The following is a 72,089-nucleotide window of genomic DNA, read 5'->3' as shown; positions in this document are numbered from 1 at the left end:
AAAGCACAAAACCCAGCTTTTTTCCATGACTTTTGCTCTCAGCAGGAGTTTATTTCTTAAATGATCCTGATGCTCCTAATTCTTCACCCTAATAGTCAGAGTGCGTTTGTATTCCTCGAAAAGTTTAGGGCTCGTCCCCACCTCCCATTATTTGAACCCCTAATTGAAAACCAGTAAAGCAGTCATCGCTGAGGCTAAATTCAGGGCTCTTAATAAGCCAGCTCACCCACTGATATGGGATTATGACCATGAGGTAAGAAAAATTCCTTTGTTCATAATTTATAAATGGTATTTATTGGCACAGTTACTGGCACGGTCCCTCTATGAATACATTGCTGTAATTCAGCTGGGCATTCTAAGGAAATCATGCAGGAAGCGAAGAAAGGTCCAGGATAAGTAACCATGAGGTAAACAGTCATTGGCTATTAAAAGAAAATTGCTGGAGAATTCACTTCAAAAAACCTGCTTCCTGGCTCCAGCCAGTTTCCAAGGTGTATTTTGTTGTGGTGTGTTGTGTTTTCACTAGCAGGAGATTTAAAAGGCTGTCAGCCTAAAAAGGGATTCAAAAAGGTACAGCTGTATATAACAGTGTTTAGAGGTATCCAAGATAAATGAATGACACACAGGTACATGTGTGTCATAAGGGGAGTTAATTGCCTTCCATAGGCTTTTCATCCATCAATTTATGCAGTCAGTTTGCTAACTCTATCAGCTTTTAGGATTCACGGCATTTTCTGACAAGGGGTTCCACAGACATCTGTATGCCACGTGAAGAAGTGGGATGTCTCAATGGGGGTGAGAAGCAAACTGAAAAGTGCTAGGAAAAAAAAAAAAAAAAAAAAAAAGGCAAGTTAAATGTCAGGTGTATTTAGAGCCATAGGAGAATGAACCTGAGGAAAGGTACGTTGCCCTTACAAAGAAAAACACTTGCTACATGATACCAAAAGCCATTGGATGTCTACCTCTGCAAGATGATTAGTAGAAGTGTGCTCGCAATGCAGCAATGATAGCACATCAGAAGGGGGACCAAGCAAAAAAATGAAATCACTTAATTTGTCCTGTGAACTGTTACATGAATTTGTGCATGGGTAAAAGTGTATACATATGGCTGTATCTCTATCAGTGCAATCAGAAATGGATCATCAGTTTTTGGAATGCGTGTTACAGGAACTCCTCTGGAAAATGTGGCTTAAATTTCAAAATTATCTATTCCATTGTTGAAAGAATAAATCAACCTGAAATGCAGATGTGGTACTGGTATTTTTTTAAAAAGCATAATTTCAATTACATTTCTAAGTAGTAAACATAAAGTTTGATTAATTATTTTGCCTGTCTCAAAGCATCTTCAAAAATTCCTTTAGCAGCACAGTGAATTGTACTATTCATTGATTTTTTTTTTTAATTTATTTTTTTAAGTCCAAAAGTAAATGAAGCATCCTGCACCTATCCTCTATCATCTAGTGCCACATTTAGTCAAGGTGCCCTTCTTGTCTGCTGGAGCAGACACTGTTAAAGTCACAGACAATGCACAAAGCAGTCCCAGTGATGGAAAAGAACTCCTTGCTCCTCTCTCTGCCCGTGCAAAGTTGTTTCCTCTAGTATGTGCTCAACAGCTTTGTTCAGTTCAGATTTAAAGTCTCAGTTACAAGGTTCTCCTCCTTACCTCGACAGGCTGTTTGACAGTTTACCTGCTACTGAGGAGAGCCAAGAGGCAAGTTCCACACCAAGAACCCCTGTAAGAATTGTAATTTACAAGCTTGACCTTTAATTTTAAAAGGAAAGATGATGCTCCATTCTCTGCTGATACCTCTGTGGGGAAGAAAGTATTCAATTAAACGTTAAAATGCTGTTACTTCATCTTCCAAATTCCTAGCTCGGTTCATGATGGCAACACAAAGGAAGGGCAACAGCCTGGTTTATTTCTTCTGCTTGATTTGAAAGTACCAGAATTAATGGTGCTTGTGATGACATGGGCTGCCTGTGGAGATACGGAGAGATGGAGGGTTGAAATAAAAAAAGGTGACGGGTTTTAAAATGCATTCTCTACTTTCAGGGCCAAGACACTTTCAGCAGCATTTTAGAGTTCTCCAGTCACTTTGTTTTGTAAAATAGTAAATTATCAGTAACAGAGAGTTAAAAGGAGCTGGTGGACCATGACTCGCTGCCAGGCAGGTTTAACCATCCAGGAGATGGACTATGGCTTAGCAATCCGGGTAGAGGACAAAAGATGCAGAGCCCAAAACATTTCACTAAGGGAAAAAATGTGCAGAAGAAAACTACATTTGGAAAATTTAAAAAGTGTTTTCATTCCCCCCGTCTCTTTTTCACAGCTTTAAGGCTCTCATATCTCATATCTTAGAGGTCTTTTCCAACCTAAATGATTTCATGATATGCAGAGGAGTTAAAGGGAACACTTCACACAGGTACATCTTCCTCTGTCCCCCTGATCTGAGTTGTCAGAGGGAAAGAGATTCTGTGAAGGTGTCCTCTTCTGATGCTAATGATAGTAATACACTTGGTCTAGGAAGCACGCATCACTTTTAGGTTACTTCTGTCCCCCATTTTTGTCTCCTTCAATTGTCTGTCATAGACGTTTCTCTCATACATCGATTTTTTCCCCCTAACAAAGCTGCATCTTCCCTTTCTGTGGATTCCCACAGACAGAGCCCTTCGGACGCTGGATGCAAGAGGCTGGGTGGAGATGAAGAGGATGTTCCTGAAGGACCCTGCCCATCCCACAGAATTTAAGTGGCAGGAGGAGGACAAAATCAAAGCCCTTCTGTCTCACTCACTCTCTTTCATGCAGAACTGCCTGCTGCCCTGGAAGAAAGCCCTGCTGATATTGGCAGAGGTGCAAGGGAGCTGAAGGGTGACAGTCCGGTGAGGCAGCTCAAAAGGCGACCAAGTGACTAGAGAGCTGCTCAGGAGGACTTTCAAAGTCTCTGGGAGGGCACCCTCAGAAGACAGACACTTTTTAATTAGCTGCTTTATTTCTCCTCAGCAAACAAGGTACAGCATTAGATAGAGGGGAAAAAAATAAAATATTTTTTTTAAATGTATTTTTTTGCCTATGCATGCTTGAAAACAGATAAGAAAAACAGGCTGAGAGCAGAAAATCAGCCTTCCCATCATGCACTTTTTCAGTGCCAGCAACAAAAGTGGTTAAAAGTAGACTGAGAGGGAAAAATCTATCAGCTTCTGTGGGCTGTAAGCACCGACACGCTTGGGGAGGTACATGTGCATCATTCTTGATTTCATGGACTTTTAAAGAGACAAAATAGGTTATATGTGGAGGTGAGCTGGCTGTTCACGGTACACAGATACCTTGGTAAGTGAGGCACTTCTTTTGCCTCACAGACTGAGAATGACCATTTATATCTGATATTGCATTAACTTTGTCCACTCATGTTTCAACAAACTTAAACTTATTAAGTAGCTGTGATGGCTTTGCACACAAGGTCTCCTACAGTTCTGATTTCCTTCCCAGATTTTGATCAAGACGTCATTTTTCAGGTTGTTCCCCTTAGCCACAGCATCTGCTTGGTTGCAGCATAAATGCAACAGATATTCCTGAATTCCTGGCCCTTGTTCTTAAAGTTCTAATTCTGTGATCAGTTACCTACAAATCAAACTTCTGTTTATGTTGATGAGATAAATGAAGCTGTAAGAAACCTAATATTTTAATAAATAACCTCCAAGAAAACACTATTGAATATTTATTTAGGCTAATATTTATGTATCTTTCCCTTTCCAAGAGCAGCCTGGAGACTCTTGGTTTGTCTATTTGGAGAAAAGGAGGCTACGAGCTGACCTCACTGCTCCCTACAACTTCCTGAGGAGGGGAAATGGAGAAGAAGATGCTGGTCTCTTCTCCTTCCTGTTTCGTGAAATATTCTGTTCTGTTCTCTTCTCTTCTTATTCTCCATTTCCACTTGCATAAAGCCTTCAGCGCTGGCCTTGTTGCATGTTGAGATTTCAGGTCTTAAATCTGACTGTTTCAGGAATTAAGATGTTTCCTCACCTCTAGTGTCATTGGGAGGGATAATGAAGGGCATAAGGACGGGAGGAAAAACACTGCAGAGACAGCGTAGGAGAAAGATCCATCTTCAGAAAGGGAATGGTTCCTGAGAACTGGTGCTGGCAGGAGTGCATCACTTGCTCATCCTCCGTGGCAGCAGCAGCCTGAAAGCATCAGGGTTTTATAATACAAAAACTAAGCCCAAAGAATACAGAGCAGTGGAACAGGGTGCAGGTGAGATGTTAAAAAAATACCTGGTGAATGAAATGCAATTGCACATAGCTAAAGCTGTCACACTGGCATTACTCCCCTCTATGGGAGTATCTATTTCTATTTAAATATTTATACAGACAGGCTCATGCACCCTATTAGAACATGCTGTTGGATTCATAAAGGCATGAGCTGTATCACACATCCCCATCCTTAGTGGGGCTCAGCACCAGTAGGATATTTTACTGTAGCTATTTGAAAATTTTTGAATTTACATTGACCCTTTCCCTGTGAATTGATCTTAAGGTCTATGCATATGTGTGTTACCATAATTAATCCTAAAGATGTAATTTAATACAAGAAATAAGCCATTCATTTGATCTATTCTCACTGATCTATTTTTGTGGTGTGTGGTCAGGCACCTCTCTTCGATGGTTTCCAATGTTTGTGGCATGGGATCATTGCCCCAGAATGAAGGAACGAAGGATTTCCCCTCGGATTACTGCCTCAGTGTTGTTGTATGTCCTCAGCCTCGTGTTATGCCCACACAGGGACAAGGAGACAAAAGACTTCCCAGGATGGCACTGAAGTCCCTTGCCATGATGGTGGGGAGCTGATGGCTCCTGAACCCAAGGCTTCAGCCCCCTTTGCACAAACATACCTGCTCCTGCCCACGTGCCCACCTTGCCTAGGAAGATAAGCCTTTTAAGATAAACGTGAATAACAATTTGACATAGCTCTTACAATGCTTGCTCATCAATGTTTGAGTTTATACAGAGGTAAGCTGTTTCTTGAACATTTATGCAAACAAAATTTCACCTGCACAAAGGTTATGAACAACCTATAATAAAAGTAACATAATTAGCATAGCCTAGACATTCAGTTATAAAGAATAAATATTTCTGAGTCTGAATTATTTTTGGTCTTATTCTAGTAAAATCAAACCAACAAACCTTGAAATGGGAACTTTGCATTAAATCTGAATTGCATCAGCATTCATAAAAGTGAATTCTGGCTTTGCGGAGGGACTTTTAGGGAGGGACTCAGTTTTATGGCTCCCTGTATCTGCTGGGCTGCACAGGACAAAGAGGAGACAGGGGACCTGGCTGCTGCTTGCTGCATTTGAGTTAAACAGCTCTCCACGTGCTATGTATGTGTTTCATTTTAAATAATAGTTACCCCGAGGTCCAAATGAGTCAGTAGATGTGATCACACCTACTAATACACAGCGGCTCATTGCAAGTGCTATAGGTGGTTACTGCTTTCTCCTGTAATAATACTTCCAAAAGGGCTTTCATTTGGCTGTTAAGTTTTAATTCATGTTCTTTCAAGTAAAGGCATTTTTCTCTCCACATAAATCCTTTAGTAATAACGAAGTTTACTGATCCACTTTATAATCCCTGGAGGGCTTTCTGAGCAGAGATTACTGATGTACTTTTCCAAAGTTACTTTTTAGTCGCTTGGGAGCACTTATATCCTAAACCAAGTCTGCTTGTATGGACCTTGATTTTACATTTCCTTTGCATCCAAATTCCTGCTGAGCATAATGCCAGCCTGGCATGCTCAAGGGACATGGCATGAGACCCAAGGGCTCTCCATCCTGACAGTACACTTAGCATAATTTAAGATATTGAGCCTGGCCCTTCTTACATCTGTAGGAAGCTTTTATGCATGATGTCAGAATCTGGCACAGTTGAGGTTAGCAAAGTCAAACGAGCTAGGCCTGAAGTCACAGTCTTTGGAAAATTCACAAATTCACACAATTGGGGAAAAAAAAATAAAAAAATAAATTAAAAAAAAGGAAATATTCAGGGTATGCAGACTAAAATTAAACACAAGTTTCCTGAACACACCAGCTAAGCTGGAACCCCAACAGAATTCATTCATAATCTACAACATGAATATGAGAATTATTTAATATCAACATAAAGAAATAGTGTGATGCTTAAAGACCTCGGTTTGGACAAGCTCCATTCCCAGTCATTGTTTCATAGCTATATGTTAAATCTCTTCACAGATTCCTGGCAATTCTTCCTTCAAATCCTGTACTAATGTTTTCAGAGGCAGATAGCTGAGTGCCACGGGGCTACTGTCAACACCATTAATGGTTGGTACACCATTAATCCACATCCTTCGTGGCCCTTGACAGAGGCATCTTGCCTGCAGCCATTTAGGATGTACCTAAATCTTGGAGAATGGCATTGCTACAGACCACTCTTTGTGATCCTTCCTCAAACTCCATGCACACTGCGTAACAGTCCCTGGGCTGTTTCCAAGGTTTGAATTCAACTTGGGCAGAACTTGTATGATCATCAACTTATGGACAAACACCTCTATTAACATGGGTTGAACTACTGTGTAAATGTTACCTCTATCAGCTTTCTGCTGGGCTCATGTGCATGGTGTTTGTCCATGATGAACACAAGGCCACTTTCCATTCCACTGGGAAAAAGGATAATAAATTTTAAAAATGATAATAAAGCAATATAAGCCACGGAAATATAGCAAGAACTGAGACCAACATTCCTGCTATAATGAAAGCAATTTTTGAAAGTGGTCAAATAAAAAAGGCACATCATTCTAATTCTTGATGCATGTAGGTTGTTCTTTCTGTACACAAGTATTTAATAACTTTAATTACTACAGAATCCTCATAAATCTAGAGAACTTCCACACTGTTCAACAAAACCATCTTAATCAGTCTGGAAGATTATGGCCACCTGTTGACAACAAACCTTAATCTTACCCAGCTTTTAGAGACTTTTAATTATCAGCAAACAATTCCCATGCATGCAGGTGGGTGTTCAGTTCTGCTTTGGACATAAATGCCTACCATTCCTTTTGCCCTTTTAACTACAGTGCACCATAAATAAGCACTAGGCATTCCCTTCCTAGAGCACTTTGTTCCATTTTTTACTTCTTACTTAGATTTTTTTTTTTTAAACGAGAAGCTACTTGCTGATTTATGAGACGTTGTTTTTTTACTGTGTATAAAATTTCCTGCTATACGACATCCAATATTTCCCTACCAAACAAAAGGCATCAGGTCTTTAATCTTAATATTATCTCCTCGTGTATTTATGCATGGCAGTTGTTTGTGGGGACCTCTATCCTTTCCATTTTGATGAATGACACTTTTAGGAGATCATCACGGTGAGTCTGCGGTATATGTGCTGTTCATGCAGCACCCAGCATCTCCTGGCTTCCATATGAGGGAGGATAAAAGACGGGCTGGGACCTGGCTTTTGAGGGTCGAAGTCTTAAAAGAAAGGAGAAACACAAGTGGAAAGAAAAGAAATGGGACACAAACACCCCAGTGGGGTCAGAGGGTGGCCATGTCCGGCCTACTCAAGAGAGTTTTGTTATGCTTTTCTCCTGACTTGCTCTGGAAATGTGTCTGAAGCAGTCATGCTGCCTACAAGTATTTTGGGGGATGCCCCTGGGAAGGGTCCTACGGGAGCAAGAGGCTGAGGCAAGGCTGAGGCAAAGGAGGAAGAAAGCGAGAGGAAGGATTTAGGGATAGCAGGGAGGTCGGCAGCAAACGAAGCGGCTTTTTAGCTCCTCAGATAGCGACCATGCTTTCAGCAAGACATAAACTGACCCTAACCTTGTGGTGACTTTGCAAATCAAAGATAATTCTTTAATTAATTGCACAGTGAACAAGAGAGAAATGGATGCTTCTTTTCTATAATGATGATGTGCATCTGGTGGTGCTCTCCTGCTGCCTGAATAAATGGCAGGCCCAGCATTGTGGCGCTCCGGCGGGGCTTCTGCAATCGGATTACCTCCCCTCCTCCACTGGGCATCGCAGAGCACTCGCTCCTAATTGTGATCCGATCTGATTACTGACCGTGGCTTCTGATCATGCTCCATCCCTTCCCTCATCTGCTTTTCATCTTCTGCATCGCCTCTCTGTAATCGTGACAGACCTGCCTCAAGGCCCCAGGCTATTTCCTATCGGCTTTGGGCGCAAGAGCTTGGGGGATTTTGACAGCTCTGCTTTTCCTAGTGCCATTTCTCTCTCTCCTGAAGCCCTGGCTAGCTGAGATGTGACACTGGCCAAAAACAGGAGCAGTTTCTCTAGGTGCTGGTGGCCCGAGCACTGCCTCCAGGGATGAGGGCCTTGAACCAGCATGGCCTGCATGTGAGGATGCTCTTCACATGGCTCAGCAGGGCATCCCATGAAGATACCATACTCTGCTTTCTAAAAATGCTCACGCCAACCATGCAAGCAGCCAGACAGGACTGCCTCGGAGTCCCTGAAGTAAATGCATTTCTTGTTTAACATCTGAGGAGTCAGCCAGCCCTCCTTGCCAGGAAGATGATTAGGCCATCATCTGGGGGCTGGAGCAGAAGAAAGGACTAAATGAAAGAGATGATAAATCCATCTATTCATATTACAGGTCATGAAAGGGGAAGAGCTGGCAAGCACCTGGCATGTAAAAGGCTGGTCTGCAAGTTGGGAAACAAGAAAGAACAGAGCTTGGCTGGAGCTGGACTTCTCTGGCAGAGCAAAGAGACCCCATATCCTGAAGCACCACATGTATCCTGCCCAGTTATATGGCAAATACTGAATAAAAATAAAATTAATTTTGGCTGTGTTACATGTTCAGCTGTATACCCTGTAGCAGCCAGCCCTGAGCTGTGGTGCCGCATACAGCAACACCACTGGAAATTTCGGAAAGGGAAACTGAACACCAAGTCTGTATTGCTGCTATCGATTACTTTGCTTTCATTTATAAATAATGCCTGGGTGCTTAGGTTGCCAGTTAGGATTTCTAAGACTATCGGGGGTGATATCTCATTCCTTTAGAAAGACCTGGTTTAATGTGTTATACACCGTAAGCAGTGCCACTGCAGGAAGAGGCAATACAGCCAGAGAGCCAGAATTGCTCACATGGGAAAAAAAAATGAGTTCTTATTCTGTATCAGGAGGAATCTGAGATCTTGTGTCCTTTTTCCCAGGTGAAAACAGAGATAACTATCTCTGAAAGTCAGTCGCCAAGAGGCTGAAAGAGGTTACGTAGGGAAATGCTGAAGTTTTGAGCTATGGTCCCAGAGCCATATTGACCAAACTGAAAAAGCAAATCCATGCATCCTGACGAGTCCTGATACAGGAGCTAGTGCTTAGCAAAGTACATATCTGATGTGGGAATACACAGGACATCCACTTCTACCTGGGCACACCCAAACATACGTGCAATGTTCAAGGACCAGCGAGCTTGGTTGATACGAAGGGAATTAAGTACAGGTGTTTGCTGTGCTGCTATAGAAGAAAATCCTCCAAGCAGCTGACTTGCCTGTCAAAATCCAGATAGTGTTGGCCCCTTTGAAATGGAGACTCCCTAAAGTGAGATTTCTGACATTCTCTCACAATCTAAAATAGACACCAAACTCCTGTTTCTACAGTCTCTTTGTTATGAATAATTGTAAGGTCCTTTTCTTTCGCAGGTTATTGCTAGCCAATATGCAGATAATGTATCTGTCCGTGTAGGTTCATGTCTCATGTCTGTAGGTTCAGCCTTGTGTGGTAACTGTGCCTGCAATGCAGGGATGTTCTTCCACTGGTTTGTGAGGAAGAATGTTGCCTGGAAAAGCCCTGCTTAACCCATGTTTTAGTCAATGAATGAATGGAGGTCTCTGAAAACAAGTTATTTCCCTCCTTTCTTTCCCTCCAGGGGTTTTTTATCCTTGTTCTATCCAAGCTGAGATTTGTGCAGTTGTGCTGCCTACCAATCCCCTCTAATAACATTTTAACCCACCTCAAATTAATCACACCTGGCACAGGGATAGACTTGTAAGTATAACCCTGCTCAGGAAAGAGGCAACCAGGTAATGAAGGGAGCAGGAGCAAGTCGGTGCCCTCGCTGCAGAGGGGTTTCAAGGAGAGACCAACCACATTGGGGGGACCCAGGGAATTTACACAGGGGAGGGGAACATAGGATACAGCCTCTGCCAACTCTGCTCGTCATGGGGCAGCTTCAAAACCACAGGTGGGCTGTTTGCACTGACATCAAGCATGCATCTGCATGTGGGTGAATTGCCTCCCTGCCTTTCAGCCTCCCAGTAAACTCACAGACATATGAGGTGTGCTGGGCTAGTTCAGTCCAGCTCAGTTTCATTATATCGATGGGATCGGATTTGTTCTTTTGCAAATAGACAGTGCTCAGGTGTCCCTGGCACCCTGCCCTTCCAGAATCAATTGCTGAGTGCTTACAGAGAGCCACTTAAGGAGAAGGATATCTAGTAAAGAGTGAAAAATGTAAGTCAGCTTTCTTTCCCTCTTGCCATGGATTTGCTTCTCTAACAGTCTGTATATATCCTCATAGAGAGGAGGACAGCATTTCTCCTCCACACAGTCCACGTCCCATCATCACGTTAAATAGAAGTGATGGCGTACTGGCTAGTTTCCTAACCTCAAAGCGTGTATGCTGATTTGTCTCACAATATCTCATCAATGTCCTGGAGAAACTGTGGAGTCCACTGAAGGAAATCATGACGGACTGCAGTCACAGAAGGCAGAAGCCAAGTTTTCTGCCACAACCCACCCAAGAGGCAATGCAGCAGCCAGCAATACCTCTCCAGGTACTGTGCTGCTTGCAGGGGGAGGCTTCTCCCAGCAGAAAACGAGGCTTTAGACTTCCTTATTATGAAAGGACATCTGATAGCCCCGATCAGCCTACCAGACAATCTATCATTTATTTATTGGGCTCTAATGGAATTGTATAGCTGCCTGCCCCTCCTGGACGCGTCCTGCTTTGTAAGTCACTCTGTAAGTGACTGACAGGCACCCATAGGATTGTGTTGGACAGATACATTGATTTTACAGGGAGGAGACGTTTCTTAAGTTGAATTCTGTGCCCTCCTCCCCATATCCAGAAAGACAGAACTGGAAGAGACGCAGAGATGCATCAGGACGTGTCAGGATGCATCTCTGCATCAGCAGTCAGGATGATCAAAGGTACCAGGTGGCCTTTGCAACAGGAACCACTAAAGATTTGAAAGGTTTGAAGAAGAGCTGAGTGGGGTGGCATGAGGGGGGTCTGAAAAAACATCAGTGTCTCAGCCAGTCATCCATGGCTGTCTCTTCTAGTCAGAGACTAGAAAACGGGGTAGCAAACGAGCCTGGCAGGCAGCAGGTTTAAAAGAAAGACAAATCCCCATGCATATAACATGCAGGTAGTCTGTAGGCTGCCTTGCCAGAGACCTGTCATGTGCTAAAAAGTTGCCTGGGCTCAGAAAGCATGCAGAGCTGTTGAAAAGAGTCAGCTCCACTGGCACAGATGGTGGTCGTGACCCTCTGTCCCCTCACTCTCAAAGGGATTAAGGCCATGACAGCCCCTTAAGCAGTTGATGTGACTAAGATAGAAACCCCCAAACTGGCAATTTCAGCACAATGTGTGACTTGAAGGCAGCTGCCATGTCCAGAAACAAGGTCAGGTGCCCTTCCAGAAGCATCCCACAGCCAGCAGCAGGCTCTCAGCAAGGTGGGCAAAGCTGGAGAGGGGCAAACAGTGGTGATGTGAGAAGACACTGGCCAAGCACAGGTACCTCAAAGCATCTGGAAAAGCAAAGGGCAGAGTAAAGGAAGCAGATAGAAAAGAAGAGAGAAAGCACGAATAACCGTAGGCTTAAAAAAAAAAAAAAAAAAAAAGTGTCCATATTAAGATCTTTCTGTGCTTTAGTGATTGAAGCAAAGAGAAATTTTGATTGAATTCTATGAATTTCTGTGTATATATGGTTACAGGCAGAACAAGCCTTAATGTCTTTTCTAAATTGAAAGGAACTCCTCAGACGATTCTCTGGCTTCCTAATTGGAAAGTATCTTGTTGCCTGTCGTAGATATTTGTCATTACATCCTCTCTTACCGTGCTTGTTTCCCTCTGCTTCTGTCGTGCATCATCCCGCTAATTCTTTTTGCAGATAAGCACTATTACATGTTATTACCAAGCTGTATTTCCAGTGTGAAGTCAAACTTTGCTGGAAATAATCTCACAGTGGTGGATTGCAAAGAGATGTACAAAGGGCAGGAGGAGAAATATGAATTGTTAAACTCAAATGGAAAAAAAAAAAAAAAAAAAAAAAAGCACAATCTGCATATATGCAAGTGATTTTGAGCAGCAGAACAAAGCCCCTTGTGCTGTTGAAATCAGTAACCTGGATGATTTTTCCTACTCACTTTCCTTGATACAGAAATAGCATCCAGTACAGGTTGTGAGAAGTTATCACCCCGTCTTTAACATCTGATTCACTACCACGATACAGCCTGAGATCTTCATCACAGACTTGTACCTGCAGGATATTTTTGTTCATCCTGGGTATGTCCTGGAATATAAAGCACAACTACCCGTGTAAACAGAAAAAGACTGTAAAAATGTTAGGACTGTTTGCTCAGTCTCACTCACTGAGCAAATAAATAAGCTCTTATGATTTCACTGAAGCACTGAAACCATCATTCTGAACCTGATAGATAAATTTATGTTTCGTTTTTGCAGCCAGTTGAAAATCTGTCCAGGGAGAAAAGTAATAATACAAGATAAAATCTATTTCTGGACACGTTTTAGGGCTGGGAAAAGCCTGTCTAGAATTATCAGACACGGTCAAGTCCTAAATATGTTTTTGGCAAGTCTTGTGAATGCCCTCTGCCTCCAAGTCTCCATCTGTAAACACCTCACCAGGGTCTGGCCTTCCTGTAGGGAATATTTTGGGGTCCTGTGTGAGTGGATCTCTGTTGCAGTGTGAGTATGGAGGAGAGCTGTTGCTCACAGTGAGATGTTACATGACCCTGTGATGAACCAGGTCTTGTCTTCTGTTATAATTTCCCCCCCATAGCAGCAGTGCTCTGAGGACTATCGTTATTCAGGCATCTCTCAGTGATTAATGGGGAGGTGAGAACCTTCTCGAATACTGCCCAAATCATCTGGCAGTGCACAGACTCCTAAATACCAAACCACACAACACCAGCCTCTGAAGGGGCTTGCTGAACCTACAGCACATTTCTTACGAATAACATAAAAACACATAAAATAGCATCGTAAACTCTACTTATTCAAAGGGTGTCTTGATTTGTTGCTCCTTTGATATGAGAAACTGACTGAAACTTGACTGGCAGCTGAGATGCGGGACGTGCCACAGGCTTGCCCTGGCTCCCTTTGTTCAAGACCCTCTGCAGGAAGAGCCCTACCCAGCAGGGGGAACATTTTTATTGAGATCTGTACCACGAGCCTCACACAGGGTCCTTCAAGTCATTGGGGTAACCCAAAGGCTCAGTCAGATCTGTTGTTTTCTTTCTGTCTTCGCTCGATGGTCCATGCATACAATTCGACTTTCTGGTGGCGCTGTGTGAGTCAGACAAAAACCATCTTTGCCATTGATCACGCTACGTCTGCTGATCTTAACTCGTATTTCTAGGAAGGAACAAGTCTATTAACAGAGGAGAGAACTAAGAAACAAAATTGGGATACGTTTCAAGAGCCAGGCCAGGTATTCACAAGCATCTCCACAGCTTCCGCAGATAGCAGTAATCAATTCTGAACATCGGGACTTCATAATGGTCCCTCGGGACCTGAAGCTTCATTATTGATTACTGCTGCTGATCCCAGGTAGTCGCATCGATACCAAGACACAGTGCTGCTCACATTCTGAAGCACAGCAATATCCCGAGATGTTCCTGTCTCACAGGAGGATGTCAGCTAAACATAAAAGTGCCATAAATGCTCCTAGCCCGTTTTGATGAAGCACTCAGTTTTAGAATTATTTTTTCTGCCTGTCTTCCCTTGAAATGTTGATTCAGCCAGTGTTTTTATTCATGGTATCCCCATTAAAACTGCTTATTGTCTCAGAAATCACCATTTTCTGTCTTGTAGACAAGCAGCCCAAAGCAGAATGGTTTCCTCTGCAGCCATGTACCTCTTAATGCTAAATAAAAGATCATACCAGAAGACAGTGTAGCTCAGACCAATGGTTTAATAGGTCCACAATGAGGCACACAGATCATTTGATGAAAAAAACTGCTTGTGCTCAGCTCTTGTCCTCAGATATTTCTCCCCTCCTCTTTTCTTGAGGATCCCTCCTTAGCACTTACAGTCATGCTATCAGGAAAATCCTCTTCATCTTTTCCCAGTTACCAGCATTTACTGGAACAAGAGGAATATTTCTGCCTCTGTTTTTCTGACTGTGCTGTTTTTGCCATTTCCTCACTGATTTAGGCACCATTTTAAAATGCCTTAGCCTCTCAGCAGGCACTTTGCAGGAGATGTGCAGAGGGAGACCTATGGTGCCTTCCAGAGCCATGCCACTGTGTGCTGCTAAGCCCAGAGGACCTGGGGGCCATTTCCCCTTCACTTCATCCTCTTGGGTCAGCCCCACAGGGATGCTGCAGGGAGTGCTTGTGCCTTGGTGCTGCTGTGGGTATGGGTGAAGAGCAGCAAAACAGTCCCTCCAGCATCCTTCCAGCAGCAAGGGGCAGTGAGAGCTGTCTTCAGAAACAACCTGGCCTGAGTTTGGGGTCCCTTGTAGCACATCATGCTTTTCAATAGCTCAGAAGGCTTTGTTTGACACAGTCAAGTATCTCTTTACGCAGTGACTGACTGGAGCCACGCCATTTAAAAGAGCGCCAGTCTGCTGTAACAAGGCCAGGGGGACAGCCGAGCAGCCCCAGAGGGACAGGCAGCAGAGAAGGATGTCTGTACGCTAAAGTGAGCTCATTAGCCACCGAACAGACACTCTGGTTATACTGGAAGGTTATTCCACGTCTTTCTACCTGGCTTCATTTCCCTGTTTTAGCCTGAAAAAATGAAAAGAAAAAAAAGAAAAAGAAAAAAAAAAAAAAAAAGAGAGAGAGAAGAAGAAGAAAAAAAAAGCCAGCCTTTTTAATATAAAGGAAGATATAAGTACATACAATTGTGTAAATATATAAATAATACATGGATATATCTATATATACGCACCTATATGTTTCATTCTCTCTGTATAAATTATAATAATATATATTGGCACCAGTAGGGGAAGTAAGGCCTCTGGGGATTTATGCTGTTAACAAATACAGTATTACAAAGAACAGCAGCAAAAGAGGAATCAGCCACTGATTTATTTATTATTATCACTTTTGGTCACAATGAGCCAAAGAAATCCCTGATAAACTTGCTGAGGACCAGCCTCCTTCCCAGGGGCCCAAAGAAAGGTGAATATACCACCTTGGTTTAAAAACACAAAAAGGAAGGAGCTAGGGAAATACATTAATGCCACTTCAGTGCAGAAGAAGGGGCTACAAAAAGGATTACACAATCAGTTTATTAGGATTACACAATCAATTTATTATATCAGTTTATCAGTTTAAACTGGGAGAGTATTCATGATCCAAGGAATCTCCTCCTCAAAATACACTGTGCATTTAGCGAGGAACAGGTACCTCATTACCTTCACAACATCACTGGCAATGTGCTACTCGTGTTAGTGATAGATTTACCAAATAGCAAAAAATAATACAGATTTCATTGTGGCAATGTACGAGGTACTAAGCCATGAGGCAAATACTTGAATGGCTAAAATTCAGTGGGAAGAAGGGCTCTGAGAAGCAGCAGCGGTATGGGGAACTTGCTGAACAGTAAGTGCACATGAATTTGCAATTTGATAGGGCTGTAAAAAATATGTCCTAAGTCATTTTGAGTGGCTTGTGCTAAGACATCACATTACCAGGCACTGTTCCTCTCTTTGGGCCCGAAACAAATTTAAGTCAGTGGGGGCACTTTCATTGATTTTAGTGGTTTTGTGGTTGCTGATGCCACATCTTGAACAGCATTCAATTTTGGGTGCCTGATTGCCCTCAAGATGCTGACAAGCTGAGAGGAGTTCAAAGGAAAATGGCAATAACAGAGGAGACTTGGTTTCAGAAGCAAGATTGATGAGTTATTAAATTATTAATAGCATCGCTGAGCAATATCTCTACAGTCTTTGAAGCAGGGAATGATGAAGGAAGAAGACAGAAGTGAGGGGAAGCGACGTTCCCAGTAGGAGATTTGTTTCAGACAACCAGTCCACAATGTCCGCATGAAGCTGAAGTGGGAAGAGGTGCACATGGGGCCAGGAGGTCCCCTCCGATGTGGAGACCAAGGCTCCGGGACACAGCGAGCAGATTCTGGCTGGAGGGAGAAGCCTGTGGGCAGCCGAGGCTGGCATTACTGCAGGGTGAAATGTAAGGAAGAGAAAATATGGTTAAAGTGGGGTGGGGATAGGGCTGGAGAGCAGGATTTGGGAGGGTGGGAGAGTGGGATGTATGGGAGAGGGCAAAGGGTTTCTGTTCTGGACCTGCTGCACACACGTGCACCTGGGGTTCAGACAAACTTTATATCTTTAGGTTTTAAAGCTATTTGATAGAAAAATCTTGAAGTGAGGCACCAAATTGGATTATTTTGCAGTAGCCCATCAGAATATAAAATGATTTTCCTATAGCTCCGGAACTTTTTTTTGTACCTGCTCCTCAGACCTAACCACACAAGAAGGTAAAAAGCAGAAGCATTAAAAACAAACAAACAAACAACAACAACAAAAATCCAGCCTCCTGTGGATGTAGGAAGATGTGCCCAGCTTTGAACCCTGCACCTCACAGTGGTGGCCAGAGAGAGACTGGGGTGGGAAGGGACCGGGCCATGGGGATCTATGATATAGATATGTGAAAGGAGAAAGATTACCAGCTGTTCGTGTCTAGTAACAAACCAGTAGTAATGAAAAATCCCTGTTAATAATAAGCATCACTCAGTGCTACCCAAAATGTGTGAGACAGGGAGCCCACATGCTTTTAAACTTGTTTTTTTTTAACAGAGGTGTCCACACGAAGAAGTAGGCTGTGACCTCCCGGGCGGCCTGCAAGGCCACTTGACTGCTTCACACCTCACAAATAATAATAATAATAATAAAAATGTGAAGAGAGAGAGAAAAATAATAAACTAAATGGTTTATTTCAACAAGTGCAAGCAGAAAAAATAAACGTTTGTGTCTCTTTTCGCCGCCGAGGACTCCGTGCGCTGCGCGGTGCTGCCGCCCGCCGTGCGGCCGAGGCCCTGCAGCCGGCTCGGAGCAGGCCGCGACTGGGCCCTGTGGGGCACCCGGCGCTGGCTTCGTGTGGAGAAAAAATAAATAAAATAAATAAAATAAAATAAATTCAGTGTTCCCTTCGCGAAAACATCCTCCTGCTGCCAGCCCGGCAGCAGCCCCTCAGAGGGGGGGCCACACAGAGTGAATTGGGATGCAGCGAGACGCTGCAGTGGCCTGAGGGGAGCAAAGTGCCACTGGCTGTGATTGTTTGTGCTGATAGAGAAATCCTTTTGGCAAAAATCGATGAGGCCAGGACTGCTGGATATGTTTCATGAGATGCTTCATGTTTCCAAGGACCTCATTACCCTCCATCATTCACAAAACACCACGAGCAGTTAGTTATATGTTGCCTCCACAACACCAGGCATCGGCACTCGTTCACTGACAGTCTGAAAGGAACATCACTGGGGTTTACTGGATTTATTTTTGCAAGGTTTCACAGCCGTAATTTCCTTCAGTTTTGCAGGAGGTCGAGTGGGAGTGGAGGGAGCTGGCTGGGCTAATGATGGGTCAGGTCAGCAGCCCTTGGACAAACAGGAGCAGAGCAGAAAAGCAGAGGCCAGCCAAGATCTTTCTGAAATACCACAGTGAGCAGTGGGTTAGCCCTGAAGAGAGGCTGCTTTGCCTCTCTCTTTTCCTTTTTTTTCCACAGCTTTGGTCATGCTGCTATTGTAAGACCCGCATTGCACTTGCCCCTAAACTGCCTCGCTCTTATCGCTCGCCCCAAAGCTAGAAACAGTAGGAACATCACAGCTCGAAGATATTTTCACTGGTTTCTTCCCCTGACTTCCTCAGACTGCAACTTTGATGTCTTTAGTCTCAAATGCAGAACAACTGTTCTCCCCAAATCTTAAAAATGCCAACAAGTTTTCTCTTGTCAAGCTGCAAAACACAAGAGAGAAGCAAATAGAAGGGGTAGTTAGTGAGACACACAATGCAGTGGAAAAGAGAGAAGAAAAAGAGAGAAGAAAGACTCTGAAATAAAATTCAGCCCTGGAGATAAAAAACATCCCTCCACACGCAGAGGGAAGGGAGCCCAGCGGATGCCTTCCTCCAGGCCCTGCTGCACCACGACAGATTTCCCTTTTGGCATGCTGTTATCAGGACTGAGTGATGTTAATGTTTTACTAACATTGACACTGAGCTCCCGTTTGGTGCCATGCAGACCTACAGCAGTGCAAGCAGGCATGGCTTGCTGTGAGCTCTGCATACGGCAGGCTCAGCCACTACTGTACGAGGTGTGCCATCATCCATTTCTGCTGAAGAGAACATCCCAGAGGGATAGCATCTCAGGCTGGATCTAACATTTAAGGCATGAAAGAGAGGTTCAAGCTTATTAGTTGAGCTTAATGACTGTACAAACCCTCTCTGTACATACAGATTCAGCTATCACTGATCACAGCAGCACTATTCTCCTGAGCATGTTCTCCATTACTCTTTTGGAAAGTCTGGGCCTCCCCGAGACCAGATTCTGCTTTGCTCACACTGAGGTCAAGCAGGAGAAGAGAAATGCACTCAGCATCCCCAGCACCACCTGGGCTGGGCAGAAGAGCCTGAAGCAACCCCCAAAACCAGTGCAAGCGCTGCTGCCTACCCAGGAGGGGGAACTGGGGCCGTGGTCTCACCCCCAGTCCTGTGCCACACTCTTGTGCGACCTTCCCCCTGCCGCTTGGCCGTCCTTCAGCCCAGCGGCCAGCCCAAGGTCGGAGATGCAGACATTAAATACCAGCTGGGGAAAGCAAACACCAGTCCCCGTGCAAGCAGCCCCGAGTACATTAAACACCTCGCTGCTCTCCGGATGGAGCGCGCATGCCCACCCCCTGGCCACGGCTCTGTAACCAAAGGACAAAAGGCTGTAGGATTTTGGCAGAGCAAACAGAGCAGAGCTGGCAGCAAGATGAGGGCATCTGGGCAGTGCACTGGACGCTGATGGGTAGCTCTACGTGTTTGGTCCTCCCAAATTAGTGGCTGTGAGCCCTTCAGAGAGCCTTTGGAATAACCCTTTCGACAGGCAGTGCTCATTCCCATTCACATGCACAAAATTTCCATGAAAATGCCACAGCTGCACATTGGCTGTGCCCATGGCTCGGCTGTGCCACACAGGTGGCACGTCACGAGATCTCTGCCTTCACCTCTGTGTGCACTGATGTTTCCTGACCCTGATCTCCAGTAAATTGCTTACCCAGGGTTGCTTTTACCTCCACCCACAGGCATCAGTGCCCTATGCTCACAGCCTTCCTTCTCCAGTTTTATATCCACTAGGCATGGCAGGAGGTGAGAAGAGGGAGGTTCCTGTGGCCTCCTTTGCAATTCGGTGATTTTTGCAATTAATTAAGGTAAAACCCAGCAGTCATATCTCAGAAAAAAAAAAAAAAAAAAAAAAAAAAAAAAAAAAAAAAAAAAAAAAAAAAAAAACTTGGAGGAAAATCTGTTGCTAGAAATCTTTTCACTCCAAACTTTTCCTCCATCCTTGCAGAGGAGACACCCAAGTTCTAAGTCTGCAGAGTGCTGGGAAGTCCCCAGGTTCCCCCTGGCACATTTCTAAACCTACTCAAGCGAGAAGGTGTGACCCTGGCTGAGCCTCCCCTTGTCACCATCTCTGCCCGGCCACTCTCCATCCCGTGGGGACACCACACCGGGAGCTCTGCTGTCATCACATTCATGCTGTCCTTGGCTCTGCCTTTGCCCACCAGACTGGTCATCTCACAAGTTCATCTCACTTAGGCCCTGTCATCCCCTTGCCCTCCTCGTGCTTGCAAATAGTGTCCTGGAGGATGTCTGGACTTTATATTTATTTTCTAGCCACTTATTTCTTTAATTGTTTTTAGAAATCAGGCGAGACTGCACCAGCAAGGCTTTCCATTAAGAAACTCCCAGCGATTTCTTCAATAAAATGCAAGTTTCTCCACTTTTATCTGCTGCTGCATCCCTCTCCAAATATTGGCATCCTTCATTTTCACTGGCGTTTCCACTGATGATTTCAAATACTGAAGAGAGAAGCCCTCTCTCTGTGACCACCCACTGCCATCTGGCTTTCACCCTTTGTTTTCCTTCTGTTTTTTAATGTAAATGTGCTTTGTAATTTCTTGCTTTTAATATAAGTATGTATTTAATTTATGCACAAGTTTAAATGAGGTGTCTAGTTCGTTACAAAATAAGGATATAATTCAATGATTCTGATTTTATTTACACTGTTGTATTAATGTGGTTAATTTACTTATGTAATTTGCATTTTGGGCACTTCCAGTCAGAGCAGATTTCCACCTGTAATAATTTTCCCACTTATCCTTACCTATCCTTGTAGATGCTGCTGTTAAAACTTTGCACGTTTTCATTTTCAATTTTCAATGAACTTTTCTAACTCCAGCTTAGAAATAAGGAGCTTTAACCCAAGTCACCCACTTAGGTCACTGTGTGTCCGTGCGGCTCACGGTTGCCTGTGGCATCCCAAGGCTCTGCCTCCCTGAATACCGCTGAGTGTTGTACTGCTGAATCGTCACCTTTCTGCAAGCAGTGTCAAAATTTACTTTTCCTTCTTTTTCTTCCTAAAATTAACTCCACGTCTAGTGACTCCCCTCCGTAGGATTCACCAGGATGGCTACTGCTCCACACAGAAAGGCTGAGGTCATGCTGAGGACCTGATGTTTTCCTGCCTGCTTTACCTCCAGGTCCTTCACGTCTTTGTTATCCTTTCCAAAACTGCTTCATAGGAACCTTGACAATCCTTTTAACCTCTGCATAAGTGCCTGATTTCCTTTTTTTTTTTTTTTTTTTTTTTTTTTTTTCAGGCCACTGCCCAATCTCCTTGTCTTATTTTAACATGTTTGTCCTAAATATTGGCCAGCTCGTGGTGTGATGACTAAATGCACCTTTTTGCTCATCCTCCTCCCATTTCTATGGGAAATACAAGCTGGACAAATGTCTGGGGCACTACTCCAGGCAGGCCAATACTCTGATTTAAAAGGGAGGAAGTCCTGCCCCTGCTGAATTAAAGGGCAATCAGAATTGGAGTCAGCATCATCAGGGATCGCATGGAAAGTGTTATCTTCAATTCCCCAGCTCTGAAATGTGGCAAATACTATGGGAAACAGTCAGTTTTGGCCCAAGTCACCCCACTGCAATCCCGTATCTCTGAGCAGAGTGTTATGGGTTGTAATGGGAGAATTGCATCCGCTATTTACAGGTCAATTGAAAAAATAAAAAAGGGAAGAAAAAAAAAAAAAGTAAAACCAGAGAGAAACAATTTCTCCTTCTCTTTATCTGCTTAGATAACCGCTATCACACTGAGTATATCTCAAGCCCTAAAGGCACTCTGCAAAATGCGTAATTCTGCCGATCTACGGAGGTGGCCAAGAGAAAGTAGAAGGGCATTTGATAGGAGCCAACTTTCCTGCGGCAGCCTGGACACCCAGTCGTTATCAGCACTGCATATAAAGAACTGTATCTGCTGCGGGTTAATAGCCGTGGGCAGGGGCTTTCACTGGTCTAGGAAGTAATCTCGTTGACCTTCAGCAGAGCAGAAGGTATAAAAACCGAAGTAGTTCCCTTGGGCAACTGTTTGGGCATCCCTTGTGTTTCTCAGCTTCTGAGGAGGACGTGTTTGGGGGAAATTCGGTGACAAAATGGCAACTTTAAACGAAAAGAAGACCTGCAGCGAACGGATGGAGAATTTCCGTCGTTTTGTCTGGAATCCCGAAACGAAGCTGTTCATGGGAAGGACCTTGATTAACTGGGGTACGTTCCCACGCACAGGGGTCTCCTCTTCCTTCGGTACCCTTAGAAACCTTGCAGGGGGAGGGAGCGTTGTCCTGATGAATGGGATATAATGTGCTGATGGATAGATTTTTTTCCTAATCGTTGCAAACATCAGTTCTCGTATACGCTTGGGCTGGCTGGTGCTAATGCCATGGCAGCAGCTTCTTCTCCAGACCTAGCTGGGGAACTGTGAGAAAATGTTTTTTGTCCAGTTCTCTGGAAATGCATTTTGTTATTCTGAATTTCCCTTCTAAATTGTTGTCTGTTTAGCAAATCTCCTCTGCTATCATAGTGGGCTAATGCATATTTCAGCTGAGTCTCCCTCTCCACAGCCAAACTTGTGTCCGCAACAACGATGTGTTTTATGAGCTATGTTTTGAGAAGTGCAGCTCTGAACACTTCAAAGAGGGTCCCTGCTCTTCCCACAGACCCTAAGGGTAGCTGCAAGCTCCCAGAAGGTTTTTATTATTTTTTTTTTTTTTCTGGTGGGAAACTTGTGAGTGCAGCTTATGGGCCATTCTTGAAAACAAAAATCAGACCAAAAGGTGAACCTTTCCCATTTGTGTCTACATTGTGCTCACAGATACAGAAACAGAGCATTATTTTAAATTTCATGCTGTAATGAAATGGCAAGGCGCTGCGTTTTGCAGAAGGTGGTTTGGGATGTCAGAGGCAATACAGGTCTCAAATCAGCACACCCGAAATACTGCACTCCCTGATCCAAACAGCACAAGCAGCAGCTTGTCTTTGTTGATGAAATACGTCGGCTTTTTTGCTTAGTCTGTGCATTATAAGGAGCTGAATGCTCTACCGGGAGAATTTCACCTCCTTTTTCCCCCAGTGTGGATCAGCCTCTACTACCTGGCCTTCTACGTGGTGATGACCGGGCTGTTCGCGCTGTCCATATACTCCTTAATGAGAACGGTGAACCCGTACGAGCCAGATTATCAAGACCAGCTGAAGTCCCCAGGTACAGCTGCTGCCCAAACCATCCCTGAAAAACTTAGCCTCATCCTGAAAACACTTTACCAACTTAAAGCCCCAAGCACTGGGAGGGTCTGGGGGTGTTCTGAGAGATAGGGAGGCCGGGCATGAAGGCTGTTGTCAATTTAAGCAAACTAACGGGTGCCCGGCACCTCTGCTGCTTTGCCTTCCCTTACGAAGGTGTGACATTACGCCCGGATGTGTATGGGGACAGAGGACTACAGATCTACTACAACACATCGGAAAACAAAACCTGGGAGCGACTGGTGACGACCCTTCAAACCTTTCTGACAGGTAAAAGAAGTGGTGAGGTTTCCTGCATCACGTTGAAGAAACGTGCTGTCACATCTCCCTTATCACACCCCAGTGCCTGTATCTCCCTCATCACATCCCTTCTCCCTGTAGAAGCTGCAGCCTGATTTTGGGCTGTGTAACTTCTTCAGGGAGGAATGTTTCTTTCTTCTTTCACAAATCTAGCCTATACCCCTGCTGCTCAGCATCTGAACATCAACTGCACAGGTGACAAGTACTTCATCCAGGACACCTTTGATGGGCCGAATAACACAAAGCTGTCCTGCAAATTTACATCAGATATGCTTCAGAACTGCTCTGGCATCGCAGATCCTACTTTTGGATTTCCAGAAGGCAAACCCTGCTTTATTATAAAAATGAACAGGGTAAGTACAGCCTCGGACTGCAGAGAAGAAACAATTAGTTGAGAGTCACCAGGTCTCATGATTCTCCGCTGGGGAGCTGCTCTATAGCCTGCTGCCCCAGTGGTTCTCTCCTGCAATACACAGATCCCGTGGCTTCAGTTAAAGTGTGAAGATGGAGCCATAAATGAAGTGATTTCAGAGATGTGCTTCTTGCACACCTTATTTCTCCAACCTGCAAGGAAAATCTTTTTCCCCAAGGAAAGTTTTTGCTTGCTGCATGCCAGCCAGGGCAGGAGAAATACATGTTTGCAGTGCTCAAGGGACTTTACTTCCTTTTGCTCCTGCTGCCACAGGGCACGACCCTACTATTTTGACAGGATCAAATGGACTTGAGAGTTTCTGCTCAAGCCAAGGCTTCCTAGCAAGAGAGATAATGACAGGCACAGCTTCTTTGTAATTTTCACCCAACTACCTGCTTTAAGGGACACCCGACTGCCTGGGTTTCGGAAAGAGCAACCCTTGCATGCAGGGGATGAGCTGGACTTGCCAGGAGGTGCAGCACTACGCAACCTGGGTGTGTTAAAGCACTGACCAGCCCGGGATGCACTGTCCTGACTCCTAAACATCAACCCAGGAAGTTTTTTCCACACCGGGTACCTCAAATGAGCCGATCAGTTTGTCAGTGCCTTGTGCAGAAACACATTAAGCAGCACCTGAAGCTCAGTTAACCATTTGTTCACTTTTCCCTCTCGAAACAAATTCCAAGATGACCAAATGTGTGCTTTCTGTTTCAGATTATCAAGTTTTACCCCGGTAACGGCACTGCACCAAGAGTGGACTGCACATACGTGGTAAGTGCGTAAGGCCTGGGCTCAAAGGTTTCAAGCACTGCAGGTCTGAGGGCAAGCTGTGACAGAAAGGTCACACCTCTGGAAATCGGGTCATTCTGGCAAAGCGCAGCAGGAATGTTCTTAGTGCTGGGCAATTTCTGGCACCAGCAGGCATCCTAAGAACATAAAAAAAGAAAAAAAAAATGTTTTCTTTTAAGCCACCTAAAATTGTTTTTCCATGCTGCAGGAAAAACACAGAAACATTTGCTATTTGGTTTCCTCTCCCAGTAGTGAAGCTTATGAATCAGAGCAACTCCTGCAGGCTTTCTGCAAATTTCAGCAGATCCTAATTCATTGAGTTCCCAACTGCTACAAAAGACCACTTGGCTGTTTCTCTTGGCAATAGTAACAGCAGGAGATTTCCACTTTTATTTGAAAAATAAAATTGGCACTAAACAGACTGCTGAACTCGCGCTTTAATACACACTCTGCAGCTTTTAACAGCAATAAAACATTTGCACAGGGCTGGCCAACAAATCCCCTCTCTTGCTTTCACAGGGCGATGAGTCTCGCCCGCTGGAGGTGGACTACTACCCAGCAAACGGCACCTTCAACCTGCACTACTTCCCTTACTACGGAAAAAAGGCACAGGTGGGTGCTCATTTACGTCAGCTTGGGTTTTCTTCATCTGTGAATCAGATGAAATGCCTGTCTGATCGTTTCTGTGATCTTACGTGAACTGGAGAGAAGGTTAATTTCAAGAGTTTATTTTGAAACCATAAAATTAAAGTACCCATTGTTTTGTTTTGTTTTGTTTTTTCTCCTAGCCTACTTACAGCAATCCTCTGGTAGCTGTGAAATTTCTCAACCTTACAAGGAACGTAGAACTCAAAATAGTGTGCAAAATCATTGGAGCTGGGATTACCTTTGACAATGTTCATGATCCCTACGAAGGAAAAGTGGAATTTAAATTGAAAATAGAAGACTAAGCAGCAGCAGCAGAGACACTTCTGAAAGACATCTGTAAAGAGTGACTTACCTGTTACTGCATTCACTCATATTTATTTTCTATGATTTCCAGATAAATTGACTCAAATTGCAGTGAAAATAGACATTTTCTACTGAAAGGCAACCCATATAACTAAAAATCAAGATACCACTTTCCGTGTGCGAAGGAGATAGGGATCACCCTGCATGTACATAGCTCGCTTGTGCCTCCGTGCAAATACTTGTGCAAAACAAGTTTCCTCTAAACCCAGCAGGTGTGTCCTCAAAGAAAATAAGCACAGGATCAAAATACCATTTTCATTTACGTTTCAAACCGTAATAAATAATTGATGTAAATACTAAATATTGTAGAAATAATTAGGACAGCTAGAAAAAAAGTTTGAAATGGCACAATGTAATACAGTTCTCAATCTGTCTTGTATAAGATGTTTAAATTATAAAGGGGTAAGTAGCAAAATTATCTGTATCCCCATACATTTTTATTTTTTTGTACTAGTCAGCTAAGCCAGATTTTTTTTTAGTTGACAAATCAATGTCAACAAAGCAAAAGAAGTAAACTTGAAACCGGCCTCCAGGCTACAGCTTTTATTGTACCTACCACTTGTCATTTTTGTCCAACAATAAAAACGCTCGGTAAGACTGTAACACCCAGTTACGTCCAAGAGAACTGTGTTCATTTAGCTGTTAGGGGCTGTTGGTTTTGTTTGCTTCCCCTCTCCAACCCTCCCAGTAGAATAGCTTTATAGGGCTTGCTGGGTTACCTGGAATAATCTGGAAAAATGAAAATGTTAAAATTAAATCTTTAAATGAATCTAAAACTTTAGAGGTCTAGCCCTAACAAACAATACAAAGACACAGGGCTGCTGTGTCTGTAGAGTATATTTATCTTAGATGAAGCCCAGGTTGCTTCAGCCGAAGAACAAACATTACACAGAAAAGAAATCCGACAGAAGAAATCCTTCATTGCCTGGGCACGTTAGAAAGATGGGAAAGGAAAAACCTCACCATTACGACAGTGACATTCTGACACCCAGCTTGCAGAAAGAATCCGGTTGAAGGGGAGTATTTGAACTTCAAAACCAGAAGGGTATTTGAGCCTATTCTTAAAAAAAAAAAAAAAAAAGCATTCTGCGTTTCAGAAACAATAAGAAAATGCATCCTCATATAGGATTTTTTCCCCTGTCCTTCTGTATTTCAATTTTTACTGGGTCTTTGCCTCTCTTTTAAGAAACTGAATGAAAACCAATTTTGTATCCTTGCTGGAACACAGGTCTCCTCCTCCTGCACATCTTTCCAAAATAATACAGAGAACTATGAAACAATAAAATATTTTTGATAACCAAAATAGTAATTCGTGCTCAAAAGTAATTCGAGGCTGTCTGCAAGCAGAATGTTTAAATATTATTATAAATATATCACAGAGAACTGTTCCCCTGCTGTCTCTAACACGGGCAGGTTCTCTGCTTGACCGTATTTGATTCAGCTTCTACAACCTGCACGCTGGAATCAGGCGATGCAGTATTAGAAGCTCACATTTTAGTGCACTACAGCACAGCACAGGAAGAGGCTGAACAGATTTCCCACCTACCAGTATCTGTACAGCCACAGCTTCAGAATTACAAGCTACAACCTTACAGAAAGGCCTTTGATGGGACAAACGTAAGGAGAAGACAAGCCTGTCCCCGTGTTGAACTGAAGGTGATGCATTCTGCAGTCAGAAACTCTGTATGCAGGTCCTCCAGGTCTGGTTCTTTAAGAACAATGATTTTCACTCTGAAGTTGGATTTAACTTACAGTCGTCTGAGAGGATTCTCTTTCTTTACTGGAATTACAGGTAACAGCAACGCAGAGCAAGGTTTGCGGCTAGCATAGTTGAAGTGGACATCTGTGAATTGATCTGGGTTTAATTAATATGAGCTTGCCTAGAACCCAAATCTAATTGTACTTAAACAGCAGAACTGAGAGCATGCAGGTATTTTGTAATACTGCAATAGCACAGCCCAGCAGAATGCGCAAGCATTTCATGTAGCAAGCAATGTAGCCATCAAAGCAGCAAAGAAAAACTTGTACAGTTGTGCTTTGGAGACATCCAAGCGACAGAATTGATGAGACCAAAATGAGGACAGGAAGGAAAAAGGGCCGGACGTCCTGCCCCAGGCACAGGAGGGTGACTGGCAAAACCAGAAGCATGTTGAGGAACAGGGAGGAGCTGAAACCCTGCTTTCTGCCGGTGGGGTAAGCACCAGCAGGGAGCGGGGAAAGATGCAGACAGGCAGACAGACTGTCCGCCTGGTTCTGGGTGCTCTGGGGAAGGAGCTCCCTGATCACCTTAAGGACTAGAGAGAACTCAGCACCAGCTGTACAGTAGCAGCTGCTGCACAGCCACAGCTAACACAGCGTCCAGTTGTCATATGCTGAAAGCTTTATGGAAGTAGCACTTGTGATTAATTATAAGCAAGAACTAGCCATTAGCACAATGTGTATTGCTATTGAATGAATTCAGTCGTTTTGAAGTTTAAAACTAGCCCCATTTATCAGTCTTTTAAGCACTCCCACTGCAAGTCTCTAATTCCTTGAAATATATACATGTGCACACAGAAGTACATATATATATGTAATATACCTGCATTCAGCTACAGCATTAGAGATACTTGATTATTGATACTTTTAACCAATACAAATGGGGAAAAAAAAAAGCTGTCAGGCTACAAGACTCTTTCTTTGATTAGACACTGAAGCAGTGGATTTCAGAACTAAATACATATTTTAAAAATATATATAAACTCCTGAGTTTAACTGGATGTTGATCAACGAGAGACCCTAGGAGCAAAGGCAGTTAGTTTGTGCTCGTGGCGCAGAGAGAGGGGCAGGCAGTGGTGACAGAGAGGATGGCTGTCAGTGATGGGCTGCCAGTTGCAGCTGTGCAACAGAGATGGGATCTGTTGGGGGAAAAGGCATAGAGGAAGGTAGCACCATTGGCATAAACACCAGTCTCTGTTCTTTATTCTCCACCACACAGAAAGGTTTGGGTTGGAAGGGACCTTAAAACCCATCCAGTTCCACCCCCTGCCATCGGCAGGGACACCTCCCACCAGCCCAGGCTGCCCAAAGCCCCATCCAGCCTGGCCTTGAGCACCTCCAGGGATGGGGCACACCTGACAAGGGATTTCTGGGCATTGTCTTTATCACAGCAAATATGTAATCAACAATCTTGATTTTCTCTGGCTAATGTTTTACTCATTGGTGTTGGCACACTTTCTCCAACCTGTAGCAAGAGGCAGGCATGGCCAGGTGAGCACCACGGTAATGCCAGGTGAGCTACTGGTAAAAAAAAAAAAAAAAAAAAAAAAAAGCTCTTAGAAGTAGGAAAAGCCTGTGCATATCTATTGCCCTCCTCCAGCTTCACCTGCATTTCTGCTTGGAAGCCTCATCCTAAGGCAGGTGGTCTTCACTTCCACCTGCTCAGCTAACTATCTTTCTTATCATAGAAGCTTGGTAACTTCTGATGGTTTCTGAAGATCAGCCGAGCTTCCATTCATCTTTTGCTGAGTCTTCGGTATGCAGGCAAGCCAGATGAGCCATTTGTAGGACTGCTCACGAGACTGGTATATGTGATTTTCTAACTTTTTTTTTTTTCTAACACTCCTTTTTTTTTTCCCTAACACTCTCAATATGGTAACTCAGGCTGGAAGGGACTAGAGGACTCCCGATGTGCAATCCCTACTCAGCTGTAAGGTCAGAGTCTAGCTTGTTTCATGCTTTTATCCTGTCCCACCTTTGAAAACCCTAAGGATGGGAGTCAGCACTCTCTCCAGGCAACTTAACTTACTCACCCAGCATCCCTGTACAGTACTGCCTTCCTCTTTTCATGTAAATCTTGAATCATACCTCGGAGACTTAGAATATAAGGAAAAACTGGAATAATCCTCTTGGACTGTCAAAAGGTGCTTGACAACTATCGTTGGGCTCTGCAGATAAAAATCGCCATTCACTGCCAAAAAGAATTTGAAGCAGCTGACCCACCTGCTACAAGAACATGGCTTCTAGCATCAGCACTGCAAGGAATGACACATCTTTAGTTAGAAGCAAAACATTCAATTAGCCTTCCCCTAAAAAGAATTTTCCAGGTCTGGAAAATTAAGTAATTTTCTTGGTTCGCTTATATTACTATAGGGTTTGATACAATTACAAAGTGTTCACTGCGTTATCAACTGATCCAACATCCTTTACCAACATCCTTTTTACCACAGAACATGTGTCAGGGCATAATCCCTCAGAGAGAAAAAACATAACATTCCTCATATTTAGCCCAGGGTTTAAGCACATGGAGGAGCCCCTACCACAGACCCTAACTTGTTACTCTAATTTGTCTTTGCAGCAGCTCCCTTTGCGGAAGCATTTAAGCCTGACTCTGGCAGTGGCCTGAGAGAGCAACATTTCAGTAACCTGTGCTTTGAAGTGAGAGCAGAGAGTGATGTACCAAAAAGATACATGGAAAATATATGAAGACTTGCTTTGAGAACACGGGAATGTACAACAGAAAGCGAGGACAGAGGAATATGGGATGAAGAGTTAAGACAGCAAGCGTGGGGTTTTAAATAGAACAGCTGGATTAGAGTATGGCCTGACATTCTGAGGAGCAACGGGACATGAAAGAAGAGAGTACACAGTGTATAGTAGTGCTCTTTGCATCGTAAGATATCAAGACCTACAAGGACAAATTGCTAAACTACAGCAAAAAGGCAGGAGGCCCTATGTAGCGCAGAAGCAGTATCCTGAGACAGTTAATTCTAGGTCTTGTGGCGAGAGGAAGTGAAATGTTCTAAAATTACCCTAAAATTAGAAAAACCACAGAGCTTGTTAAAAATGCCCATGCGCGTTTTATTAATAAAAACTAACAGTGCCAAGGTTAAACAAGTCAAACAATTATAGTCTCTTTATATTCCATAAAATATTACAGAAAAGTTTATTTGTGTTTCAATAAAAAGACTACTGTCTTAGAATAGGCAGCTGACAGTATTTGTGCAGTTAATTGTTTGTGAATAGATTTAAAAAGACTACCACCTGCCCTGAAATTCCTTTTATAAAAATGAACTATTAAAAATGATTGACAAATTTTGAGTTAAAAAACTTAAAACATTCTCTATATTTAATTTCAACTTTATAATAGATTACAGGAAGATGCTTATGAAACAAATACAAACATTTGTTTCAGTACATGTCTTTATATGATAGACTTATAAGTATGTAAACAACTATATAATAAAAAGTTTCCAAAGTCTGCCTGTAAGAAATCAGGCAAATTTTACCATAAGCAATAAATCATTCCAAACCTTCAAGACATTTTATATAGCTGCACCAACTGGCAGTAAACATTTGCCAAAAACTCTGTAATTCATGTCCCAACATACAGTGACAAGTATATAAACTTGATGGAATCATAATGTTAGATATAATTTAAGGGAAAATAAGTTCACAACAACATTTCTGGAATTTAACATGTAAAAAAGTAGGACGTATCTTTCTTGTTTGGTTCTTTGGACACTGCATGGTTAACAAAAAAAACACTACTACATTAGCTCACTATCCCTCAAAAAGTGGTATAATCAAAATACACTCCAAATAAATTGCCATTCAGTGTATTCATTTTCCACAGAAGGATAGCATTTTATTTCTCAATGATGTGTCTACAATTTCTTTAGCAAACTTAGCAAGAACATTTGGGGCAAAATCCATTTTCCTTCAAGTAAAAAAAAAATAAAAACAAAAATAAACCAAAACCCCCTAAAACGAGTAAATAAAGGCTCTGCATTAACACACTGGTATCAAAAACACACATCCACACCACATTTAAAAATATCCTACATAAAACAATCCTTGTTTGCTTATCAGAGGTGCAATTTCTAAACTCAGAACTGCTTACCAACATTTTTCTTGAGGGACGGGGCAAAGTAATTTGAGACTTCTCTCCCTAGAACAATTTATTCCTGAAGCTTGCTGAATTTTAACAAAAAATAGTCTACAAGCAAAGGGCATCAGTCGTCATCATCGTTTTCATTAAAATCATCGTCGTCGTCATCGTCATCCCCTACGTAAGAAACTGGTGTTTCAACTCTGGAGCCACTGTACTGAGATCCATTGGAACTCGTAGCCAACATCCCATCTCCACCATTGGAAAAGTCACTGGAAAAAGAAAAAACAGTTGGCATTGCTTAACGATTCTTCCCAGTTTGCTGTGCTTTTAACCATTATCACATATCTGCTCCATTCCTGTAACAGATCTGCCACCTCTACTTTGTAAATTGTCTTTAACATAGGTCTTAGTTGCTTCTCAAAAGCTCTAACAGTAATTTAGTAACATTTGATTCTAACAGTTGAAGTAATTTTGAAATGTTTCTTACTATGTTTGTTATATTAAACTCCATGGAACAATGAAATCCTTTCACAAGTGCTTTACAAGCATGTTTTTCAGATTTCATTCAAGGCATATTTACTTTTAAGAGTAAGCAGCTATCTAAGGCCCAAAACATTTTTATGTAGCGCCAGACAGTTGCATCACAAGTGAATCGTGTCATCCAGAAGCACTAATCTTGATTTGGAAAGTAAAGAATTCATAGTTTCTCCGGGTTAATTCCTTGTTGTTATATGGCCAACTACCACGCTGTATTATTAAACTGGGTATTTTTATCCTCACTGTGCTTTTCTAGTTTTAAGAAAAACTCTTTAGCATCTTCAATTTTTATCCCCTGTAAGAGTACTAAAAATTTGCCTCTTAGAATAGCAAGTACATTTAGAACATTCACCTTCTTACTTAAATACATTATTTTTCCCCCCATAATATACACGCATTGTAGATATGGTCTGATATTTCTTGTTCCTAGAGAAATTAATTGTATACAAAAGAATTTTATTTCTAAGTCAGCAAATAATGGTGGAGGCAGAATTGTACTATTTTGCTAGTCTTTTTATTACCAAGTTTCACATTCTTAGTTAAGATCAGTGAAAAATCCTTTTCCTGAAAATCACTGAAATGGCATTTCTAACTTGACAAATACTCATCATTTTTTCAAAAACACATTTTAGTGATTTTTAATCCAGTTAACACGTATAATCAGCCATGCACAATCTTGTTGTGTTGAACTAACTCAAAGGTTTGGACATCTATCTTTACACAAATTCAAAGTACTTTCAGTAAAATTATATTCCTGTTCTTTAATCTTGAATAAATTAATCCTGTGCTTTGTTTTGAATTATTTGATCTGAAATTGGTGGCAAACCAGCTAACCGTAATTAACCAAGCACATCCCACCTCCTCTCTTTCCACTACTGGCAGAATAACAAGCACCCCAGTTTTTGAAGTACTTCTCTGAAGAAGACAGTACCTTCTCTCTTCTGCTTTTCTAAACGTATTTTGTCACAATTCTCACTGAGCTTCATTTCCCTAACATAGAACAGGCTGTGCTGGGCTATGTTCCCCTCACCCTCTTTTGGGCAGCTGTATAAGCTGCCCTCCCCATTGCTGGTAGTCCTGTGCATCCCTTAGCTTAACTGTTTCCATTTTTTCCCAACTTTCCAGAACACAAAGAAAAAAATAAGATCATACACAAAATGTTACATTTTTTCCCAAATATGTTTAAATGGCTAATACAATTACACTTTCAAAGTAAGCTAGATACTGTATCTTTATAGAAGGGCCTTCTTCCAACTTTGAGGGAAGACAAACAGGTGAGAAAAAGCTGCCAGAAGATCACACCTTCAGAGAAACAGAATAAACGCTTATACTGATGGGATATTTTTAGATAAAGATATAAGAGTTTTGCCTTTTAATACAAATGCCTTAAGGAATATCCCCCAAACTAGGTCTTCCTTAAGAAGTTCAATACAGCAATTTCCCAAATAATTGATGAGGCAGAGACATTGACAATGGCTCTGACACTTAAGTCAGTGTTATAGAAAAAGCCTACATAATCTAGAATTTAGAATTATCTAGAATTCTTCTCATGGCACATGCTCACGCAAAGTTAAACAAAGTCACGGGCTTATTGTTCTACCAGCATCTGATGCTGTTTAAAGTCCAAAGACCAGGATTCCATTTTACACTAGACACCAATGACCAAGGGAGAATCTTGACCATATAATGTCTTTAGACAAGTATCTGTTTTCTTGTCACAAATCAGAACTAAACAAAAAACACCTTCAGGATTAACAGCAGCCTGATCGATTTGTTTTCCAATACCTTGGGGAAGATTTCTTTAATGACACTGGGAAGAAGCACCTCTAGTCAAGTTAAAGCCGTGTCTGAGAATAAACTCAAACACATCCACACCACATTTAATCAAAATACAACCAATTTCACAAAGCATTTCATCTGAAATTAATTTTATTTCATGCTTACTGGTTTTCAAAACGAATTGATAATTCCAACTCACCTGGCTGAAAATCTTGTGCCATTTGATGCAGAACCTGATGAAGATGTGACATATACACTGCTGATTGATCCCTGAGCCATTTCTGTAAAAACAAACAAGTATTATTGCAACAATATTTCAACTCTTCCTATTCAGTGAAAATGCTTAATCTTTTTAGAGCCCAGAAAATAAGTCTTACAACCAAGCAACATATTAATGCTCTACACCCAAAATTTCGTAATTAAAATAAGTGACTGCAAAATTTCAAAATAAATTATACATTTTATGTTGAAGTGAGCAACACAAAAGTCTTCAGTGTCCTTATATAGTAAAAATAATAAAACATCGTAAAATGAAGCCATGACCACGTTTTCATTTAATACCTTTTCCCTTTTCAGACAAATCAACTATAAGTAATATCTTCATAAAAAAAATTACACACTGAAAAGATCTGCATTCTGCATTGTCCCATGCCAGTAGTTCTCTGAACAGCAACAGCCTCTTCTCTAAGAATCTCTATGTTATTTGTTCCCTAACATACACTAAAAAGCACACATTTGAAAACTTATAAATCTACACCACAAACCAGTAGAGATTATTTAAGATCAGTTAATTTCATGGTTTTTCCTTGATTTCCACGTTAAGAAGGAAAACAAATGAACTCTTGGAGTAACTAACCTGTCACATATGGTTCCAAAGCTTTGGGAACCAAACTCCTTGCAATTTTTAGGTCCTCTGCTGAACAGCTTCCAGATTCTAGCCCACAGGCCATCCCCATTCGTTTTAGTACTTCTATATCATCATGAATTTCAAAAGTATTGTCAAAATTAAATAGATACTCAAACCTGTAGGGGAAAAACATCTCGGTTAACTTCATCTTTCCAATCACTTAAACTTAACTAAAATTAAACCTAAAATGCATGTGTAATTTTAACAGATAAAGGTATTAAAAGTTTTAGTTAAATACTTAAACTATTTTGCACATTTGATCAATAGTTCTCTAATCCCATTCCTCTCTTTTTGCTGGCAAAAGCCATCTAGTGTCATCTTTTTTTCTGTTTTAACCTTTTCTTGTAAGCTAATAGTGCAAGCAGAAATGACTGCTACTTTCAGCTTTTACTTAGGAGATGAAAAGCCTAGGTTTTTGAACCAAAACCAGAGAACAGCAGTTCTAAAAGCAAAATCCATTTTCAAGTCTGCTGGCTGTATTTCATCATGTTAATGGCAAGTTAACACTACTCGGTAAAGTATTACCTAAAAATTCAGCAGAGCTGACTTACTACACACTTTCAAAATCTTTAGACAGTTCATGCATCTTAAGTTACTATATCTGAACACAATTATTCCATTTAATAAAAAGCTTTACGCAGCTCTGTTTCTATTCAACGTTATGCTTAACTCAAAATTGCAAAGTTCTCAATCTACAAAAGGTACAAGTATGTTTATTCATACTTCAGTTTTAACAATTGCAGATGAACTCTTTAACATAGATGTAAAACTCAAAGATGTACCAAAAGCTAGAAAGAAAAACTTCTTTTACTCACTTGTCATTTGAAATACTGCAGTCAATCACTGTTTTCTTGCTGGTGTTCACAATGATGAATGGCAAATGGATGACAGAATTGGAAGGTGGCGGCCGATTTGCCTGTTGTTCTGCCTGACGATTTCGCTGAACGAGGTTCTTGAAGGCAATTTGCTACAAAAAGCAACAGTGATATGGGAGTGAATTAAACCTTCAACATTTGGTTAACCTACAAATCCCTCAATGAATACCAGCAACGGTTGAAACATGTAAATGCAGAAATGAACATATAAAGTTCATCACATTCCTGAATTTTAAGATGTAACAAGAAACAAAAACTAGAGTATTAAAAATGCAAAATGATAAAAATTAATTGAGGAAAAAAACATATCAAAGAACTACAACAGGACAGATCCTTGAGCAGATTCTTGACAGAGAGAAGAGATGACAGTGACTGGAAAAAGCAAGACTCTTACAGCATCTTACTTCCACTCCGTTTAGTATTTCCTGCTAGCTACCATACTCTACAATAATAGTTGAATGATTAATACTGTATTTTTGCTGAAATCGTATGCTAAAAAAAAAAAGGCTAAAGTTTGGGATGTGAACATCTGACATTAGGTTTCTGAATTGTTTAACTAAGATCAGTGACTTCACTCATTTCTTACCAACAATTTTGCAGAATGTAAAGTTCATATTTTAAAGATAAGCAAACTTAAGAACTAAAATCACTCAAGTAATAAAACTCAAGTTATATTAAAATCTTACAGAAAGTCACCAAACGAAGCACTTTTATGGTTGTGGAATCAAATGACATGAACAGGAACTAAAAACAAAATCCAAAGCAAACAGAGGCTGATAAATATCGGAGTTGTAGAGATTGCTGTTCCACAGCTGTCTTTTCTTTCTGCAAGCTCTCCTGAGATTCTCACCCTTACTGTATATGTGATGGAATTACTGAAGGATACTCTGGTGAGCCACCAGCACAGTGACTTAGGGGATAAACTGCTGCTTCCTACAATCTACTAGGTGAAATCTGGAAAGGAGTTCAGTTACAATTCAGCAAGTGTTCCAGAACAACTAAGCCACCTATACAACAGGGGCAGCAAAGTTCAAGAAAGGCAAGACACAGGCTTCTTAGATGTCTCCCATCCCTCACTGGGATAAAACAGGAATACACGTGTAAGTTACCTTGCCCTAGAGACAAGAGTACCTTGACTGTACCTGTAGAATGAGTTCTTGTAGTTGAGACTGTTTTTGCTTTATTCTTTCAAGTCTTCTCTGTTTCTCCACCTTAAGACAGAAAGAGGATGGTTAGTTTGTTGGTTTAAAACAGCATTTTCTCCCCTTAAATTGCTTAAATACCAGAGAACTGAAGGCATGAAGTATGTCAGTCATTAAGTTTCTGCTGATGATTCAGAGATGCACCAAGTCTCACATCAGTACTACTGATGGAAACTGTAACAAAGCAGAATTAACACATCGAGGAATAAAGTAGAATATATCAGTGAGTGTAAAAATTTCTTTGCAAACAGAAGTTACGCCTCAAAGAGTTATCCAGATTCTCTGAAGGAGAGAAAGAGCACGCGGACCACGTGGTTCCACTTGATACCCTCTACTGTTATTGGAAGTACTGGAGAAGAGATATTAAAGAAATGAAGCTGTTATAGAATCAAAGGTTATGTCCCCACAGAATTAAAACACATACTAGATAATAATAGAGAAGACAGGGGACAATACAGTACCAAATAAACAGCTTTCTCAGTGGAGGAAGTCACCAACAGATTCTCAAAGATTTCTTTTACAGACTATTACTCAAATTATAAAGGATCAGAATAAGGGGATGAACAGCAAGGTGACAGAATTTGCTGACAACATTGGGCTATCTAGTATAGTAAAAAGAAGAGCGCTCATCACAAAGTACATAGGAAGTGCCTTTGTAGCACTGCATGATTAAACCATCAAAATTAATGCTGGTAAATATGTGGTATATGTGAGAAACCATAATCCTATTCATGCAAATTTTAGAAAAAGTGACGAGCTCTGAATTACGAATTGCCACTCAGTAAAGTGATCTTCAACTACAATATCTACAAAAATATCAGCTCAGTACATAGCCAGAAATTTTAATTACTTGACAAGGAACAGAGAACATAACACAAGTTATCACTACATCAGCATACAAACCCTGAAGTTTTATATCTTGGTTTCTGTAGGTCTTGTGATCCTATTTCAAAAAGGCCACATAGAAGATCAACCATGATAATTGATAATATGGAATAGATTCCATACCAGGAAATAATGAATAAGTTAAGACTTTTTAGGAAGGAGAACAAAATAAGGTGGGAGGATGAGGAAGATAACTAGAAACCAGGAGTAACATGGAGAAAATGAATGACTGGGTCACCATCACTTCCAATCAAAAAAAAAACAAATACACACCAGGATATCAACTAAATAGAGTATGCTTTAAAAACAAACAAAAAGGTATTTCATAAGAAACTCCTAACGCAGCTGAAAATCTCACTGCCATAAAAGATTCAATGTTAAAGGCAAACTTTGTTCAAAATTGAAGACTATTAAATAGAAGGATATATAGACACATCTATCTCAGGTTGTGCCTGAGCCACCAGTTAAAGGAGAAGGCATCATTAATTGCTTTCTCTAATCGTATACTCCTTCCTAGCTTACTGCTATTGTCCAGCAACACACTAGTATAGACAGACCACTCATCCGAAGACAAATCTTTGTTCCTATGTCCTTAAAATATGCACTTAAGAACAAAATGAATGGAGTTAAACAATTCACATGCAGAATGCAGTTGTGCCCGCTTTTGATGAAAAATTACAAGCATATGCTGTTGAAAAAACTGCAAAGGCATGATGTTAATGAAAAAAGGACTAAGTGCTTTTAATTTAGCATTAGAAATTACTGCCTCCTTCCAAAAAAATAGAGGCTTACCACAAATGACCTGAGATACTTTCCTATCACATACACATAAACTACACTTTCTATATTAATTCAAGATACAGACCTTACTAACTGACCCCCACAACCCTTTTTGCATTAACAGGATGTATTTTACCATTTCTGATACTCTTTTTTACACAGAAAATACAAGTTTAAGAAGACAATACTACATGCGTAATGGGGAATCCCCCAAGCTCATTTGTTCCCTTATGAACTATTTTAATTTTTAAACAGTTTAAGGGTGAGGCTAAGCGTTTTCAACTGGAATAGTCAAAAAAAAGTTTATTATGCTTGACAATTTCACAATATTAGCCTCCCTAAGCTTGTTAAAGAAAAACAACAAAACTTATAAAAACTTTCCAGATACTGTCATTAACAATTTAAATGTCGACAGACCTTGCAGAAAAATTGGAGCTAGAACATTCATGAAGTAATAATGGGTGAAGGGAAGAATCTTGCAAATTCCTTGAGCAAGCTCAATGCATTATAATTTTTGCCATTTCCAAAAATACATTACACTTGTGGCTCAATTATTCCATGGTTAACAGAACCCCTTTCTCCTCTTGTGACTTGCAATTAACAAGTTCTCACTTGGATATCAGAAATTAGCATTCTACGTATCTTAAATGCATGAAATTTCACTGAACATTTTAAGTTGCTTCTTCTGTCAGTACTAATATTATCCCACCCTTCTTTAGAACATTATCAGTCATGGCATTAAATTCAGTAGAACAAGCCATGCATCTTTTTTTTGTTGCTCCAACACTACCGGCAATGCCACACTTTATGAGACAGATTCAAAAACATCAGCTTGAAAATCCTCCCAGACAACTGATTTCCTATTCAGCACACAGAACAGACATCTTCAAACCACTTCACCCTAGTTTTTAAATGCCCTGATTGTCACTCTCTCACCCTAATAATTTTAATTTAAGATAAGTATCTTACTTAAATCAAACTCAGATTGATTAGGTCTGTTATATTTTCTTCACCTAGACAGCAATTACATTGGCAACTTAAAAAACAGTTATAACTATCAAACAAAAATGTTCACAGAATTAGGCCTTTTTAGATAGGTTCCAAAATATTTTTCTCAACTTGTCTGCTTCTGTGCTGCCTTTAAGTTCTACTGAGGGGAACTTCACACTAAGAACAAATACAAAAACCTCATTCTCTTCTGATAAAGTAAACTGACCTCTGTAAACCTCAGTAAGTTTATTATCCTGCAAGCGTAGGACTCAGGATACTTATAAATGAAAAGGAAAAATTCTGCCAGAACTTAGGAATACCTCTGAGTATTAAACATTTTGCTTCTCTCCCAAGGCTCGTACTAAAAAATTTTGACATGTTTATGTAAAACAACTATCAGAAACAAAAATGACCTACAGCAACAAAGAAGGAACGCTGTGTGCATATACTGATTGATAAGTAACACTGCAGATGTATTATTTGTGTGGCATTGGGAGAAAACAATTTGCCTCAGCTTTGACCACCACTACTGCAGTGGAAATGTACACTAGTTATTCACTTTGGTTAACTTCCAATCGGAACCACTTCACATATATTTTAAGTGTTGTGTGGCAGAGTTGCTCCTGACATAGAAGAACTACTTCAAAAAACTATTCAAGCAGTCTGGTTAGATGTGTGTTCTGTAAATACAAGTGTGTGTGTGGGGGGGGAAGTATCAAAAGAGATCCAACTATTCTATCTTGCTATCTCAGAAGATCACATGCAAGATAAAAACATATTCAAGTAAACTTTTATGCTAACACAAAGCCATTGTGAATTTCCTATATAAATACCTCTAAATTCTGACATTCCTGAGCCGAGTTAGTAGGTAGACCGATCCATTTGATTTCCTTCTTCTCCTTAGAGATAATGTTCATGGCCATAAGGACATTTAAGGCATCATAGACACGTCGTCTAATATTCTTCTGGTCATAAGCCTGCTGTAGACATAGTGCATTAATCAAAAACATACCTGTGACAAAAATATTTGAAAATAAAATGTATTACAGTAAATGGGTAAACTTGGGTAGTATCTGAACTGTTTCATTTAGCAGGAGGAAAAGAAATGCAAATCTAAAGAAATTTATCTTCCCCCATTGAGTTCACATATACTTGTCCACCCCATTTACTTACTGATTCATTTGGTGAAATGTGATTATCAGTGGTACTGAACTCTGCAACCAACTCGTCTGCCACCTCATTATACGAAGTGGTTCCTTTTCTTTGTACCTTCTCACAAACCTTCATAGAGAAATGACGTAAACCTTTGCCATTCTTCTCTCCTTTTTTGTTCCGCTTCCTAAATATACACATAATATGTAATTTAAGAAGATTTGAACTTTGGAATACTTAACATTGCTTTTGCAAATACAGGCACGCTACAGTAAAAAGCAAGTCTTCCCTTTCGTTACACTCCTCACCCCTTTCCAACATTTTTTTTTTCCTGATATTCTTCTCCCCTCTCCCCTGATAAAACTTACAGTAACAATTCTACCATCTTTATGCTGAGACACAATACAGATTTATCTTTTTGGCAACTCTGCTAGCTCCAGTAGCAGATACGTTAACGACAGGGACGTTACTTAAAGAAGTCAGTAAGGAAAACCTTACAATCTTCAAGACGGGGGAAAGGCTAAAATGAGAAGTGAATTAGAACAGGTAATTTATTTTTCTCTTTTTTTTTTTTTTTAGATAGCCCATCTAGTTTTGCAACAAAAGCCTATGTTGGTTGAATATTGTTCCAAGTCTGATACTGACTGAACAGATACACTTGTTGAACTCACTTCACCGGTTGAGCACCTCTCCTATGAAGAGACGCTCAGAGAGTTGGGGTTGTTCAGCCTGGAGAAGAGAAGGCTCCAGGGAGACCTTAGAGCAGCCTTCCAGTATCTAACAGGGGCTACAGGAAAGCTGGGGAGGGACACTTTGTCAGGGAGTGTAGTGAGAGGACCAGGAGGCTTTAAACTAAAAGAGGGTAGGTCTAGATTAACCATTAAGAAGAAAATCTTTACCATGAGGGTGGTGAGGCCCTGGCACAGGTTGCCCAGAGAAGCTGTGGCTGCCCCATCCCTAGAGGTGCTCAAGGCCAGGTTGGATGGGGCTGTGGGCAACCTGGGCTGGTGGGAGGTGTCCCTGCCCATGGCGGGGGGTTGGAACCAAATGGACTTTAGGGTCCCTTCCAACCCAACCCACTCTATGATTCTATGAAGCTGTTACAAAAGCTTCAAAGTTACTATAGATAAAGTGTAATGATTTTTTCTGCATGTCTTTCACATAAAAAGTTCTGTGTAACTTTTAGAGAAATCTAAGTATCAACAGAATTAGTTTCAAAAATAGAACCTCTCATTTTCTCAAATGCATCATAATTCCAAAGTAGAAAATCTATGTGTAACAGGACACTGACGATAATTTGTCTTAAAACAACTACAGTTAATGAGAGACCCTTAAAATCAAACTTGCACAACAAAAGACATAACAACACCACATTAATTGTATGTACAATTTATCTGCAGTAAAGACTTCATTCTGATTTAGAACAATTCTTCAGGATATACTTTTTCCATCTGAAGTATACTGTCTTGTCTTAGAAATAACCCAGCAAAATAGAAATGCCGAATTAAAATGTGAATCAAATCAGGTGAATTCTTGTGTCCTTTTAGGAGCTGAATTCTCTAAATCCAAGTAACATGAGAAAATCTGTCAGTGTTTACAGAAAATATCCTACTCATTTGTATGACAAATGAGCAGATATTCATTCCTGTATGACTATGCCTATTTTTTTTTTTTTTTAACATAGCATACTTTAATGTTGAAGTGCTCTTAGTTGAAAGGTAAGTAGACTGTCCTTCTCAGACAGCTCACCTGAAGAGCGCATACACTATCACAGCAAACATTTAGAACAAAAGTTTCAAGCTATTTATTAATCCTTTGCAACTTTCATTTATAGCTCACCCAGCAGACCACGGCGAAGAATCTGCAGTCTGGTTCTGTGATACAAAATGTGTATTAGGTGTATGTGGGCTTCCTACCAGGATAGTATTTGGCGCTGAAGGTCTCTGAGGTGTACTGATAACCTACAGCAAAGATAAAATCATTTGGAAAGTAAGCATAAGTATTCCAAGGTATTCAGATGCTGCAATATTCAAGTGATGTATTATCCAAGCATGAATAATACTTTGTTTCTACCCACTTCTATTAGATGTTTTCAACTTATACACATTAGCATAAAAATTTTCAGACTACATGTTACACAGTTAGAGCACTCCCTAAGTAATAATCATTTATGTTTCATCCTTCCTAAGCAAGCTTTTCATGCTAACTTTCTCACTTACTGCAGATTTTGGTTTTAGACAAGAGCATTCCATTTTCCTTTAGCTACAGCCTGCCTCACCAGCAAAATCTAAAGTTTACTCCCCAAGCTAGTTTCAAAAATTTAGCCTTTGCAAGAATAAAGTAGAAAAACTTCAAAGTTGAAACAAAACCATCCAGTTAAAATGTTTCCAATCCTTACAGAAAGCCAACCACTCTCCCCTACTATTCATAACCAAAACTGCTCATTGTTGAAAACAGAATGAGGGTGGGGGATACAGAACAGGCACTGGGTGTATGTGAACCAGTTCACTTTCTCCCTGGGGGAAAAAATAAATAAATAAAAACACCATCAATTTTGCTACTGGCAGTTCTCTGCCAACTACAGACCAAAAACTTTAGCTGTTTTAACCTCCTGTTTTAGGCCATTTCTGACAATGTTTTTAAGAGGAGTTGGAATGAACATCCCCAGGCATATTTGAGATATCTGATCCCACTGCTTTGTCTTTTGCCCTTAGATGACCACAATTCCTGTAGCCACCCCCCAGCAATTCTGCCCACAACCTTTTCACTTTCACTGATCTCATGGAAAAAAAAGTGTCTGGTTCACCAACATCTCAGAATGCCATGAGGACAGCCAGTGTGCTGCTCAGGTAACACAGACAACAGAAGAGAGGAAAGCTCTCAGCCAGTTTTTATTCTTGAGGATACAGTTAGAGAGAACTGGTAGAAACGACAACATTTTTCTTGCAGAGGCTAAAATTAGAGGGTCCCACCCTACTCCCTTGCTTCCCATTTCCACAAACAAGCCCACCATCACCTTGGTGCCTAACACATAACACAGTGCATAAAGATGGGAAGCCAAACCCATACAGAGGGAGGGAGGGGAGCTATAAAACTCGGAGAAAAACAAACCATTTGGCAACAGCAAACACTGGAAATCTACTGTGCTCAGTAGTGTCGTTAAACATTCAGCAGTACAAAGAAGTAAATGGATGGAGATAAACCCACACTCCTTTCTAGAATGGAAAAGTGAAGTCTGTTTAGTAAATTCAAAACCCGCTCAGCATTCCCAATCTAACTCACAGAAGTCTGCAAACTAGCCAGAATCATATGCTTTCAGGTTATACCTTTAAAAAGTTCAACTTTTACATAGAGTATTTAAGCTTGTATGTTATGCAAATGATACATATCTCAGAGAGAAACTTAGAAATACAAGATCTTTCCTTAAAAAATTCTAATAATTTCTCTCATGTGTTGAAAAGTCTTCATATAGCAAACAACCACACGTTAAAACTCTATACTGTTTTTCTGTAGAATGGAAATAAACCTTACAGATAAAAAGGAACTTCAACATGGCAGGGATGTTTGTTTTTTAATAGCCATTTTAAATCTAATTACTCTTGCAGTTATAAACAGGTGATTTTCATGTTTTTCTGAAAGATGCATCCCTACAACCTCTTAAAGAGGAGGACTGCCACATAGGATTTTGGATTAAAAATGTACAAATTCTAAGCCTATCATCTACCAGTAACTGCATTACATTGTTTCCAAACACATCCAATTTCTTTCAGTATTTGATGGACACAAATGGCGGAGATACTCCAGAACTTCAGAGATAACTGGTGAGCCTCTCTACTTTGTAAGCAAGTGAAGGAAAACTCCTTAACAAAGCAGCTGCCTATACCAAACATCTTATCAAATCTGAAGCAGCAAGTATTGATATTACAGAACACTCTACAGCCTCAAGTTTCAGATTCTGCTAAAGAACTACTTGGTGCTATTGGCTCCTTAAAAGGAACATTGATGTCCCTAACGTTCACACATGAGCTCATAAACAGGAAAGACTGAATGAAAAAAATACTGAGTTAGGCAGTACTGAGTCACTAGGAACATCCTAAAACAAAAGCTTATGGGTGCAATTATAAAAGACAGTTTTTTAAGGAAAATAGGGAGAGGAGAGGCAAAGAATGCAGAAGTGAAAAAAGAAATGTCTGCTGTTCTCTAAAGTTTCCTGATTTACAGGGAGAACGAGATTGCAATCCAGCTCCTTAAGAACCACTAAGATCAAGACCATGGAAAAGAACAGCGAACAGCAAGAGTCTACACAAACCGCTGTACTAAACACTGTCCCCATATACATTTTCCTGCTAAGAAGAAATCAGACTGCCTGAACAAAGAACACAGGCTCAGAAAATTAAGTACTTAAGCATTAAAAAACTGGTTTTGGCAGTCAAGGGTTAGAAAGTTGAACAGGGTCACAAGCCAACTCAGTAACTCTGATCCTCAAGAACATTTGGCTCATTGACAGAAAATTCTTGCTGTCCTTCTAAATCATAAAGCCAGAAGAAATTTATCCGGGGTTTCTCTCTCTTTTTATAAATACATAAAATAAAAAACTCCACCTCTTCTTTCGTGACATATAACCAAGCATTTAATTTTGTATTGGTAATAATAGCCCATACAAATATGCTGTGATATGGGACCTTATTTCATCAAGATTTATTTTTGTCTTATTCTGAATATTTGAGCAAAGCGATAAAGAACTTATTACTGAGAATGTGAATTTCACATAGCTATCATACTACCAAAGACTATGATATTAAGACTGGTTCTTTCAGAATCAAAATTTTTAATAATCTTACCATGCAAAATTAGTCATTATAATACAGATGAGCATTTGTCAATTTAAATATGTGATTTGTATGTGTAAATATACACACACAGATATCAAAACAGATTTGCATGCATTTATTTACTCATTGTTCAAAGTTTAAGAAGGCATCAGATAATTTGTCATTTAATTATTAAACCATGGCCCTGGTACTTTGAGAAAAGTTTTTTTGTTTGTTTGTTTGTTTGTTTGTTTTTAAGTTACCTTTCACTTTCAACATTAAAATCTACTATGTACACAGCCTAGCAATAAAACCTGGAAGAGATAACCCACATGTAATTGTGATTGTAATGTAATGAACATGTAATGTAATTATAATGAACAACCTATGATCTATACAAAAACCATCTTCCTCTTACTGCTGGTTAGTGAAATTAATGCCTAGCAACTCTATTTCCTTGTTTGGAGTATTTATTTACAAACTGTCTCCTACTAAAGAGGCAGCATCAGTTAAACTCATTTTAATGCACTCTAGCTTTCAAGTAATTGCTGGAGGGAGTTAGTTCACCACCACCACTGGTAGTTCAGCACAAATGATCTGCAATTATACTGATACTTCGCTACTCAAGTATCTTCAGTCTGTCTCAGATGGGCCTCCTCACATTATGTGAAGCTCAAGGAGTTGAACATAGTTCACGTTGCACTGCTGCAATTCAATTAAGAACACTGGTGGATGTAGAGGTTTGGTTTGGTTGTCGTGTCAACCTCCCCACCCCCAGGCTCTCTTCGAATTGACAGCCGTACCAGAGCAGCTATCTGAGCATGGTCACAGTTTCAAAGTATAGTCAATAAGCAATTATACAGATAGACTGCTTATTACAGAGAGAGTGGACTTTCCACAACATCTGTGCAGTTAAACTGGAACAGTTATAGGCAACCACAGTTATAAAACAGTCCCTAGAGCTCAGAGTTGGTCAAGGGAGATGGAAAACCGTTCTTGTATTACCAAATGTAAGAAATTAAATTCTAGATGTTTATACCTTGCAGTAGCTTTCCAGAAGATGAACTGAGACCAACTCTCAGTTGATCTTAATTTTGATCAATATAGAAATGACTTCTCATAACCTATGTATTATCTACTGCATTATTAGGTTCTCTGAGTCCTCTAATTTCACATACCTCACACTCAGAGCAAAAGCAAGCACTGAAGCAGAAGGATATCTAAAATCATCATTAGCATTAAAAAATGTAGTACCGCTTTCAATTTTGTTCCATCTGACTTCAATCTCAGTAAAAATGTGCTAATGGAATTAAATTTACATGTCTCTATGACAGAATCTGGAAGAGCCACTGATTAGAAGTGGCAACATTAATGAATGATAAGGCCACCTGAATATTCAGGTATGTTGATTTGACAGTCATCTTTGCATTTCTTTCTGCACATTTGTTCTAATGTATTAAGTCCATTAAAATTAGAAACATTTAGACAATCTGCACATGACAAGTGATGCCAAATATCAATCTACAACTCAGATTTACAGTATGTGTAATCAATAAGAAAAAACAATGCAAAGTCTCCTTACCACTTGTTGTGTAATGTTGACATTAGACTGTCCAAATGTTTTTGGCAGGAGCTGCTTTCCGAGTGTATTTACTGTAGAGGGATGTACAGCCAATAGAGAAACAACTCCTAAAAACAAATACAAGTACAAATCTTCAGGTCAGCCACATTGTATTATTTTAGCAACTGCAGTTTCAGAGATATTACCAATGCATATTAACAGAAACTAGCTCTGAGCTCCACAGAGAGACAACATAAACGTAGCATTTATGCATCTGAAGAAAAAAAAAATCTTAAAAGATTCTTAGTATGTTGTCTTAAACTTCCTCCTGTGTGACCTTACAGCTCAGCAATCTAGTCTGAGCATGTTTAAACTCCTCATACTCCAATTTTTCTCCCAAAGAGAGCTAACTGGTATCTGATAGAAGGATTACCCTCCTTGTCTACACCCTTTCTTTTGCGGCTATTGAAACCTTTTCCCACACTGCCCCAAAACCAAGCCCAATTCCCCAGCATACAACATAGCCTTCTGAGGCATGCTGGTCTATAAGAGGTTATATTTGGTTAGCACAAGCTTTTCCAAGAGAGTATTCCCAACCAACTTTTAGGTACCCTCTTCCAGCTGCAGGGAATTAAAGAACTGAAGCACACAAGAAACCAGTACTTGAGCAAAACACATGCAACACAGTAGACCACCCCTGCAGGGAAAGCTGCTCTCTTCCTGTTCACAAGCCATCCATAGTCCCTGTTGATGGTTAAGCCTTAAGCCACATAAAACAACAGTTGAACTACAAAAATTCTACGCCAGGTGTCTGTAGTGACTTAATGCGCCATACCAGTCTTTACATAAATAAGCAACAAGGACTGAAAAAGAATCATGGGGCAAATAAGGTGAGAAGTTTGACAGCTCTTTCCCTGTCAGAAGGGCATGGCACAACTCCCATTCCTCTTTTTTCCTTTTATCCAATGCAGAGACAATAATTATTGCAATAGCTGCATCAGGAGGAACCCTGACCAGTCCTTGATGCCCTCCATCCCTCTTACGCATGCAGGTAGTCAACAGAAAGTTGGAGACAATCCCTCCTCTCCAGAAGGCCTGCGTTTCCAAGCTGCAATTACTATACCGTGACAAACTGACAGCTTCACTCAAGAGTTATTTTCAGCCCCACAAAAACATAGGATGCTGTAGCCCATCATTCTTTTCAACTTATGAATGCTCCTTCAGAGTCACACAAGGAAGGCTGCTACGCCTTCTTGTTCCTTCAAGTACAGCCATCAGTATCATTGTTTTTCATTTCAGCCTTCCTCTTTGCAGGATGCAGTAAAAAGCAGTATAAACTATTTGGACTAGTACTGCTTGTGCATCTTTGCTCAGCTACTCATCAGTGTGCCTTTTTTTTTTTTTTAAGGCTTCTAATTGCTTGAAAAACAGGAAAGCAAACTGAAGATTCCCCTTCCCATATAAGAGCTTCAACTGGTTCCCCAAGTTAAGCCCCCTTATCTATTTGATCTCTCATGTTACAGAGCCTTTTCCTTGCCTTTGATGGTTCTTGTTGCCTGTACACTTTCTAGGTCTCCCACCCTTTGGAGATTTTTGAATGGGACAGACACATTATTCACGACAAATGAATGATATATGTTATACAATAACATTTTTATTTTTTCTATTTTACTCCCTATTCCTTCCCAAATAATTCTGAAAATTTGATTTGTTTGTTCCCCAGCAGACACTGATTTCATGTTTTCATAATATAGCCTACAAGGACTTAATAACTCTCCTGAGTGTCAAGAGCTCACTAGGGGTCCTCATTTTATCTGGTTTAGTTTTCATCAATTATTAATCCATAAGAGGACTGTCCCATTCTCTGACACCTTAGTTTCTTTAACAGGCCAATTAAGGACCTTGATAATGTCTTTTTGCTGTTGCTTTCAAGAAATCCAAGGACATCACACTGATTAGATATCCCTTATCCATACATTTGTTGATTCTTTCAAAGCTTGACTTTGAGAAGACATAACTTCCTAACTTCCCTTTTCCCCTCCTTCTAGAGGGAGACATGTTAACTCCTGCCCAGTATCACATTTACCCACGCCTACTAATTCTCTTCGTTGTTATGCTCTCAACTGATCTTCCAAACAGAACCCCAACTTCCTCATCTGCATTTCAAGCCCGCCAAGAATCAGTGCCAGGTACGTCCCTTTCTATCCTGGTAGGATATTACTCGCACATAAAAGGATTATTCCAAGCCACAGTGCCAGAAGTACTTTTGCTAGGTCCTTATACTTCAGCGAGACAACTTCACAAAGAGCAGTCTTGCCATGAGATGCTCCCTAAGCATCTTCATCATCTGTCAATTTTACAGACACACAGACTTCACTCTTCTGATGTGTTCAAAACCAAAGCAATTCTTTATGCTATCATGTTGTTTCTGCTTATGCAGTCAGCAGAGACAAATGCACCTGTAACAGTCCAGTACAACTCCATGCTACAGCAGAGGTGAGGAATCAAGTGGTTAGCTCTGCAGAAATGGACCCAAGGGGGTCCTCATGGACAGGACCTCTGTGCTAAGGCTTAACAGCACACTGGGCTGCATTTAGAAGAGATCACCAGGGTCAAAAGAAGCGATTGTTCTCTTCTGTGCCTGCACTCTAAGCTGTATCTGGATTACTCTGTTCAACTTTGGGGCCACAGCGCAAGAGGATTCACAAAGAGGAAAGAGTCCAGCAAAAAGCTGCCAACACTGTTAGGGTACTGGAGCTTATGACATGCAAGGAGAAGCTGAGGGAGCTTGGTGTGTTCAGCCCGTAGGACACATTAAGGCAGGACAAGAGGTCTGCCTGTGGCATCTGATCACTGCCTTCAAACAGCAAATGGGGAGCTGCAGAGATGACAGCAGAAGGAAGAGAGGCAAGTCTCAAGTTGCTGCACACAGCAAATTCCAGTTAAATACTGGGGGGAAAAAAAAAAACACAATGAAAATGGCAATGCACAGGAACAGGTTGCCTAGGAAGTTCCCTGGAGATACATAAAAATTTCAAGTACTCAAGGCTCTGTGCTTTGAAGTTGCCCCTGTTTTGATCCAAGGCTAGATTGGATGGCCTCCAGCCTCCTTACATTATTCAAATAATTCTAGGAATACAAAAAGTTATCTTGCAACTACATCATCTGCATGAAAGGAACGGTATACGTTATGCTTCTTTAAAGTTTTTAATTACATTAACATTTTCTGTGGCACTGTGCCAGCATTAATCCATGCCCCTGAACCAACCAAGGTAGGGCTGTCTGTACACACAAGCTGATTGGCAAGGAAATGCAAACGTAACTGGAAGAACAGCAACACACCTCTGTTCCAAGAGAAGTCAAAGTCCGCCCATAAAAAACAGCATATTAAAGACTGCTCAATTAAAGGAAAAATATTTTTAAAAAATGATTTTTTTCAATTTGTCTCTGCTTCATGCATCCTACTTCCTCATTTACCTGACTTGCAAAAGTTGTTCTAGCATCCAACTGCATTTTTTCCCAAAGGCTCATAATGCTCTGATTTCAGTGTGTGTGGAGTGAAAATTGTTTTTAAGTATACAAGCAGAAATAACGTTATTAACTTAGCTTTGCAAGTGACTGACAGCTCAGTTTCTCAAAGGAATTTTACTAATCATTTGTTAATTACTGTTACTCTTATAGCAATCACTGCCATCCAGATAATCTTGTACTTTATTGCCAAGATACAGTGTACACTGCAGCATGTAAAAATTAAAACCGCAAGTTTGCAAACAGTTTCCTGGCACTAACTCTTCTTCCTTTTCAAAACAAATGTATTAATGCAGCTAGTTCCTCACATTTTTTTCTAAAGTTTTTTTTCCTTGCATTTTCTTCTAAAGATATTAAGACCTCAAAAAACATGGTAAAAGGCCAGCTAAAGCACAGAAAAAAAATATATACATACACCGAAGGACAAAACTACTAACTGAATGCTCAGCCTCCCAAGCATTGCCAGTTCAGAAGAAAACTCCTAGCAGCTTACCAATCAATAAACCACAATGCAAGCAGAGCTTCTTTACTGTAAAGCTCCAGAATGTCTCCAAACAGAAGATAGAGAGAGATGGGATCAAGGAGCAATGTCATATAAAACTTGAACAGCAAAAGCAGCAGCACACTATTTAAGAAAAAATTATTTACCTGGAAGTCTTTGTAGACAGCTAAGTGTCTTCTGCATACAGAAAATGTGTTAAATAGTCTGCTTTGGTTACTGATTTCAATCAGGGTTGAACTCTTGAATTCTTTCATATGCCCTTACCAGCATATGAGAACAATCCCAAGAATTTCACCACGAATAAAGAATCTCCTGCAGAATTTTAGCAGAGTGGTGATACCTATAATTATAAACTCTTGAAAGAATTTGAGATGTCACAGAAAAAGAGACAGTACATCTGAGATAAAACAGTGCCCTATGCAGACAAGGCAATAGATCCCCCTGAGCACTGACTGCTCCAGTTCATGTAACAGTAGTGACTCTGAATGTGGTGTTTTGTGTCAAAGTGTTTGGGCTGAAGCACCCCTCACCTCAACAGAAATCCCACTCATTCTAGGCACCGTACCATTTGCTGATGCAATCAGTCTTTACGTCTTCTTTTCTTGAGAAAGAGCACGCAACAGGACTGATGCAACAACAGAAATCAACTGAAAAAACACGCCAGTTTCCTGATAATGCGGTCTCTAACAAAGTCTTGTCAGTAGAAGCAATATTGTATGTGGCAGAACCGGATTAAAAAAGGTAATTCTGAAAGCACTTTCTGCTATCACAGCCCAAAAAAAAGAAGGTATGGAGTAAGAAGAGAGTGGTTTGTCTGCATTCAAAGTAATTCCTACCATTTCCTGCAACAGCCTCAAACTCTGTTCAGCAGACCAGTTTGTAAGTAAATACTCTACATGATTGAAGGTTAGGAGTTGAGCAAAGAGTTATTTTAAGAAAGGTCCAAAGCAAATTAACCTTGCAGATGACATTTTGCAGTACAACTGCTTTTAACTGCTCTTACAAACTCCACAAGCTCTTGTTTTAACCCTCTTTAATAAAACTGATGGTTTTAACAGAGCAGTTGAATCTAGCTTAAGGACATCTGTGCAACTTGAAGGCAACAGTATTATTAAACCAGTCTCAATACAAGTCACACACGACTTACGCTTTTGAAAAGACAACACTACTATCAATAACCTGATAAAACTCACAATTAAGAGAATAGGAGTTGAAGAGAGCAAAAAAGACCAGTGAGACTTTCCATGAGCCTGATGATTTCAGTAAGCGCCACTGACGCTAGATTCCATTGTGACTGCCACTTCTGAGAAGACCGAGTGTCATCTGGAACGTTCCTTATGTTTGGAATCAAAAATAAATAGGAATAGAATTCATACATAGCCAGAGTACCACTACTGCTTAAGATCCAAATGACTGATCAGGGATTACATGAAAGCTATGAGAATTATTTGGAAAAATGGTGTAGAAACAGTTTGGGCACCTTCTGTTTGCAGATTTTATTTATTTATTTATTGGTTAGAAAAGAGACATGAGGAGAAATAAATGGAGTTCTACATCAACATCCCTAACAAAATTCTTTACTGTCACCACGTGGTAAAGCAAATACCAAGCTAATTCCAGCTTCAAACCTGTCCACCAAACCATCAGCTTAGAACAAACAAAAAAAAAACAACTTAAAAAGTCAACTAGTAATGAACTGCACAGTCCGCTCAGAATATGCACAAAGAGTGCACTTAGAAGTTCTGGGAAAGACGACAGAGGTTACAACTAGACCCTGGGAGCCGATTCCTCATCCTCCACTCCTTGGAAGCTGCAGTTTGTAACTTCTCTCTCACAAACACCATAGACACATTATGACTAATTACCTATTTTTTTGAAAATTAGCATTGAACCACTTCTGAGCCTTTCAACCTCCCGTAAGCTTTGACAACACACACAGATGACTGTCTCCAGTTGTGTGCCAAGCCAAGTAATAGTATTTTTGCTTATTGAGCAAATTGCACCATCATGTTGAGACAACATGCTTACACGGCAGCCTTGGATACTTTTACAAAGACATCCATCTCCCCCGATGTAATACCACAGTATTCCTGAGTGCTTAAGTAATTTCTTACATCGACTTAGACTTTTAGCTAATTCTTGCCATCCTTAGATATGACTAATAATACTTCTCATAGTACAAACCAGTCTTTCTTTCCAAGTCTGTTCAGATATAGTCTACTCTTAGACTTTATGAGTCCTTCTAGACTTTTTGAAGCATCTTTCCTATTGGCAGCAACAGTTTTATTTCCCGACTTTGACTTTAGACGATAACAATTGTTTGGAATCGTCTGGGCTGCTGTAATGCCCCGGCTTTTCATAACCAGTGTTCAGGCATATGTTTGCTGAAGGGTGAATCACAGGCTCTGAAATAGCTGTCTGCTTTCATTCCAGAGGAACGACTCCAAACATTGTCAAAAACCAGGAAGCGTTTGATCTCTCTATACAGATAGAATAATATAACATTGTGAAAGCTTCTAGTCATTTAAATATAAAAGCACAAGACAATGTTCAAGGCAGTGTTGAAATAGAGTTTAAATACACCTCAAAAATTTACATATTTGACAACTTCAATTTTTTTCAATTACCAAATCTGAAATGAAAACAAAACTCAAGTTCTTTATGCCTATATAATGTGAAACCTGATTTTAAGGCATAGGAGACAAAAGGAAGACATCTTTACAAGCATCTTCTGGTTGCATACCAATAATGCCACCTACTGGCATGACAGATGATCCAGGTTTTCTTTTTGATTAATTCTGAAGTTAACCTATGAGCTTAATTTCAATTCAACACTAAATACCATTGGCTCTCTTTCCCTTCCACTCAACCAGGTACTTTTTTTCACCAAATATCCTCGCAAGTACGGGGCAGGATTAGAACTGAACAGTGTCCTATTTAAATACCAACACTAATCTGACTGTAACAACAAGGACCAGAATGCAGTACTTTTCTTCAAAATGCAACCTCATGGAAAAACATTTTTTCTAAGTCTACAAAGTTTATCGCCAAATAATTTTTTAGAATGCACAGACTCGTGAGGAAGTTTTACTGGTTCAGTTCCTATTAAAAGTTTTTTCCATTCCTCCACCACATACTGAATGAATTCTGATTATAATTATCAGTTGAAGTCAACATACGGGGTGAATTTGAGCATTTCACATTTAAACAATTAGCTGGGTTCATATTCCAAAACAAACCCAGGAATTAATAAAAACTAGATTTTAAAAAAATGGTAACAGTAATAATCCCAGAACGGAAATAAACTAAAATAACAAGTAAAGCATCCAAATGAGATTATCCTTGCCTTCTATCTTGCCTGCAAGAAGCAAGCAATTACAATCCAGTCACTTTGGAAACTTACTCCATGATTAAACTGCTCTTTTAATTCTGTCTTGGATAAAGGAATTTCTCCTTTTTATTATTGCCAGGAGGAGGGATAGAGCTATAAATCACACTATTTCTTCACTTGGTGTTTTAAATTTTCATAAACATTGTTTCTGATTACAAATTAATCTCAATAAACCCTCGAATTATGAACAGCTTATGCAAATCCCACTCCCAAGCACAGGGTAACAAGCGATGGAACAGGCCCTGTGTAGTGTTCTTAGCAACTGAGGCCTCAGGGAGAAAAATGCAATTGGGTACTTTGGTATGAGCCAAGGAAACTTGCATCTGGTTCCAGTGGGATTTATCATTACTCCGCAATGTCACAAGCTGACAGCACAACAGCACAGGGCAAGCAGCAGATATAAAACCACGTAGCTTTATCAGCTTATCAATGAAAGGACATCTGGATACACCGCTACCTTTTGCTGTGGGTCAACTCATTAGCAGACTCTAGCAAAGCTGCATTTTTAAAGCACCTGGCATTGTTCAGGATTTCCTCAAACATGTTTACATCATCTCTTCTTCCCTTCCCAGACACTCTCTGCACGTTACATTGCTACTTTCTCCCACGTGCCTGGTGACAGGACGAGGGGGAATGGGCTTAAGTTGAGCCAGTGGAGTTTTAGGTTAGATGTTAGGAAGAACTTCTTCACTGAAAGGGTTGTGAGGCACTGGAACAGGCTGCCCAGGGAAGTGGTGGAGTCACCATCCCTGGAAATCTTCAAAAGACGTTTAGATGTAGAGCTTAGGGAAATGGTTTAGTGGGGACTGCTAGCGTTAGGTCAGAGGTTGGACTCGATGATCTTGAGGTCTCTTCCAACCTAGAAAATTCTGTGATTCTGTGATTCTCTCCTGAAGAGGGTTATAGCAGAAAACCACCTTCCTGGTTACCGAGTACACCAAAACCTTGTGCCAAACCAAACCCCTGCAATTGTGCCACTTTAACCCTACCAGGCTACAAGCGCAGCAGACCTGGCATGTAACAGGAAAGCTGCACTAAGATGCAATTTCATACTTCACCTCCTCTCAAAAAAACAGGACTTCCAGGAGAACATAGATCTTTCCATCAGGACCTCCCTGGAGCCAGATGTACTGGAAACCTGCATTATCGATACTTCTTCACTGACAGACTGACAAATACTTGAATACTAAAGAAATTTATTACAAATACATTTGTATCAAGAAGAAAAACTAAATGGTACATTTTCTGAAACTTTCATGAGATCTGGGAATCAATATGGCCTCCTATCAAGTTGATGTAATTGATGTCTCACTCCACTGATACTTTTCCAAGATTCAACTTTGAGAATCTGCCTTCCAGAATAAATTCTCAGTGGAGAAGGAACAGAAGTGGAGAGAGAACCTTCAAGTGAGCAGAGCTAATGGCATCATCCTAATACAAAAGAAAAACTTGCACCTTGCTTGAGACACTTGACAGCATGCTGTTTTTTTTTGGGGGGGGGGGCTAAATGAGGTGCTGCACTCCATTAATGGAAATACATTCCATTAATATAAGTGAATTTACACCCAGCTACTTCTGAATAGACAAGCTTCCAGCTCATTTCCACTGATACCTCTTATTGCACACTAAAGATGCATTTAAAGCAAGAAAGACATCTTTGAAGCATTTTCTAGAATGGTGTTTTATCTCCATGACAATTTACTCAATCACATGCTCTATGCAAAACAGATGTTGTGAAGTAATTTTTAAACTATTTTCTCCTCATAAATGAAGTCAGATCGTGCTTTAAAAATAAAAGTTGTTAGTTAAACCAGCACTGATGAATTAGAAGTAGTTCTGTGAGTTGTGAAAAGAAACGATACGGGTTTGTAGGAACAGGACAGAGAAGACTAGACCTAAATTCCCCTGAACTAGACTACGGGTTAATCCGAGAGGATGGGGTAATCCAACAGTGCATGAAGTCAATGGACTTGTCAACACTAAGGTTTATGAGAACATCAGACAAGAAGAAGCAAAACGAGTCAGACCTAATAAATTTCTCCCTACTTAGTACAACTTACCAAAGCATGCCATCTGTCACACGGGAATAAACCAGACTTAGCAGCATTTGGAAGCAACAAAGGAAAATGGCCTTCCCACCAAAACCTACCCTGAGATGAACGTGACCACAAACATGATGTTACACAGAAAAAACTGGCACCTCCATGAAAGTATGACCAACACTTACTTCACTTGCAGTCATATATACAATTTTGGACACTTGTGTTCAGGAAGGTTGATAAAAAGCACTAAAACAGGCTCAAAGACTGACCACATGGACAAAGAGCCCATCTGATGCGAAATCTAGAAAACAATGGCTAGATGGCTTGTCAAACTAAAGACTTAGGACACACAATTGTTCTTAATAAAGAGTAGGCAAACGCACTGGAGAAAACTATTAAGCTGAAAAAATAACACTACCACCAGCAAGATGCATAAACTGGCAAAAATATACTTAACTGGAAATCAGAAAATAATTTCAGAGTCTCACTATGGAAACAACCTTCCCATAAGAATACCGGGAAGAAAAATCTGATTTTGATATGTAGCATAATCAATTTAGAAAAGATTCTATTTAGCTGTCTAGAACTGCAGGCACTGGAACTCAGCATGCTTCTGTTTTTTTCCCCCCAGTTATACTAATTGTAACACACAGCACACACAGCTCTCCAAACATTTAGATACTCTTAGTTTTTTGAGCGTACATGTCAAATTGAAGTGTTGTAGCCTACATTTCATAAAATTGCTTAATTACATTACACTATCATACAAGCACAGCCACTATCAGCAAGTCCAAAACAGTTCTGTTCCAAATACTATTTCAGATAGGTACTAATGGATGCCCTATCATAAAACCTGTCACAGCCCATTTTAAACTGTTACACCCCTGCATTTTTCTCCACTGCTAGTACGTACTGCCCCCAAAGGCTGTTTTAGGCCATCGTGGCCTTTATACTTATAGCTATGCTACCGAGAAGACCTCATATGGGATGACTGTAAAACCACAAATGAACTTTGTGCTCGGTTTATAGACAATTATAAACCATAACAAAACCTACAGTTTGTTTGCTGAGTACACAAGATATAACTTGAGAAAAGCTTTACAAAGCTATGCTAAGAAAGTATTTTAAAGCCAGTAATAAGCATAACAACTAAAAATCAAGAAACAGGCTTACTAAAATTGTGTTCTTACCTTTTCCAGGACTTAGGTTTTGGTCTATAAACACCTTAAGCTCTCCATTGGCTTCAATTAGTCCAGCCTATTAAAGAAAGTAACTTTTATTACATTTACAAACACTGATAGCCTTTTATTGTTAAAGATGGAAGCAATCACACAAGAAGACTCTGCTGCCACTATTCAGTTCCTCGGAAATCTGCCACTAATTATACTGTTTGTGGCACAGTATTTCTCAACTTTAAAAAAAAAATCTGTTGATTTTTGTAAATACTTATTCTTAAAAAGCAAGCAAAAAAGCAGTTTACACCTACCTTGCTATTTTGTGCCCTAACAGCATACATGCACTGCCTTAAGAGACAGCTGAACACCCCTATTTAGAACCACTGCCATCTGTGATTACACCTTTTGCTATGTAGGAAATAATACCCTGTTAATAATGTTACAGCAAAGACAACAGAGGTGGTAAAGAGCACCTTAAGACATTTTAACTAGGAAAATGGCATTAAAAAGTAACACTTTGAGCTTTTCATTTTTTTTCTTTTTTTAAAGATCAAACTGCAGAGCTCTTAAACAAAGGATTACATACAAGTGTATCAAATAATCATCATCCCTTGAGAACGCTCATAGTGGAAATTTAAAAGATAATACTGGATAGAAAAAACAAAGCCACAACTCCTTGTTATCTCCAGACAAAACAGCCCTGAAAGAATGATGAACACCAGACAAACAGACTGTATCCGTTTAGAAAGAACAGCAAGGAAGTCAACACTTGTACTTACCAGAGTTTAGCAAGTGGTGTTCAGAGGGTGAAAAGTTCCTAGCTGTATTTTCTACATGGCCTGTACTTGCAGGCTACTGCGCATCTTTAAGATACAGTTAAGTGGTCTGCTGTCAGCCAGCAGCAAAGGTTTCCCCGTAAAAGCCTACCTACCTGAAGAGTCCTGTTTGTAATTTGCCAGAAGTTCAGCAACCCAAGCGAGCCACTAGAGGATGCTGTGGTGCTGTTACTATCCAGGTGTATGGCAGCAATGAATCCTTAAGATGTAACTTTACAAAATGGGAAACTTTCTACAGTCTTCTCTCCTCAATGAAAGGAAGAAAGAGAAAGAAGACAGAGTGCTGGGGACAGGCTGGGAAGTAAGAGGAGAAATTTTGTGAAGGGAAACAAAGAGCAGTGGCCTAAAATAGCATGGCAGAGATGAGAACCTGGTGACACAGAGGAAACTTAAATGAGGAGGTAATGAAAGTGATAGGTAAAATGAAGAGCCTGTAGCATTTGTCCTCCTTTCTCATAACCTTCCCTCTCCCAAAATAATGAAATAGCCTGGTTTTAATGAAACGGCAACAACTTTCTGTTATACAAACAGCAGAGATTCAAAGGCAGCTCTGCTGCCCTATTCCCAGGCACCAGAGCTGACATCCAGCAAGCTCCGTCAAAGAAAGATGGTACTAATCCATATCACCTGCAAAGATGTCACTAGAAACGCATTCTGTAGGACCAATATAGGCAACAGGACCTTCTAGAACACTGGAACTCAATGCATTGAAGACAAAGCCAAATTTTAGGGTGTTACATTATACTCCCAATTCCACCTCTGTTTCACAACCAGCGTGTTAAACCACACAGGAAGTGCAGCCTTCTTGTCATCGCATTTTTTAAGTGCAATCCTTCAGTTTCTATTCAACAGCAGAAAGAAGAGGTTTGTTGGCAGGAGTCCTCGGACATTTCTCTTGTCCATAAGAATCAAAAACATACAAATGACAATGGAAAGACAACAAAAATATAAGACAATATAAAAACTCATTACATTGAGTTTGTCATTAGCAGAACACCCAGAAAGTGGCTGGTTTAATCTGTAATGTCTTTCATCATAGAAGGAGATGAATTTAAAGCTTTTGAATTATTAAATCCATTCATCACTTTAATATGCAAAAGCAAACTTGCACTGAGCTTGCATGTCAGTTATAGCGATGGTCCAAAAGTTTGAGCAGTGAGCTTGTTCAGCAAATTCAAGTACTAAAAGCAAGTCACTGCTGAAATAGGTATTTCAATAATTAGCAAATTAGGTAATTGGGTAATCAATTATTCTTCAGTCCCCCGTTTTTTCCTAAACTAGAATGATCTCCAATATAACCATTTCTATTAATTCATTTTATCCTTAACCAACCAACACATTGTAGTATCAAATCATCCAATAAGCTTCATGTTTTCTTCTACATAATTAAGATGTGCCATGAAAACTCCCCAAACCCACCTTCAACTCTAGAAACGCAATCTAGCATTACACAGGGTCAGGTTGGTGCCACATACCCTGAGGATCATGCTTCTGTGTGACTGAAATTACGCAAGTCACTGACAAACTGGGAAACATCGGGGAAAAACACTGCATTTCAATCAACAATAGAATGCAATTTGGGAAAAAACAGAACAGCAATCACTGGAGAACCACCAGCAAACCAATGGAGACTACAGCAGTTACAGCTCCTCCACCTTGCACACCAGAGTCTTGCTGAAGGTTCAGTTCTGGCAGCTACATGGCTGGAAACGTTCGACTCCTAAGTGTGTGCCTAGGAAAGGCTCCAAGAGACCTGCTTGGAAAGAACACTGTCAAATCCCATAATGAATAGCACCCCCAGCTGCTATTATCCATAATGAAAGTTGATTTCATTTCTAGTGAAATCCTGCTACTCTAGGCTCAGTATGCATTTCATGATTCTGGTTATATCATTTGATTCTAAATTAGCAAAATTTATCACTATTTAAGTCTCTTCAAAGTCACTATGGACAAAGTCACACATGGACAGCTTTTGGAGATACAGAACTGAAAAGCAAAACTTCCCTCCCATACCAAGACCCAGTATCTTTGGTCTAAAATAGAACTACTAGGCAAAAATCTCTCAGTGCATAATTCACAGAAATTCCCACTATTTTTCAAGGTAGGTTATTTGGGAAGATAATCCAGGATTACTCCTCCATAACATATCTAGCACAGAGCAGTGCTCTGAAGAAAGCGAGAAAATACAACTCAAGAGGGGAATGTGACCACAGCTCCCCTTAGGTACATCACAGTCACTGATTTACAACCAGCAAAAGAACTATTTGAGTATTTGTTTGTTTTCTCCAATAAAAAAGTAACCTTCTGCCAAGTAGGGTTTAAGCCTTTGCTGATGGGAAAATACACTTAGTTTTCAGGCCTTATCAAGGTACTTGTATCAAGGTATTTTGATTTTGTTTTCCACCTGATAACATTAAAGGAAGTTATGCATCTTGAAGTTGAGAATCATGAGAAGAAGAAAATGGAGACAAAAAATATGTTAACGTCAGGGCTGTTTGAAATGCTATCATGATCTTAATATTTGATTCTGAAGGCTTTCTTAATCGTCTGTAACTTCACAATTTGAAGTTGCTTTCCTCTTCAAAGAGACGTTGGCTGTGTATCCTTCTGTAAGCTACACAAAGAAACCTTTACTATCTGAAACAGGTAACAGGTATATTACTCTTTGTGCTTTTCACATTTCAAGAAAACGAACAATAACATAATAAAAATAGCTTCTGGTGCTCCACATAGCATTTAGCTGTAATGATTTCAGTTCCAAGCAAAAACTTTCATCTCCTCCTTTGTGGAGAACACAGGTAGAAGGTTAAAGACCACTGGGTAAATCTGTAAAGCTGCTAATTTTAACCGTGGACGCTAAGTTTGAGTAGAGACCTCAGCTACCACCTAGGATCTAGCATATCACATTGTTCAGAACCTCTAAGGAAAAGGAAACAACTGAAGAGCTAAACATATCACTAAGTTAGGTTTGGCCACCAGCAGGCGAATGGAATGGGAATTCTATTTTTGTTTTGTTTCTAAGTAAAAACTGAAAAACTGGAAGTCAGTCAATTGGGAAGTAATCTTTTTGCTGGGACTAAAGTTAACCTGAAACAAAATTTGCTAGAACTGTAGAGACTTTTGAGAGTTCAATATCTTACTAGCTAGCTAATATTTGCAATCTCTGAAGTTATGCACTAGAAACTTAACACCCTTACAACGAAAACAACATTTCTTCCCCAGCTTTCCAGACTTGCAACTCTTTTTCTTTACAAAAAACTGGCATAAAGTTATTCACTACACCTTTAAACTATAAAGAGAAGAGTCTCAAGCAGAACATGGACAGAAGGACAGGGAACCTATAAAAGCATGACCGGGTATAGAAGCTTGACTAAAATGAGACTGAACAAGTACATGTCCTATGTCTGTCAGGCTTAACCTGAGAGGAAGGTCACCACCACCACACTGAGATAAGCAAATACAGGGAACAGAAAGCTGCTTTTGTGCCACAGAAATACCTTTTCTGTCTTGCTCCTAAGTAAGTGAGCCCAATTTGAAGCATTCTTTGTGTTTTTAAGTATGCTCTGTGAGAAAGAACTGAAACAAGAGGGGGAAAAAAGTTGAGATAAATGGAAACAAGCATTTGCCAAAAGGTATTTCTCAGAAAGCTTTAAGTTGCTAACTGCAGATTAAGACCACTAAAATGATGCACAGGACTGGGCGTGACAACAAAACATTAGAATTAGGTCAAAATACACAACATTGGTTAAAGAATAGGAGTCAGAATGGGACAGAGAAACAAGCCGAAAACATTGGCACTGGAGGGGGAAGACAGAAAATGAGCTAGAAAATCAAATGGAAATGACAGATGAGGTGCAGAGGTTAGAGAAACTGGGAGTCTCTGAAGAAGTACAGGAAACACAACTCATGAGAACCAAAGAGAGTTTTAACAGAACCAGGAGTTTGGATCCCATGCAGAGAAAGGAACAACATGGGAACTGAGAAGGTATTTTCACCTTCCTATTGCAAATTAAGCTATGACTGAAAGGGTAAATAAGCTGGCACTCAGCGCTGCAGTAAAGACAAAACTAGGGAATGGAAATATTGGAAAGGAAAAGTATTCCCATTAGAGCACGTTTCCTCCCAGAGCATGTCAAACTCACAAGGAGGATGCCTCTGCTGTCTGCAGGCATTTGCAAAGTCAGCTAGTAAAACCACACGCCTCTGGTGCAAACTGCACCTAGATGACCACCACAGAATGACAGGCCCTGGGATCTGACTGTCTACATGACAGGCCCCATGCCACACCATTTTACTATGTGTTGCTTTAATGACAACGTAGGAGGGGAGGTCACCTTATGTTATTATCAGGAAGCAACACACACACAGAGTGAAAAATTAGCATGGCTATGAGATGGAGAAAACTAATAATCAGCAATAATGCTGCTTAAACAACTTCACTTCTTCTCTCCCCCCTACCCACATGCAGATGTTACTCGAAACAAGATGATCATACACTGTTTTTCCCATCAGACTCTCATCTCATTCAGGGACTGGAGCAAGTATGCTGTGGGAATGAATCATCATATAACTTCAGGAGCCTATTTTTATGGGACATTTTTCACAGAAATTAAAAGGCAATCAAGAAATACAGTAGAGCACTGCAGGAAAGGAAAGAGGGTTCTTAAATTTAAAACATTTGAATTTCATTTTGCAAATGAAGTGAGAACTATGCCTCACTGTACAAAGTAGCACAAAAGAACTTTCAAAGTCAGGCTATGGGAGTCTGATCTGGCAAAATTCTCAGATGTGTTACTTCACTGCCTCTGAGCAGCCTTCATCAGCGACAGTTATCATACCACATCCTCAGCTCACAGCAGCACCATGAAGATAAATGTGCTTGTCAACCACTTGGCAATGACCTGTACCATTGAAACAAGCTTCCCAAAGAGTAAACTGCATTATTAGCACCTTAACCTATGCAAGGTGTAGCCAAAATGCTATACATTAAAAGACCTGGATCACACAGAAAACCATGAAGATTAATAAAAATTAAACAGGTTAGCAGCTTGGTTAAGCAGTGTCAATCTCTGCTCTGAATACATGCCCCACTGGTACTACACACACGCTGAACCCTGACTACAGACAGAATGACACCTGAGGGAGTCTCTGTTGTGGAATATGTCAGGACCATTAGCTTTTTTTTGGCTGTTTTTCTAAACAGAGTAACACCCCTAGCAAAGATTAAACGAAGAATTCATTTTGAAGAGAATCAAATAGTGCCTCAATCTAAGTAGTCACACAGATAAAATATACCAAAGGAGTTGAAATTATTATACCGGATTGTTTCTTAGGGTAATGAATTGCCCAAGCGATACAATCCTTGCATGTGTTAAAGCTGGAGCCCCCAAACTAACTGCAAAGCTATAAGAAGTAATACTGAATACAGGATTCCTAAGGTGAGTGTGACCAAAGCCATGGTTTGCCATTTCTACTGCAAAATGATCAATGAAAATCCCAAGTTGCATCCTCTTGTCCACAGTACCACACACGAAGAGGTAGCAGCAGCTGCCACTTCCACAGCTAGCTCCCAGTGCTGTTCTAGATTTGACCTCAATGGACTTGTTTTCCCAACCAAATCAAAATCTTTCGGAGTAGTTTGTTCAGTAGCATCTGAACACAGAACTCAACAAGTCACGTTAAGCAAGACTCGTTCCAAAGCCATTTGCCTCACCAAGTTCCCTATCAGTGTATTAAAAGGCTACAGCAGCCCGCACCATTTCCTCCTAAGTCTGCGTAACCATTACTGCGATGCAGGGAGGCTTAGCAACTGTAGTGTAACTAGACAAGTAGCTGGCAGGCTTTTGGGGGACACAGACCACTGTCAACCTTTAAGATCAAGTTGTTCAGTCACTGAGAAAAACTTTGAGAATGTTTAGCAGAGATTGGCCCATTTTTCCCTCCCGCTTTCAATTACCCACAATAAATCTCCATTAAGTGATATCCAAGCAAGCAAATACAAACACTAGTCCCTTGTGTAACTTCACTTTTAAAAGCTGGCATTTTTGCTCAGCTTGGGAAGATATCAGCACACAGTGTATTTATTCAGTAATGCTACAAATAAATAAATATAGAAAGCCACTACAATTAACTACACATACAATTAATAAAGATGCTGAACACTTAAAAGCTATAGTAAAATAACTTATTTCTGCAAATAATGTAGCAAGGTGATAGGTAACTTCAGAGTTGCTATTTGCTGTTTAATAAATACAAACTAACAAGGAAAGCAAAAGACACTCTTATTGTGTAGTTACAACCCAGAAAGGAGAGTTTAAAGATCATTTTCCTTCTGTGTTCTTCAGCAAGGGCTATTTTAAAACATTCTAACAGCATTTGAAATCCTAGACTGAGATGCCTTTTTTTTAATAAGACCTGATTTCATATTACTTCATCTTCAGTTTACCAACCTCTGAACATGTCAGGACTGACTAAAGTCAAATAGAAATAAATGAAGATACCGAGAAGTCACTGAACTACAACAGTACAAAAAAAAAAAAAAAAAAAGGTGCACAAACCACTTGAGATCCACTAAAGGTCTGATTTATCTAAGCTGTCTCACTGCTATTCCCAGTACATAACCAAAAATAAACATAAAAGGAGAAACACATGCTGGTATTTTAAAAGGAAGCCTGCAAAATGTTTTGAAAGGTTTTCAATACTTCCTAGATATTCAGAGTGCATCATGTAAAAAAGATTCTCAATCTATTCCCTAACTCCATTAGGATCTTTTTTTAAATCTATCCCAAATGTAACCTTCTCTTACCATGAAGACTTGCTCAAATGTGTGATGGACATGCTCCACATGAAAGCAACCAAAAGCTCAACTTTTGGGGTGTTCCTGCAAATTTACTGGTAGGGAAGCAAAGACCTACAGATCTTTCCCTAGATTTAGCACACCTATTGACCTAATCAGGTAAGGCTTTAAGAAACTACAGTTTGCTGTTTTCTGGTTGGTTTTGGTTTTTGATTTTTGTTTTATGTATCTTTTGCTTAAATAATATTTAAATAATACCATGAAATTACATACCCAAATGTATTCTGAATACTCAATTAAAATAAGCCATCAACTGTAATCCCTGTATCTCTAGAGCTCTGAGACAGCGATGTTAGACCAGGTGCTGAACTTTGTGCCAGCAGAACTTCCTCCACTGTGTCTTTGGGACTTACACATGTGCACAGGGTTTCCTTTGCAAAGTTAGATATCTGGACTGTTTCTGGTATTCAAAGACATCAATAAAGGCACCATTAAACACTGAAGACAGACAGTATGCTTTATGCAAACTAGAGATTAAGAGAAAAAGCCCTTAGAAAGGGATTCAAGAAAATGATGGCAGTAAAATAAAATAAAAGAAAATCCCATTTTAGAACCAGTTACCCCAAACCATTGCTACCTATGAAACAGTACCATGTGTGAGCTTTCCAGATGAACAGCTCTCAAGAAAGAAAGATATTTCAACCCATGAGAAGTTCTGGAGACTACCACTGGTGTTTCACTTCAAAACGATTGTGCAGTTGAAAACTAATTTACTGTTTCATGTTCTTCATTAATGTTTTTTTAATTCTTTTTCATGACTGGGAACAGTCCATGCAATAAAGGTGAATAACAGAAACATCCTAAGCACCTGCCACTATGTACAGAGTATTTATTTATGTAATTAATGCATTTCAATACATGCAATTTTCAACTTCAGAAGGAACCCTACTCACTCCTTTTGTCTAGTCCTGTTTTTTCTCCCACCTGGCTGCAATACCATGCATTGGACAGCAGCTTTCTAACAGTTTCAGTGCCTGAAAGCGACCCCTGCTTCTTCTCTTCCATTGTGTAATGAGTCTTAAGGAAAAGAACCACAAGCTTCTCTGTATGGCTGCTTGAGGGGCCTCAACACAGTTCACTTGCAGCAGAAGTGGACAGAAGGAGAACCAGAAACAGAGTCATACCACAAGCTGGATCTTCAGCTACAGTATAGAAGCTGTTAATTGAGTAGTGGTGGTGTATCAGCTAACCAATAGACACTAAAAAGTATGTATCATCTGAATTTTCAGGTGATTCTAATATATGACTGAGCACAAAAACGGTCAGCAATTAGTTCTCAATTATGCTGGGCCCCAGCAAGCTAATCCATGAATCCTGTGAGCAGCACAAGTCAGCTGAGCACCTTGGCACGTTCATTTGGCTCCTCCAGCTCCGGCCTGCAAGGTGCCACATCTGTAAAAGTAGTGGAAGAGTTTAGAGGAGACTCGACAAAGACTTCGAGAATGACACTGATTATCCAGAAAGAGGATGTGGCTAAGCTGGAGTTTCTGGAGATGCTCTGCACACAATGACAACCTCTGTCTCGGACCAAGAAACTTCCCATACGCTGTTGTCCAGTGCTCTCAAAGATGTACACGGTGCAAATGTACACATCAAGCTGTGCCCAGCTCTACTGACCTCAGCTGAACACCAGCTGTCATTCTGCCTCTGACAAGCAGAGGAATGATCCTACTCCCGTGGTGCACACATTCTTCAGATACTGCAACCACTGTTCCCTCATCCATGCATGTTTTTTTTTCCCCACTGTTTCTTTAAATTGGATAAAAAAGTCAAGTCTTTCTAGTAACTAAGCTCTTCTGAGCTGAATATGGTACTCCATGCCTGGTTCTGTCTGAACCCGTTCTCAGCTGCACACAATGCTCACACACTCACAACCAGAAATGGCTACACTCATTGCTGTTACCAGACCCCACTGGAAAATGAGTTTGCTCCTTTTTCCTTCTACATTGATTGCTTTCTACATCTCCTACCCTTTATGTAACAGTCCTCCAAAATATAAGATTTGGCATTCCCACAAGTACTTCAACCTTCACAAGCTGGTATTTATCTATTTATGTTACTGTCAATGTATCCAGCTATAAGATTAGTCTCAATTATGCTCTTAAACTCAACCTACATGCTCCTAATTAAGGTGCTTTCCCTGCCCCCCCATGGATTCCTGACCCTGGCAGAGGAAATCAAATAATTTTGCCAGAAATCAATGCTTCGTTGCTTATTTTCCTTTTATTGTACACTCTGAAGAGCATTAGAGGGATACGTTTTAAAGTAATATTTAACAGAATTTAGACTTTGGTCAAATATCTCGTAAACATTATCTTGCCAGCTTACCTGATCAGTACTTTTGTAATTACTTAATCCTTTTTAAAACCATTTTCTTGGGTTTGCCAGTATTCTCCAATCGAGCTCCCCTTTTGTTCAATTCTCCAAAGAAGCTGCCTGCCATCTTTTAATAGGTACGTAACCTTTCAAACAGCTGTCTCAAGCGGTAGCTCTTATAAAGAGGCTTCAGCAGAAAAGCTGGAAGTGAGCAACCGAAGGAAAAGAAACGCTTCTTTTCCTGTAGCAGGTGGGAGGAGGGGTTAAGTAGAGGCGCGTTATCTAGTGGAGCCCTGGCTCCACACCTTCCTCTTTGGCGGGGCCGCCTGTTTCACCAGGCGCCAGAGCAGGCACTGGACCCAGCGGCACAGAGCGAGCGTGGCACACACCCCGAGCCCGCGCCCGCTGGCTGCAGCGCACCGAGGTGTGCTCGGCCACGTAAAGGCCACCTGAAGACCAGACTTAGGGTATGAGCAGCACAACCCGTCCTTACCACAGTTTAGCCATTTCAGCCCTGAGGACAAAAAAAGGAAGGAAGGGGTGGGGGCATTCATCAACTGTGCCATCTTCTTCGCCACGGCATCTTACAGTCAGCGACTGCACTCGATAGGTGACACAGCAGAAGCACAGGCCGCTCATCACAGCAGTATTTCCAGGTCAAAATGTGTAAGTTTGCAGTGGAGCAGGCCTTACAGGCTTAGTATCCAGATATTTAGTGGTACTTTCCCTATCGCGATTAATTCCACTGTTTCACGAGGGAAAGAACTGGGACTTGGGACAAAAAAAAAAAAAAAAGAATTATTCTTCTTTTCCCTTCTGAAAAGAAAACTATATATACATACCAATTAGCACCTTTATTTTCTAGCATTAAATGAAACCTAAGGCAGCCCATCATCAGACTGGGAATTTAAAATTTCCCAGCTTTCATTACACATTTTAGACTTCGTGTAATGGTGGGCATGCAATAATCCACAACAAGGTAAGCAGTTCACCTTTCTTCCCTGAGGCAGGATTATATATATGTGCAGAGGTTTTTAAGAACAGGTTAGACAATCCTTCAAGATTTCATACTCTCTACCTACCCTGTTCCAGTGCTCAAGAACTCTTTACATTTTACCTACAGTCTGACCTAATTATCACTTTTCCATATGCAGCTCATGTTCTACTCTTAGAAGACACTGATAACAGCTGTTTGTTCCTATCTATAGTATCTTCTTCCATTTCTGAAGTTTATTACCATGTACACTATTTGTCCCTTAACCATTCTGCTTTGTAGAATAAGCTAGAACTTTCAAAACTGAGGCTTTTCCTTAAATGTCTTACTCTCATTATGCTCCCATAGACTTTCTAGGACCTTCATCTGGATATCCAGGTGCCAGTACATCTTCACGTAGCTGATCTCTCCTCCAAATGGCAGTATTAAACAAATGTGCTCTAATATCCCCATTACTTTGAACTGCTGCAATTTCATCTCCTGTTCCACCACTCCTCTTTCGTTTTCTTCCCGCTCATGTGGCCTTTCATTCCCTGAACCCTGCTATCTGTACCACACTTGGCCACCCTTATCTTTTACAAGCAAGCTTTGAGTGACTATGTATTTCTGGTTGCGTTTCTGCAAACTAAGATATTTTTCAGTTGCCTCTAAACAACGAAAATTCTCTACAAGATTAATTTCTTAAAACAATCACTATTGCATGGTAATTCTCACTCTGTGAAAGCTACAACACTTCATATTAGATCATACCCTGCTGTTTAAGAATGTCAGCTTGTTTACTTTTGCTTTTGTTTTTAAACTAAGAGGAGATATATTCTACTTTGCATATGGAATAGTATCTTGTCTCTTTTTCAATAGGGAAATGTGAAAGCCCAGCTGCCTTAGGTAGTAACAATGAACTACACCTTAAATGCAGAACCTGTTTAAACAGTTTTAAAAAGAAAAAACACTGGAATGGGTAAAGACCAAGTTCAGGAGGTAGGCCACAGAACCAGAGCCACTGATCTTGAAGTGAATGGTAATGAAAGTCAATGATGAAAGTCCCCAAAGCCTGTTCTTACTGGCACTAATTAGCATTTTTGGTAGATGGAGATGAAATGGTGAACACACATGGAGACTTCCCTGCCCTGGATATATGATGTCCCATCGAGCAGTAGAAAGGCAATGCTAGCCAACAGCGACACTTGCGTTGTGACTTTTGTCAACAAGTAACAATAGAACAGTTATCAACAACAACCCCAACACCCAAACAGAATATTCTGGGGGTGTTTTGAACCCCAAGTCATTTTAGTGTTCAACATGAATATACCTAATGCCAACGACCCAAGTGCTTTTATGGGGACAGCGAATCCTTAAGATTACTCTGAGACAATAGCTGCAGATCTGAAGCTATGCTGCTACATCTAGAGAGAAACATAGCCCTGGCTTGATGTGCAATGCACGGAGAGTAAGTTTCATATATTCACTGATGTCAACTACTATAAAGGATGACCTGTTTTGCTTCTGTTAATAAAAACAAAAGCAAAAACATGCTATTTGCTATGCTGCTCCATGTGACGTGCTATAAATATACTTACATCTTTTGCCATGTTACCAAAGACTAGAAACCAATCCTCTTAAAATCTTGATGGCTGCAGGACACGGAGACAATGATGCTATTTTCTAGAAAGCAAGAAAAGCCAACATCAGCTCTAAAAAAACAGGAGGAGGGAAAAGTTTGTTCCCCGTTTAAATCAGCGCCTACCCCCAGACACGTTCTGCTTTGGGAAGAAAGAAGCGTTTTTGAGGAGGGGAAAGTTTTGTGCCAGCACCGGCCGGCCCCCCAAGCCCCCCGGGCCGATCTGACACGTGGGGCGCGCCGCCTCTGGGAGTCGCCCTGGCGGGGCGCCCTTCCCCCGGCCGAGCCCAGCGGGGGCAGCGCTCCCTCGGCCGCCTCCTCCTCACCCCCGTTGGCGGCAGCAAGCAGGCCTCGGAGGGGGGAGTCGAGGACGAGGACGTCTCCCCCGGGGGGGCCTTCAGCACCTCCCCCCTTCCTCCTTTTCTTCCTCCTCCTCCTCGCAGCGGGCGGCAGAGGCTGGCAGCGCCTCGGGCAGCCCCCCCCTCGCTCCCTCCTTCCCTCCTCCCCCTCCGCGCCCCCCGCCCAGGGCCTCACCACCCGTGCTTAGCCCTGCGCCTCCCTCCTCCTCCTCCTCCTCCTTATGGCAGCCAGGGGCCGCCCGCATCGCTTGGGGGGCACCGAGAGCGAGGACGAGAGACGTGGGGGGGGCACGACAGCCTAGGAGGGCACCCCCCCGGCTCTCCCCATCCTCCCTTCACCCACCTGAGCGGCCGAAGGCGGAGAGCGCCGGCTCCATCCCCCAGCCAGGGAGCCGGAGCGGCACGGGCAGCACCACCACGACCACTAGCAGCACCAGGAGGAGCAGGAGCAGCAGTGCCAGCAGCAGCAGGAGCAGCAGCAGCAGCACCCCAGCACCCGCCGCGCTGCAGCGGACGCTCCCCACTGCACATGTGCGGCGGCGGCGGCGCGCGCGGGCCCCGGCGGGAGGGGAGGGGAGGGAGGGGGCAGGGGCGGAGGGAGCCGGCACCAACGCTCCCTGACGAGACCCGGGGGGGGGGTTGGCGGCACCGCACCAACGGTCGCAACCGCCCCAACGGCCGCCGCGGGGACCCCACCGCGGGTCTCCCCCTCGCTCCCTTCCCCTCAGGGCTTTTTGGGGTGAGGGGGGGAGTTGAGGGGGTCCCGGTGAGGGCTGCGAGGGCCCCGTCACGGCCCTGCCCCCCCCGCCTAACGCAGCCGTGGGCTCGCCCGCGGCCCTCGCACACCTGCGCGGCCCCGCCGACGGTTGGAAGAGAGGAGGGAGGGAGGGGGGGGGGCGTTAATAACCCCCTCCACCCTTTTTCCCTTTTTTTTTTTAATTTTTAAATTATTTCTATTATTTTCGCCGTCATCGCCCGTTAGCCCAACGGCCGCGGCGGTGACGGTTGGGAGGTGACGGTTGGCGGGGGGGGGATTGAAACTTACACTTTTGTGCGTCCCACCGGCGTGACGCTGCGCGCTGACGTCACGGGGGTGTAGCGTGCCTTGCACGGGCACACGCCGAGCGCTCCGGGCCGCCCGCCCCGCCCGCCCTCCCTCCGCGGGCACGAGGGAGGGCAGCGAGCATGCGCGCCGCTTTTCGCGCCTTTCCCCTCGGCGCCCCGCCTCCCCGCGCGGGAAGCGCTGCGGGCGCTGCGTGCATTGCGCTGCCTGCACTGCTTGCACTGCTGCTGCTGCTGCTGCTGCTGCTGGTGGCGGCGCGCGCGGAGGGCGGGAAAAGCGGCGGCGCTCTGAGGGCTGCCCCTAATGGCGGGTGGGGGGTGGGGGGGGTGCGAGGCTCTTCTGGTGCCTCACGCCCGGCGTCTCCACAGCCCGGCCGGGCCCTCTGTCACTGCCCTGAGCCCTCAACCACCCGCCTGCCACCAATGTCACCACTAAGCCATGTCCCCAAGCACCAGGCCCAACC

The 72,089-nt window shown here is 41.2% G+C and overlaps 2 protein-coding genes and 1 long non-coding RNA gene across 6 annotated transcripts; 2 read left to right on the top strand and 1 right to left on the bottom strand.

The window, feature by feature from the left end:
• The first annotated feature begins 10,061 nt into the window (after window positions 1-10,061).
• Window positions 10,062-17,214, top strand: LOC311422557. The gene is made up of 3 exons (XR_014685411.1): window positions 10,062-10,221; window positions 16,178-16,421; window positions 17,048-17,214. It is a non-coding gene; the product is annotated as an uncharacterized lncRNA (long non-coding RNA).
• A 4,621-nt stretch (window positions 17,215-21,835) lies between these two features.
• On the top strand, window positions 21,836-25,534 carry ATP4B (ATPase H+/K+ transporting subunit beta; the record flags this gene model as incomplete). Its single annotated transcript, XM_084495725.1, has 7 exons — window positions 21,836-22,054; window positions 22,917-23,045; window positions 23,240-23,353; window positions 23,537-23,736; window positions 24,510-24,566; window positions 25,104-25,196; window positions 25,373-25,534. Exons 1-7 carry the CDS (start codon window positions 21,943-21,945, stop codon window positions 25,532-25,534), a joined length of 867 nt encoding a protein of 288 aa, XP_084351851.1. The 5' UTR covers window positions 21,836-21,942.
• Window positions 25,535-30,410: 4,876 nt separating this feature from the next.
• On the bottom strand, window positions 30,411-71,701 carry TFDP1 (transcription factor Dp-1). Of its 4 annotated transcripts, none has more exons than XM_084495594.1 (12): window positions 71,609-71,701; window positions 70,164-70,248; window positions 57,600-57,666; window positions 46,968-47,074; window positions 42,414-42,535; window positions 40,596-40,761; window positions 40,256-40,402; window positions 36,708-36,776; window positions 35,506-35,657; window positions 34,640-34,806; window positions 33,983-34,064; window positions 30,411-31,736 (listed from the first exon to the last, which is right to left on the bottom strand). In XM_084495594.1, the coding sequence occupies exons 2-12, from the start codon at window positions 70,173-70,175 to the stop codon at window positions 31,589-31,591; spliced, it is 1,239 nt and encodes a 412-aa protein (XP_084351720.1). In that variant the 5' UTR covers window positions 70,176-70,248; window positions 71,609-71,701; the 3' UTR covers window positions 30,411-31,588. The 4 variants fall into 4 exon arrangements, with proteins under 4 accessions (XP_084351720.1, XP_084351722.1, XP_084351719.1 ...); XM_084495596.1 differs by having other exon boundaries at window positions 40,256-40,399; XM_084495593.1 differs by lacking the exon at window positions 71,609-71,701 and adding an exon at window positions 70,907-71,135.
• Window positions 71,702-72,089: the final 388 nt, after the last annotated feature.

The sequence above is a fragment of the Aythya ferina genome (genome assembly GCF_964211825.1).
Source record: "Aythya ferina genome assembly, chromosome: 1".
Classification (NCBI taxonomy): Eukaryota; Metazoa; Chordata; class Aves; order Anseriformes; family Anatidae; genus Aythya; species Aythya ferina.
The sequence above is the reverse complement of the archived record's forward strand: the minus strand, read 5'-3'. Positions and strand labels throughout refer to the sequence as shown.

Coding starts and splice junctions, on each gene's coding strand:
- TFDP1 (XM_084495594.1), bottom strand. Junction 34,807..35,505: donor TGCAGTATTTCAAATGACAA/GTGAGTAAAAGA, acceptor TTTCCCCTACAG/GTTTGAGTATCTATTTAATT. Junction 34,065..34,639: donor TTTGGAACCATATGTGACAG/GTTAGTTACTCC, acceptor TTGTTTTTACAG/AAATGGCTCAGGGATCAATC.